At 36.8% G+C, this 71,046-nt stretch overlaps 4 protein-coding genes and 3 long non-coding RNA genes across 8 annotated transcripts; all 7 read right to left on the bottom strand.

Annotated features, from left to right (window-relative positions):
• Positions 1 to 13,981: 13,981 nt before the first annotated feature.
• On the bottom strand, positions 13,982 to 16,675 carry LOC137738925 (uncharacterized). The gene is made up of 4 exons (XR_011069076.2): positions 16,531 to 16,675; positions 15,330 to 15,778; positions 14,403 to 14,555; positions 13,982 to 14,312 (listed from the first exon to the last, which is right to left on the bottom strand). It is a non-coding gene; the product is annotated as an uncharacterized LOC137738925 (long non-coding RNA).
• Positions 16,676 to 16,890: 215 nt separating this feature from the next.
• Positions 16,891 to 22,990, bottom strand: LOC148697975 (uncharacterized). The gene is made up of 9 exons (XM_088690346.1): positions 22,441 to 22,990; positions 21,600 to 21,765; positions 19,731 to 21,224; positions 18,619 to 18,766; positions 17,637 to 17,910; positions 17,431 to 17,530; positions 17,214 to 17,338; positions 17,062 to 17,143; positions 16,891 to 16,978 (listed from the first exon to the last, which is right to left on the bottom strand). Exons 1-9 carry the CDS (start codon positions 22,988 to 22,990, stop codon positions 16,891 to 16,893), a joined length of 3,027 nt encoding a protein of 1,008 aa, XP_088546472.1.
• Positions 22,991 to 34,512: 11,522 nt separating this feature from the next.
• On the bottom strand, positions 34,513 to 36,067 carry LOC148697974 (uncharacterized). Its single transcript, XR_015960314.1, has 2 exons — positions 35,885 to 36,067; positions 34,513 to 35,113 (listed from the first exon to the last, which is right to left on the bottom strand). It is a non-coding gene; the product is annotated as an uncharacterized LOC148697974 (long non-coding RNA).
• Positions 36,068 to 38,197: 2,130 nt separating this feature from the next.
• LOC148697973 (uncharacterized) lies at positions 38,198 to 40,324 on the bottom strand. Its single transcript, XR_015960313.1, has 3 exons — positions 39,789 to 40,324; positions 38,385 to 38,451; positions 38,198 to 38,254 (listed from the first exon to the last, which is right to left on the bottom strand). It is a non-coding gene; the product is annotated as an uncharacterized LOC148697973 (long non-coding RNA).
• Positions 40,325 to 41,369: 1,045 nt separating this feature from the next.
• On the bottom strand, positions 41,370 to 52,845 carry DGS1 (dgd1 suppressor 1). The gene is made up of 14 exons (XM_088691073.1): positions 52,472 to 52,845; positions 50,976 to 51,090; positions 49,600 to 49,803; positions 48,776 to 48,913; positions 48,471 to 48,632; positions 47,986 to 48,180; positions 46,003 to 46,103; positions 45,298 to 45,387; positions 44,493 to 44,565; positions 44,385 to 44,413; positions 44,161 to 44,284; positions 43,500 to 43,610; positions 41,857 to 41,957; positions 41,370 to 41,738 (listed from the first exon to the last, which is right to left on the bottom strand). The coding sequence occupies exons 1-14, from the start codon at positions 52,720 to 52,722 to the stop codon at positions 41,618 to 41,620; spliced, it is 1,815 nt and encodes a 604-aa protein (XP_088547199.1). The 5' UTR covers positions 52,723 to 52,845; the 3' UTR covers positions 41,370 to 41,617.
• Positions 52,846 to 53,175: 330 nt separating this feature from the next.
• Positions 53,176 to 61,138, bottom strand: LOC148697971 (uncharacterized). 2 transcript variants are annotated; one of them, XM_088691075.1, is made up of 14 exons: positions 60,761 to 61,138; positions 60,636 to 60,676; positions 60,407 to 60,499; positions 60,233 to 60,307; positions 58,640 to 58,689; positions 55,976 to 56,065; positions 55,792 to 55,848; positions 55,368 to 55,437; positions 55,056 to 55,157; positions 54,932 to 54,984; positions 54,195 to 54,345; positions 53,989 to 54,073; positions 53,756 to 53,884; positions 53,176 to 53,623 (listed from the first exon to the last, which is right to left on the bottom strand). In XM_088691075.1, the coding sequence occupies exons 1-14, from the start codon at positions 61,056 to 61,058 to the stop codon at positions 53,436 to 53,438; spliced, it is 1,482 nt and encodes a 493-aa protein (XP_088547201.1). In that variant the 5' UTR covers positions 61,059 to 61,138; the 3' UTR covers positions 53,176 to 53,435. The 2 variants fall into 2 exon arrangements, with proteins under 2 accessions (XP_088547201.1, XP_088547200.1); XM_088691074.1 differs by having other exon boundaries at positions 53,178 to 53,623; positions 53,756 to 53,911; positions 60,761 to 61,130.
• A 916-nt stretch (positions 61,139 to 62,054) lies between these two features.
• CDPMEK (4-(cytidine 5'-phospho)-2-C-methyl-D-erithritol kinase) lies at positions 62,055 to 67,456 on the bottom strand. The gene is made up of 11 exons (XM_088691072.1): positions 67,073 to 67,456; positions 66,873 to 66,971; positions 66,713 to 66,781; positions 66,501 to 66,605; positions 66,356 to 66,412; positions 66,070 to 66,270; positions 65,671 to 65,763; positions 65,482 to 65,581; positions 63,456 to 63,555; positions 62,718 to 62,803; positions 62,055 to 62,246 (listed from the first exon to the last, which is right to left on the bottom strand). Exons 1-11 carry the CDS (start codon positions 67,277 to 67,279, stop codon positions 62,146 to 62,148), a joined length of 1,218 nt encoding a protein of 405 aa, XP_088547198.1. The 5' UTR covers positions 67,280 to 67,456; the 3' UTR covers positions 62,055 to 62,145.
• Positions 67,457 to 71,046: the final 3,590 nt, after the last annotated feature.

Below are 71,046 nucleotides of genomic sequence, written 5' to 3'. Positions count from 1 at the left end.
AGCAAAATTGATAAACAACTAGGAAAGGCCTAAGGAGTTCAAGCAAAGCCAAAAGCAACAAGGAAAACAAAGAAAATCTTAAAGGCTACCTAGAAGACTACTCTTCAGCAGCTTGGACATCCCACCATTACTCGGTCGCCACACCTTCAGCAGCCGCAACGCTCTCAGCAGCGGTATCATCTGACGTTTCACCCTCATTTGCCCCAACCTGGGCATCAACTTCTCCAACTACTTCACTAATGGAAGCCTCAAAAGTAAAGGCAAGCAAGTCTTCCGAAGAAATAGATAAGATTTCGAAGTCTTTCCCAGCAAATCAAAGTTAAACGGCTTACCAAAGAAACGATCTACATAACCCAGCTTGTAAAAATCGGCCTGACTCTAAACAAGCGAAGCCTCGAACCCAGCCTTCTCACCCTTCAGCTGCTCGTTATCCTTAAGCAGACCAACACGGACACGTTGCAGCTCATCCACTTCCTTCTTCAGACTTTCGTTGATCTTTAATGCACCTTAGAGTTCCAACAATTAAGGTTCAAGCCTATCAACGATCTTCTTGAAGTAGATCACTTGATTATAAGCAGCAATCAACTCTTTATCCTTTACATAAATAGCAGAACGAAGCTTGAAAACGAAAAACTCAAGATCTTGAATCTAAGGTATGTAACATCCAATCTCCTTTTCTGCACTTTCATACTTAACTTGGATCGCGTCAAGCCTAGTCTTCAAGTCAACGATCTCTTGGCAAGCGGTCTCAAGCTGCAGATAAGTGGTGGCAGATATATTAGACCCCTTCAAAGCAACGAGCGCAGACTTCAACCACTTGATCTTTTCGATAGAGGAATAAGCTTCAGCTGCTATAGTCTTTGCCACCTCATTGGCAGTCTTGGTATCCTTTTGGTCAAGAAGTATAGACTTTGCTGCCAAAACCGTCATTTTTTTACATAATAGCAAGAAGAGTAGTCATTTTATATTTGGTCGTATGCTTCACAAATGAACTTGGGCAAACAACCCTTCTAACGCCATCAACAAGCTTGGCACACGTGTCCATGTCTTCAAGTTAATCTAGTTTTAAGATCACACAAATCTCAATAGCTTTCCCAGAAATAGGTTTGGTGGATTTCTAACAACTGCCCACACGAGCAGTCTCCTTTTTCTCAGCAGGTGAATCAGTCTTAGCACCAAGAGGAGTGGGCCTTGGCGCCACTTTAGTAGCAGAATTCACCTTACCGCTCTTCATAGTAGCAAGTCTCTCCAAAGGCGAACTGGACTTAGCTCCCAACGAACATCTTGGTACAGACTTCAGCATTAAGGGCATGACAGAACCTCTACGCTAAGCAATCATGTTAGCAATTGTACTAGCCATTTTCAACATGGCAAGCGTCACATGCTCAGATTTAGCAATCTCATTTTTCTTCTCATTGGAAGAAGTCAAGTCAATGACAAGCCTCTCGGCAGCGGGCGGACCTTCATGAGCAGCGGAAAAAATGTTCAGGTTTTTCTCAACTGGCATCTCTTAAGCAGGCTGGGAAGATATCTTCTTTCCACCTTCACTCATAGTAAATTCCACAACAGCGATTGGACGAGCCAATGCATTCACCTTGATCCTCTTTATCTCCTTTCTCGGAAGCAGCCCATCTTTCTCCCAGCAAAGAGGATTAAGTAGCCAACACTATTCACGGTACTCAGCGGGAGAGCTCAAGCCATGTTGGCTTTTCCCTTATTTTTTTCTCTCGGACCAGTAAGCAGGAGCCCAACATGCCCAATGTTCCAGTAGCTCATAAGGCCCACGACCTCTTCATTTCTCTCAATCACCGGCTTGGCCCACGTCAGGTCCAAGAGCCCAAAGGACATAAGCCATGCAACTCGCCTAGTACTGCGCCCCAACGCCTCAATCCGTGGCCTCAGCCGCACAACTGCCTTTAGCTCTAGCCAAGCTAAGTAGCCCAAGCAGTGGTCTCTGCCACAACACTTCTTGGCCCATACCGAGCCGACTCCTAGCCCATGCCGAGCCAACTCCTGGCCCCTGCCAGTCGACGTGCCGCACCACTTCGATGGCTGCACCGCAACAGCACTATCCAAGAAGAAGACAAGGAAAATTAAAATTTTCTTACCTCGATGTGGCACGGAGAAGATGAAGAAAGCAGCAAAAGATGGTCCTTTGCATGGGCAAGTGTAGAAGATTTCTAAAGAAGGGGGAACAAATATCCTCTAGCTTTCTCTCTCTTGTAGGGTAGATAAATTGCTCTCTGAAGTTGATTTAATAATCTACTTATGGTAGACTTAAATAGACTTTAAAAGTAATTTATTTCTCTTTCCTAGAATGATCTAATTTCCAATTAAAGAGAGAATCTACGTCAAGAAAGGAAACTATGCTATGTTTCCTAAAAGAGAAGATCTCTACACCTGCTACCACTTCCTGCGAGCAGCCCAACAAGTGTGGGGGCATTTGTGGAGCCAAAAATAATAAAGAAAAATATGGAGACGATACGTGGACTTTTGGGTGAGAAAGACAAAATTACCCTTAAGGCACACCGGCACTCCCACGCGTATGCAACAGACACTAACGGCTCAATCGAGGTCAAGGGTGATCAAAATGGTATTGTTTTAAACCTTCTCATCATTCCTCAACAAACCCACAAGGTAACTCCCAATTATCATTTCAAATTGGGATTAATTACCTATATTAATTAATTAATTATCTAATTAATCAATTAATTGCCTAAAGTAATTGCAAAATATTATTTCCATAATATCTTGCAATCAATCCCACAAAACAACCAAATGTGGCCGGTCCTAATTCTCCTAAGAGGGTCGGCCACACCCCCATATATAACCCCTCATTTTCTCCAAAACCTAAGTCCAATTCTCTTCTAAAGTTCTCTAAATTTCTCTAAACACTTTTCCCTCAAATTCTAACTTTGGCATCGGAGAATCTTTGGCCAAAGCCCCCCCTCCCCCCCCCCCCCCCAAATTCATCGTGGGTGTGCGGGGCTCTTAGCCTTGATCTTAGTTGTTAATTGTTTTGCAGGTGCGTTTTTGTCCATGAAGAAGAAAAATGCGGAAATTTGCATCCACAATAATGATTTATGCTCTAGTACAACAATCACATGAAGACTGATGCTATGCGCATCACATACGAGTCATAATTTCCAAGAGCAATCTAGGACTGGACTAGCGCCTACAATGGATCCAAAGTGAGCATACGGTGTGATGTGAACATACACGTGAAGACTGGCCCTAGCTTAAGCGAGTACTAACACTAGTGTAGCACACAAATGAGCAAATAACGTAAATATGATCATGCAACAGTAAACCGATAATTCTAGTCGACATAATGTTATTTATGGTAGTAAATATGATTAAGGCATCCCATAATAATACGCATATTTGTGCATCCCGTAGGACGTAGCCTAATTTCCTAATTTTCGTCAATGAGCTAATTCTTATAAACGTTAATCTAATCTAGACATAACATAGAAAATTCTTTATCAAAAATATAAATGGAAACTAAATAAATATATAATATTTAAAAGCAAAGACCCACTCACAAATCATGTCGTTGGGTCAAACCCGCCTTATAGGCATCAAAAATCCTCGTGATGCGTTTCACATAGAAATGAAACCATTTACATAAATATATTACGTAATATTGTAACTAAGCAGTTTCATACAAAGTACAGCTCATAAAGAAACTATTTTAAAATGATCGAATTTCGAAAAACAGAGGGTGGATTTAGATTTGGCACATCGAGAAACCTAAGGAGAGTCCTCGAGTTCCTCCACGTGCAGCACATGCCACTCGCAGTGGCTCCCCACGCGCGCCGATGCACCTGCGAGTACGCTGGTACTCGCCTTTCTCGTGAAGGCCTGCAAATTGTGGGTTGCAGGGCCATTTTTCGAGCTCATTTGGAGTTTATTTCTTAACCAAATCCGATGATTTAAAAGCTAAAGTGAACTTAAAAGTGTAAGGAACATCTATATACCAATTTAAGGCCTAGTCATGGTCGGTGTTGGTCGAAAGAATGGCCTGAAAGTGGTTGCATCATTCGCTAGAAAATATGGGGAAAACTCCCCGAGATGTTTTCTGCATTAGATCACCCCCAAATCTCATTTTAAGGTTGAAAAACAATATAAGCAGTGTTCTAAAAATTGGCCTAGGCGGCCGCCTAGGAGCTACAAGGTGGCCTACCGCTCCGATTAGCCCATAATCGGGAGAAAAATCGGTAAGAGGATTAGGCGGGTGCGGAGGCAGCTTAGGCCGTGCTTGGGCGGCTTATGCGGGCGACTCGATGACCTAAGGGGTCTGGGCGTTTTAGATATTTTGTCGTTGCAGAGAGCTGGGTTCTTGTTCTGGTTCTATCTTCTGCGTTTCAAGAAGATGTAAGGAAGAAGAAGAAGACGGAAGGAAGAAGAAGAAGAAGATAGAATAAATGAGTTTCTCTCTCTTCCGACTCCCCCACGTGACAGACATAAGTCACATAACCTCTCCACTTTTTGTTTTATTTTTTTATTTTTAAATTAATTAACTTCTGATCCTAACAGACATTAAATATTGTGTGGTGTGCCCCACATCCTTTTTTGGTGCAGTGTTCCCCACCTCCCTTTTTACATACTACAAATCACAACGTTTACACCTTTACTATTTTTTTAAGTTCATTCACTATATAATAAATAATCTTTAAAAAATATTTATTAAGTAATACATACTTATTATCATATGAACTTTCATCTTATACCATCTAATTCATTAAAAAATAAAAAATAAAAAATAAAATCCTATCTATTGGATAGACATTGTTTGTTACTCTTTTTGCATTTTATCATTCTTTTATTATATTATCCATGGATTTCATACGAGTATAATTTTTTGTAAGAGACAATATGCGCTTATTTATAAGATATACAATAAATATACCTAAATCCGCCTAGACCCCGCCTAGACGCCTAGGCGCTAGGTGCTAGCCCGCCGCCTGACTAGCGCCTAACGTTTTTTAGAACATTGAATATAAGGGCTTCGAAATAAGAAGGATGTGAGGGTCTCAAGGCTCACAATGGTTGGGGAAAGGAATGAACAATTATAGAAGTCATTGTGCAGTGTAGGGTTTTGAGTTCATGGTCTGAACTTGCTGACCGAGATCTTATTTCTGGCTGGAAGATTGTTGAACTTTTTTGAGGTGGTGAGTCAAAGTGGTGATGGTGTTGGCCACTACATCTTTTTGGTGCTTCACCAAGAGAATTGAGAGTTAGAGAAGGATGAAAGAAAGACAGTTAAAGAGATATGGGAGAGAAAGAAAGAGATAAGGGAATCCAGGAGAGTGGGAAATGAGAGGACACGGGGACAAAGGGGACAAGTGACCCATAGGAGTTGGTCCCACAGACATAGATACCCCATAAGAAAATAATAAAATAATAAGGATGAATATCTAGAATAATAAATTTACTAAAATGCCCTTCTGCTTCGTAGTTTCGTAAAATCTTCATCATAACTCCAAATTCAATTCCGCTTGTGCCCACACTTTTGTAGCAATGAGTACTACGAGAATATGATAATAGCTCATATACGTCACGAAATGACGGTCAATGAAAGTCAACATTTTTTCCATGAGGGGCATTCTAGTAAAATCACACATTTAAGATTAACAAAATGGTAAAATTTGGGACAGGTTGTTACACCCACCGCTTGCCCTTGCTTATTTGGATTGCTGGAGGTGGTTTTTTTGGGGCTTGAGGGCAACATTATTGCCTTCGCCCTTGCCTTCTACCAATTGGTGGAGATACTCTTAGAACAAGTCCACTCCATGCAAATTGTTTGGGCAATTAACCAATCCAAGTCCTCAAAATCCTCAAAATACTCCACCCTTGCCTAATCAGTTGGTTATTCGGTAGCCAGACTCATTACTCGGGCATGAATAGTCCAAGCTTGTGACTGAGTGGATTTGACATCAACTATGCATCAGCCACATAAACCCATTTTTTTTTTTTTTTTTTTTTTACCCTAGGTGCGTAGTTTGTACGTGCAGAGAATGTCGAGTGAGCCGACCAAAAAACATAGTTAGGGCCCGCGCTACAGCCACACTCAGCCCTTCAAGATAAGGGCATGTGAAGAGGATTGAAGAGCCTCGCATAGGTGATAACATTGTGAAAATAAGGGTGAGCTTCAAGGGTATGAAAGCTTAATCTTTCTTCTTTCTTTTATGAAAGGAGTCTTGGTTCACCATCCACTAGGCCTTGAATTTCATCGGTGTTAGATTTGTTTTGAGTTCATGCTTTACTTTAAGTTTTAATATATGCATGTGTTGCTTAAATAATCTCTACATGGACAAAGTTTTTCCTTCACAAACAAGCTTATGATATTCTTCGAAGTGGCTAAATATCGAATGAGGCAACAATATTTTCTTTATTTATTTGTTTGCCCCTAAATTGACATTTATTAGTTTTAGTAGTGTTTTTTTTTTTCCCATATTTTTTGTAGGCACTTCAAGTACAAAATTGGTACAATAAGGCCAACAAGAGCAAGTCATTTAACCGCTTTGAATGTTGGAATGTTGTCAAAGATTGCCCCAAATACAAAATTGTGCATTGTCATGAACGACTCATCTGCATTCTACACCATAAGAAGTCTCAATTGTTCAAGAAGGCAACCCACTTGAAGTGCCGGAATTGACCCATCAAACTTAGGCCTCAAGGTCATAAGGTTGCAAAGAAAAAAGACAGTTCTTCCAATAGTGACTATACAAAATATATGGAATAAATTAACCGTCAATGTGCATTGAGTTTGAAGCAAGACATGGCTAGAATTCAGGCTAAAAATGCTAGATATGTGACTAGAGTTGCAGCTCATGAGAGAGAAAGAGGGATAATTAGGTAAGAAAGGGATATCATAAGGTTGCAAAGAAAAAAGACAGTTCTTCCAATAGTGACTATACAAAATATATGGAATAAATTAACCGCCAATGTGCATTGAGTTTGAAGCAAGACATGGCTAGAATTCAAGCTAAAAATGCTAGATATGTGACTAGAGTTGCAGCTCATGAGAGAGAAAGAGGGATAATTAGGTAAGAAAGGGATACACTTAGGGAAAAAATGAGGGCTAACAAACATAGTCAAATTATGTCCAAGTCTCTTGAAGGAATGTCTCTACATTCAAAATTTTTAAGAGGTCAAAAAGAGTAGAAGTTATGCGAATGAGGCATGCAAAAGATGAGGGACCAAGTGGAGATAACCCTAGCACCATAGATTGGTTAGGTGATTTACAGGGAATTTGTAGTAAAATCAAATGTGCCCATAATATCCCATCCACTTTGGGTTGTAATTTTGTATTTGTTCAATATGGAACATTATTTATATTAAGAGAATCGTTATATAAACTAAGAGCATCTTCATTCAAATTGAAATTGTTCATCACACCAAATAAAGTAAGGTCATTTCCTTCCACCACAAGCTTTTTTCAAGTGTCTTAAGCTTGTTTCATTCCATACAAGTGCTCAATTAAGTCACTTTGACGCGTTTTGTGAATGTATGAAGATTTCAATGAAGTATAGGGTTAAGTGATCCTTTCATTGTTACGTCCATTTTGTTCCAATGGTTCATGGTTAGGGATGGGCAACGGTTATGGTAGGCGGGTAACCACGGTTATTTACCCATAACCATTTATGTTCATACCCGCATAACTGTTTACCTGTTGGGTAATTGCATAAACGGTTATACCCATACCCATAACCATTTATAAATGGTTAACCATACCCATAACCGTGTACCCATTTAACCATAACCATTTATCCGTTTTTGAACCCGTTTATCCTTTTTTTAACCCATTTACCCCTTTTTCACCCGTCTACATGTTTTTTTTTAACAACTTGAAAATTACAAAAGAAAATTTTGTTTTTTAATAGTTTACAAACAAGTTGAGGGTATGGAGCCTACCTAGTCCTCACTGCAAATACTGAGAAGAATCTGGATCGAAAGTTTTACAAATGCCCTCTGTGACAGGTTCAAAAACCCATATCCAAATTTTCAATCTCTCTGGGCATGAAAATTTGGGTTTTTAAATTATTTTTTTTTTTTTAATTTTACATATGTTAAATTAAGAGTGCTACTAACCCCACCCCATTGTCCTATTTTCTCACCCATCTTTTAATAAAATAATAATAATAACACGTTTAATTTTCTAGAAAAAGACTTTTCAACCCCTATTATGTTTCTCTCTCCCTCTTGCTTCTCTCTTTGGTTTATATCTTATCACCTTCTACATCGACTGTTATGGTTTCTCCACCAACCGCCACCGCCTCTCTCGTCCCATGTTTATCATTTTAGTACATAAGTTCTCTCTCTTTGTCCCTAATAAACGCCATGCACATGATGACACTTTTTAGGTGTCATAGAATTGTTTTTTATGGCATTTGACCAACGCTGTGAATCTCTCTCTCTCTTTGAATCTAGCGTTCATCCCATCTCACTCTCTTCGAATTTGGAATTCTTCTTTGGAGTTCATTCGCACCTGCCCTAATAGGAGCATATTTCTGCGACTTAGTTAGCTTGTTTTCTTGCATTTACATAGCTAGTTTCTATTTATTATAGTGATGTAAGCTATTTTCGTGTGTTTGTAGGTTCAAATGACAAAGTTGGCAAGAAAGTGCAATTTGGAGCATTTTAGAGCTGTTTTGGGCTTGGAATCGATTGCACATGCATGGAGCAAGGTGGATGGACGAATTTGAAGATCAAGAGAGGCTAGGAATGTGCTTAATATCTGGAGAAACAAATTTGGAAGCATTGAAGATAAGGAATCAGCTACAAAGAAGGAACATTATCCAAATTACCTTATCTTATCCAAACCTTTTCCAACCTTATCTTATCTTATCTTATCTTATCCTAATCCTATCTAACCTTATCTCCAGCTGCAAGGGGGATTCCTTATCACATTAAACCACTTCCCATCTAATTTAAGGAGTCTTAAAATCATGCAAACAAGTAACCCTTTCCCCTTAGGAATCTGCCGCACCTCTCTCTCACTTTCCTCTTTGGTTTCTGCCATATAGCTGACCTTTTCCTTATAGATTTGAAGTGTTAAAATCCTTTTCCTAAGCTACTTTTGTGCCGCACCTAAGCCTATACATATAAGTCTATGCCACATAATTCAATCATCACCCTCTACCACAATTTCACACCACGCCATCCACCACACCTCAAGAGCCTAAATTCAGAAAATCCCCATTTTGCCGCAGCAAGGAAGGAAGGAGGACCCACCTGTAGCCATGCTTGCCATTCAAGACGTTGGATTGTTGAAGCGTTTCTAGGTGTATTCTATCTTTGTTTTCAATGTTTAAATTTAATTATCTTTGTTTTGCGAACATGAGGAACTAAATTCGTTTTAGTTAGAGGTGAATTCAAAACCATGATTATATTTCAATATGAATTGATTACTTCCAGTTGTGATTTCATAAATCGTGAATGCAATTTACCTAACTATTTGATTAAGAACTTATTCTTGTATGTTGATTAAGGAGGCCTACTTAGTTTGCATGCTTGAATTTGATGCTACAATATAAGGGAGTCTCATCTAATCGTTATGAACTTATATTCATAAGTAGTGGAGGTTGCTAGTCACGATCGCATTAAGTAAATTCCTGGCAGGAGTATCATGCTGTTCATAGTTACGAATGCCTCGTCAACATTTATGATTTTCACAAAGCTTAATGATCTTTGATTGTATCTCTATTATGTTGTTCATGTAGGGAACTATTGAAGAATAATTTGGTTGCCGATGCGTATCCCATCCAATTCAATGACTTAAGGAAAATATGAGGGTTAATTAGTGTTGTTCACGGTTAATCTGAGGCATTGAGGTTCATGGTTTAAAGAAAGAATAACTGGAAATCGATTTGTGTTGCATATGTGTCATGTGTGGAGAAAGACCCTCTAGTTAGCCATTCACCCATTTAAACACCCAATTTCATTCAAATTGTTTAGAGTCTTTAAATTTGTTTGTTTTTACTTTAAATTCGTCAAAAACGGAATCCCCTTTACTTTGTTGTGTCAAATTCGTTAGAATCTGTCCAAACTTGTGTTTTTAAGTGTTTTGAGTCAAGTTAAAAGTAATTTTCGTCCAAATTACTCCTTAGGTCCTGTTTTGAGTCAATTTAACTTAGTTTGTGTGTTTTGAGTCTATTTAGCTTAATTTAGTCATATAAGTCTAGTTTTCTGTTTTTAATTTTAAATTTGTGTTATTAAGTCAGTTTAGAGTAGATGAGCATCCCTTCCAATCCCCGGCCTAGAACGATCCCTACTTACACATACTACAATCATAAAGTTTTGATTTGAGTGTTAGAATATTTCACATCAAAATTTCATAAATTCTTGCTACCTTCTGCAAAGGAACTGAAATGTAGAGGAATTGAAATTTTGCACTCTGTGAATTGAAATTCCTTTATTCTTTGAATTTGAAATCCTAACTGTGGTGGCCATTTTTTCCCCAAAATCAAATCAAATAAGCTTGAATTTACCTGATTAGGGTTTGATTACTCTGCATATTATTCTATGCAAATTATATCATCTAATATTGGAGTACGATCATGGTGATTGCAAATTTTGGGTTTGTTTTATTAGATTAGGTCCCATCCAATTTTCAAGGCATCTTATTGTAATGCATTCGGAATTTTTCAGAAATTTTTGGAATTTGGATATGGAAATTTTTTACAAAAAAATTGTTTTGTTAGGTTAAGTTCCATCCAATCATCTATTTTGTCCTCTTGGTTGTGAAAACAGAACAATGGAACTGTGGTGAAGGTTATTTTAGGAATTATGGTGGGTGGAAAAATAGGATTTCAAAATTTTAAACTTTTATAGTGGGTGAGATTATAACGTGGGTGGGGAAATAAGACAATGGGGTGGGTCTATCAACACTCTAAGTTAAATGGGTAAATGGATACCCGTTATAACCGCGTATAATACACATAACCGATGGATACCCATTATAACTGCGAGTAATACACATAACTGATGGATACCCATTATAACTGCGAGTAATACCCATAACCGCCCATTTAAATTTCACAGATAAACGGTTATACCCATAACCATTTGTTTGTTTAAATGGTTACCCATAACTGTAACCGTGAACTTTAAATGGGCGGGTAACCGTGGTTATCCAAATCCATGGGTATTTTGCCCATCCCTACTCATGGTGCACGGGGTCTTCGGTGGTTTCATGAGCCCAACAAACCCGTGTTATGGAATTGTTCATCATGTCTAGTTCAAATTCATCAACAACATTATAATCATTTCGTCTTCCACAATCATATTGTGGATTGATGCACATCATCATGATGGATCAAAGTGTCTCTTTATCAATTAATCTTGCAACCCACCTAACAATTCACCAACGAGCTTGAAGGATCCAAAACAACGCTCCACATCCTTCTTACACCCCTCTTGACATGTTGTGCAGTGTTTGTCCTTTCACTTTGTGAACGTGACACTATTTTGATAAATGATGTCCATATTGGGTAAAAGTTGTCTGTTAGGTAGTATATTCTTGAGTACATGGTTCAATTTATTGCATATGTGACTTAAGGAGATTTTCCTTGTAGCACATCATTGAATACTAAGGATTGGGTAAGGACATTGAGGTTATTTTGAGCTCCTAGAACATTGAAAAAAGCATGTCAAATTCATGTATCAAATTATGCAACCACCTCCAAAATGATACTTTTGGTTCATTTTCTGTTTCCATAATCTCCTTGCCACGGACTTGGGTAGTGTTTTCACTGCCATTAAATACAGTCGATGCTTCATTCATGCTAGGAAACCTCGCATCTCACCGTTTTTTAGAAGCCTTTGCAAGTCCATTGTCGTGGGTCACCGAAAGTACTCATTAGTGTAGATAGCTTCGATTGCAGAGCAAAACCTTATCAGGGACTCTAAAACAGTTGACTTCCCCATCCTCGCTATCTCATTCACTTGGTTTGCCGATGCCCTATATGCAAGCGTTCGCAAGGTAGCAATAATTTTTTGCTTAGAAAAGAAACCCATACATTAAAAGCATCACTCTTTTGCACAGAGTATGAATTCTGGTTGCAAATAGCAATCATGATTTTGTTGAACAAATGTGGTTGCATTCTAAAACAACGTCTAAATACGCACCAAGGTAGACACTATTTGGGACAAAGTAAATTTTTGAGAGATCATTACCTCGTTATTCCTTCCTTATATTGAGGTTCGGGGAACGACTGGGTCTAGAGATTACCACTACAACTTGCACGGCATGACGGGTATGTGCGGCTTTTTCTCTTCTTGCTTCATCATATCTCATTCGATGTTCTTGGTCCTCTCGCTCTTCCATTTCGAACAACTCATTTTCTCGCTCCTAGAGATCGAACTATTCATTCACTTGCTCTTCGATTTCTAACAATCTTCTTGAAGAAAGCATTGTAAGAACTCAAGATTTATACATTGTGAAGAAGGATTCTGAGACATTTTGAATTTGATGTGTGATTCTAGGTTGGATGTAGGTTTATATGGAGAAAAAAATAAAGGATGAAGTTATAGATAATGCCACGTGGCGCCGTGATTGGTTGAACAAATAGTGACACGTGGCGCGATGAGATTGGTCAAAAATCTAATCGAAATCTATCCACAAAAATTGTAATTTTGCATAATGACATGTGGCGTGATGAAATTGGTTAAAAATCCTATCTGAAATCAAACATTAAATTATCTTCTTTTAAAAAATAATATTAATAAATTTTTATTACCAATTGCCTGGGCAATTCATTTACAAGGTGGAGATGTACTCGTGTAGAATTAAGTAATTGCTTTTGCCCAATTGTCTATATGCAGTAATTGCCTTAGTGAGGTGGACTTGCTCTTAGGATTTATCAATAGAATTTTTTTTTTTTTTTTTTTTTACATAGGAGGTATCCAACTACACATTTATAGCAAATTAACTCCCTCTCAATGTAGCTCCGGTACCAAATGAGGTGGTAGCATACTTTTAACTAGGGATGGGCATAAAAACTGTGGAACTACGAAACCGAATTGAACCGTGACAAAATAAACCGTTAAGAACCATGTTGACAAAAAAAAGTCAATGTAGGTTCAAGAACCAAAACGAACCATTCATTCCGGTTCCGATTCTCATGTTGGTAGAACAGCTTAAAACCGAACTGAATCGTGAATATAAATAATTAACTAAATCTAATAGTTGTATAAAGGTGTCGCTAAATGAATAGTGAAAATCAAACTGGTTTCTCCTGGTGCAATTGCATAGGAACATTTCTCAATTAGGTCTTTCACTTGCATGGTTCACCTATTGAGATAAGGCACATATTTAAAAAAAAAGAGGTCATTTTCTCTCCTAAATCTCCATATTTGACATTCGGGTTTCGATATATTTTTCTTGGACATAATGATTTTAATGTGTTAAGTTACATCCAACTTTTTTCTTTTCCTTTTTCCTAGGCCTGTTTTTAATATCTTGATAAGTCCCTTTTGGACTCAAATTATTGTATTCATACTAACATTATTATTGCATAGTGGATATATTTGTATTTGTGGATGTATATTCGTATTATGAATGTATATGTACATTTGAATTGTGATTTTGTTTTTGTTTGCTTGGTGCCAAAGATGTTTACATTTTAGAAGTCGTACTAGAAAATGTGCCCGCGCGATGTCGCGGGACTTCAATACATGATGTTAAGCTGTATGATGAAGATATATTTTATCTGAATAAATTTAACACAATGAAGAATGAAGAGAGGGATAGATGAGTGAATGGGGTTGATAAGATATGTAGTTTTGTTTTTATATACATTCAACTTAACTGATGTGAAAAGACATTGATCAATTAACAGAACGAAACTGAACGTTTTGGTTCCTTAATAAACAGAAGTAACATGTAGTTTACACAAATGTCGGCCCTGTAGTAAAGGTGGCAAAATAGATGTCATGTAGGTTAGGCACATGTTTGAGCAGTTGACAAAACATATAAAAACTGTTTTGTTCTTATTCTAGCATCATAGTTTTGAAGCACAAACGCGCAAAGTAAAAACTATGCAAGACGTTTGTTTCCTTAAGAAATAGGAGTAACATGTTGTCCACACATATTTTTCCATTACATTTAAGATGGCAAAATATGTCTTGTAGGTTGGTTATCTGTTTCAGTAGTTACCAAAAAACAAAAAGAGTGTTTCGTTGTTGTTGAAGCAGCCAAGTCCTTAAACTAAAATGTTGAAAGGCAAAAAGATGTAGAAAGCCCTGCTGCAGTCGATCACGGAGATTATGGTGTTAACTTTTTCTGAGAGTGGACATCTTCCGCACTATAACAAAGAATATAAATCATAGTTTAATAAATGCTACCATGATGTTTGTTATGTAGGTGTCTGCTGGAAAAACAAATTGTAATTTACCTATCTTTGGTTTTTTTGGTTTGAGATTTTGTTCTGAGTGTGGCTATCGGCACTTTGTCTGCTAGTTCAATTTTGGGGACAACCAGATTGTGGAATTCTTTAGCAATTCTAGCAGAATTGGTTGTGTCTGTTTGGTCGCCGCGAGGTTTTTTGCTGTCAATGAAGGTACAAATTTATAAGGTTAGAGAACATCTAGGGAAGGGAGAATGAGACCAGTGCAAGCAGACAACTTTGGAAACCCAACCTCGTGTAAATCCCATTTCTCCCTTGCGGCAAGAAGTAAAGAAACATGGAAATCAGCCTCATTTCTGCTGTGTTAGAATTATTGATACAGTGAATGCAGCATGGCCTTCCAGTGTTAAAATTATTGATACAGGTACAAAAACAACAAAAAATCATGTGCAATCGAATCAAGTGTTGAAAAAGCAAAGAAGAAGTAGATGTTCATTATGAAACCTATAGTAAGAAAAAACAGAGCTCAAATATGTTGGCTTGGTTTGCAATAGTATAGCTAGTAAGAATGCAAGTGGAAGAATTGTTCTGAAGAGAAATATATAATCAAAAGCAACTAAAAGTAAGCTATTGGAAGAAATTTAGAAACTCACAAACACCAGCACTAAGTCAGACGCAAGCTCAACACAATTTAAATAGTATAAATTGAAATATATATATATATATATATATATATATATATATATGCTCTTGAATTGAGAACTTCATCAAAAGAAGACTGAAATATCGTTGAACATTGTTTTGGCTAATCAAAGTTAAAACATAACAAACCAATAAAAAGAAAGAGTTAAATGGAATCCCATGGTCAATGGGGTATTAAATTGTAAACACTATAAGTTAAAATTGTAGTATACCTAAGAGAAGCATGGTTTGGAAGATTTACACATGAGATTTTAAAGCAAGAGAAAACTTTACCTGTCAGATTTGTCCGCTTCATTAGGAAACAACGCTCTTTTTGAAGTCTTTGTGGGTGCAACTAACTGGGGTTGTTGATCTGGTCGGTGAGAAGGCATCAATGGGCTGGGGTCGCTTGAGTCATAATATGTATTCCTACGGTGGGAGTAGGTGTTTTTGGTGTGACTAAGGCAATTGTTGGGCTCGAAAGCGGTTGATCTTGGAGTAGTCCATGAACTATGAAGTCTGTCTTTCCAAAGTCAGTGTTTTGATTTCCGAAAGAGAGCTGAAATTGTTTTGTCACGCCGACCAAATTTTTTAGAGCTGGTGGAAGTATGAAAGGATCCTCATGTCCATCCTCTATCACCAGAGTGTGGCAAGAAACACGAAGTATTTTTTCGGCATGTCTTCCTATCATGAGGAAGTTGTGCTGGTCTGTGCTATCTTCCACAATAAGATCTATTTTGAACCTAGGTAAGATGAGGATATTTGGTTGTTAGGAAAACAATACTGCTAATAGCAATCTTGTGGGTAATGTACCAAATGCAATAGAACCACTGTAATCCAGGGTATGCATGTATAAAATGGATAGAAAGACAAATTATTTAGAATTAATTTACCTCACATCAACATATTGTGCGGAATGAGAAGTTTATGTTTGAAAGTTTTGAGTTAACGAATCATGGAACAACATTATAACCTGATTCTAGCTGCTGGCTCTATAAAGTAGAAGCACAAATGGAAATGATGGTTCCCAAATTCTGTAAGGCATAGTTTAACAATTAATATGATGTTCAAAAGTTGTGCACTGGAAGTTTAATTCCAAACTAATGAACATGTGTAAATATGAATAAGCACGACTAAAACACATAAAATAAGGATGAGAGCAATCGAATGACATAGAAAATAGATTGTTGTAGGCTACAATTCTTAATTGGAACAAATTTAAAAGGATATTTGACAATGGTCCTATTTAGAATCACAGCTGTTAAGCAGAAAGTGATAACCAAAGAAGAATTTTCGAAATGATTGTTGAATGAATTTTTTATAGCAAGGCCTGGGATGCACACCATAGGGGCATCCTTTGTATGGATGAAGGATCATTTATGTATTATGTAATCCTTGGGGAGACGACTTATTTGTCATAATCGCAAGATAATAAAAAAGGATTCAGCAACGTAATATAAGCATCATATGTAAAATAGGTGTAAAAGTATATTACCATGGTTCGGGTAATCTGTTTATGAACCCATGTTCATTACACTCAAACGATTCAGAGTTTTTCTTGACAACGTTATGGCAAGACGGGCATGATTTGTACCACCAGCCCTTAGTCAAATCGAATTCAACAATAGTTGCTTGGCATACAAAACTTGCATTATGTTATGGAAACATGAGGTTTTGAAATTAACTTTGCAAACATGGAGTATAAACAGATAGAGAAGCAAAGCAAGAGATGGTCAAGTTTGATGCATCATGAAAATCTATTAGTAAAAAGAGGTGATTTCGGTGAATAGTTTGGTGATGACAAACTAACCTTGTGCAAGGCAGGATCAAGTAAGAGCAATTCGTCAATTGTTTTTTACTCAGTTGTAGCACTGACTGCACGGCCCGTATACATCTCAGCTGAGGTGGGCAGGATTTGAAGAGGTGATCTGCTATGCTTAAACCTGTTTTGTGCATGTTTAGGGTGAGAAAGATTAATCGAAGAAATATAAACGAAAAAGTTATTAAAGAAGGGTTGTTGATTTACTTGTGTTTGTATTCAGAGAGTTGTGGAATCTCTGGATTGAAAACACAAACGGTTGATCCTGTGCTTCCGAGAACAGGTTTTCCTGTAAATATGAGATAACAATTAACAAACTGAAACTTTAAGTAGTTAGATAAAGTATGGCAGGGTATAACCTTGGTATTGTTTTACTTTCAGGCTTGTGAAAGCACAAAATACGGGTGGCAAAAGTGCTTGTATTCCACTGGTCTCAAAACCTGTTGCAGTCTCTCCCCATAAGATTATTCTCACTGTTTCGTCTCTGTAAGTAATACAAAAGATGATGGTTTGGTATATGTCATAAATAGGGTGGCATATAAATAATATTTAGAGTTTAACGTAAATAGAAATTACCTAATGTTTTGCAGGTTTAGATTTCTCTTCTTTGCAACTCTTGTGTTCTGGATAGTGATTTCTTCAGTTGGCTGCACAGCCATTAGGCAACCAAACACATCTACATATACTATTTAATGGGAGGAATGAGTGGACATTGAAGGCAACAAAAACATATAAATGATCAACTTAGATGTTTGAGCGGAAATTGAAACTAAATGTGTTACCTGTAAGCTCAACATCGTTGTTGATTCTCTGATGAAGTTGATTAAGCTCAATTAAATTGAACCAGTGCATTGGGAGTTCTTGACTTGTTTTGTGAATAGGAACGATTGTGGTTTTCCTATTCAATTCAATGATAGCTGCATGAGGGACAACCTTGCTCGATCTCTTGTTGTGAATGACACGAAATTTGTTGATTTCATATGCATTGCCGACACTTAGATGGTCCAAAAAATATTGGATGTCTCGACCGTTGATGGTTCCGTGAACCGCATCTCTCTTTTAGAAGGAGAATTTTAAGATTAGACATAATACTAAATGAGTGGGATAACATTTAATGCATATAGTTTAAGAATCACGTAAACATGCAATATAGTCTAGTTGTGGCTACTTAGATAGCATTTAAGATCATATGCAAGATAACAGTGGAGATTATTCAAAGAATCAAATCGGTAGTAGTTGAAGCAACCTTGCAAAATCACATTTAGTTTGATTTGTATAGGTTAAAGAACAATGAAGAAAAATTAAGGAAAAGAAGAATTGATAGTTCATACTTAGTTTTGTTTCTAGAGTCATAAAAGCTTCCTCAAACAGAACAAAATATAATATTTGTAGTGAAATCCAAAGATAGGAAAAGTGTGGAAGATAATAGGCAAATATCATAGGTTTTTGAACAAAATTTATTGAAAGCCATTCCATCATATGGAGAAAATAGTTTTTTCATTTGTTGTTTATCTGCATGAACTTGTTAACCCAGTATAAATTTAATGTTAAGCCCAAGATTATATCTAGTAAAACAATTAATCAGACAAATGGTAATTATGTAAGCGATGCATAATTGGGTAGCAAAGTGTATAAATCAGTTTCTTTGTGGAATTTAGTCTATGTTTGATTACAAAGTTTGTTGTACTGAGAACATGGCATGCACATTTGGATACGTAAAAATGCTAGCATTCAACGATAAGTAAAAAGGTGTAAAAATCTTACATCCTTATCAACGAAGACGCAATCAAGACTTATAGGTTGAGGATTATCTCCGATGCTTTTCGTGACCCATATTCTGCATACCCTGATGTGGAGTTTGTTTGCTGGCTGGTATGGTGTCAGAAAACAAATTGCTTGCTCCTCCATTAATCTAGATATATAAACAATTTAGGAACAAATTAAATTCAAAATTGAATAACGTGATTTAACAAATAAGCAGTGAAGTCATGTTTACAAAAATAAACAAACGGACAAAATAATAATACAAAGTTATACCTTCTTGTAAATGTTTTAAAACATCTTTATAAACTATGTTTTTTGTATAACCGTAGGGCATGTCGCTATTGTGAGCAATAACGATTTTGAGACCCTTTTTTTAGGTGACTCTGGATAGCGCAACATATAGTTGTCCATGTGAAAAAACAGTTTGCGATAGATATAGGCCAACAATTTTTAAGGATTGTCCTTGGCTTTTGTTGATTGTCATCGCATAACAAATTTTAAGAGGGAATTGTCGCCTTCGTAGAGTAAAGGGATATTTATGCTGAGATGATTCAGTAATTATCCTGGGGATATAAACTTTTTCACAAATGTTGCTTCCCATTATGATTGTTGCTTGTATAATTCTGTCGTTCAATTGCATCACAACCAATCGTGTTCCATTACACAATCCACTGCTTTGGTTTAAATTTCTAAGCAACATCACTGGGGTGCTAACTTTCAAATCTAACTTGTGGTGCGATAAACTAGGTAAATCAAGTTGGTTTAGAAATTCATTTGGATAAAGCACATCTAAATTTTCTAAATTTTATGTTGAAGAAGACACCGAATCAAAACTGAGATAGGTACGATTTTCGCCGGGCACCATACCCAACATAAAAGCGTTTATTTCAGTTGTTGTATCATTTCGTGCTGTGACAATAGCTCTTTCTTTCAAATATGGCACATCTCGGAAATTAGTTTTGAAATTCGTATACACAGCCGAAACCATAGCTTTGATAGGATCTTCATCAAAACGGATAAGGAATTGTTCTGGAATTTGAACCCAAGAGCTTTCATCATTAGTTGAAGGTAAAGAGTTGGTAGCAGTATTGTTTCCAATGTCTAATATCTACTTTGCAAAATGAGCGAGTTCTTGTTTTTCTCTTTCGTCCAAACTTGGTTTCGAAAGCCTTATGTTTTGCTTCAAACAAAATTTTGTTAAATATGGCCAAAGGTATGAACTCGTCAATGAAGCTTCGACAATGTCAGCAACACTTCCTTTTGGAACAACAGGAAGAATTTGTCTGAAGTCACCTCCAAAAAGAATCGGCTTACCTCCAAACGGCAAATGGTCAAAACCTGATTTTGACCCTTTAAGAACATCACGAAGGGACCTATCTAGGGTTTCAAAACATCGTTTATGATTCATAGGGGCTTCATCCCAAATAATGAGAGCAGCTTCAGTGATTAGTTTTGCAAGATGAGTCCCTTTTTTAATTTCACAAACCAAGCAATCTGTGATGTTGATAGGAATTTTAAATCTAGAGTGAGCCGTTCTTCCACCAGGAAGTAAGAGGGAGGCAATTCCAGATGAAGCCACTGCTAAAACAATTTGATTTTGGGATCTAATTTTAGCCATGATGGTGGTCCACAAAAAAGTTTTGTCTGTTCCACCATGACCATGTACAAAAAACAGGCCAGATCTGTTGTTGTGAATTGTTTGTATGACACTGTCATAAACATATTTTTGCTCTTTATTTAACAACCTGAATAAGTTTGAGTGCTCATGTTTTAGTGAGTCAACATTGTAATCTAACTCTTCCCTCAAACTCCTATTTGAAATTCTATCCATCATCAACTTGTTTGGTTGTGGTAGGTGATGCTTCGACAAAGAACTATTCGAAGCAGCAAACAATTTTTCTAACTCGTATAAAAGTGAATTCCTAAGTTGATCTTGGTACTTAGAGACATCTTGTAGGCCAAAAGCATTGATCATGTTTTTCAAAATGTCATCACACATCGTCTTCCAATGTGTTTCAAATAGAGTTGATGGATTAGCAACATTACAAAAGAGAACAAATGTGACAAACAATTGCCTTAATTGAAAGGATGACGCAGTGACAACCGCTTCTAACATAGCACTATTCCATTCCTTATCATCCCCTAATAATCCAAGCGAGGTGCATGCAGCTTGGAATGTGGGTTCAAGAATGCCTTTGACGGTCCTTAAATCATTAAAGCTAAAGCTGCCTTTTTGGTAATTTAGTAGCAACCTCAAATAGTATAATTCACCCACAGCAGGGTGAATATACGCAACCCTTCCTAGAGATCTACCTTTTTTTCTACGGGTCCACTGTTTTTCATCATTTTTCCAAACATACTTGGTAGGAAACTCAACGTAAGCTAACATACGTGCATCAGGGTCTTGGACATTGGTTTGAAACCACTGTGTTAACATAGTGCTTTCAAGATTAGGGTGGTTAACAACATGGTTTAGATCATCAGTCTCTCTAAAAAGAACATTTTGGTCAGATGGAAGGTGTACAGACAACCTCTCAACCGATGGTTCTCTAAAATGAATGTGAAATTGTAACAATCTCCACACTGCTTCGTATGGGCATAAGTATCTACAATTTCAGTAAGCCACAACCTCATCAAACTCGTCATCCTAAAAAACAGCTCTAGTTCGATCAACACCTTTAGTTATGTACTTAAAAAGATACTTAATGAGTGTTGATTGACAACATGATTCAACGTTTATATGTGCTTGATACTTCAACAATAGCTCACGGTTGTAAGGGACAACAAATGTATTATCCAGCTTGATTCCGTTTTTTAGAACAAACAGATTTTGTATATCTCGACGCTTATATGCAACGAAACCCTCTGTGGAAAAAGTGGTTTCACTTGTGAAAGATTTAGGAAATTTTTTTGAACATTTGTTTTCTTTCATGCAAGGTGAAAATTGATTCGCAACACCACATGGGCCGTGGATCATGTACTGCGAAACTGCATCATACCCAGCTTTGTCACATTCTTCATCAGGAAGCTCATCCGAAATGATAGAATCAACATCGTAAGGAGAATGACATTTATAATGTTGATTGACCCATAGCAAGATATGACAATGAGGAAGACCTCTTTTTTGGAACTCCACCGTGTAAATCACTATTTAAAAAAATAATAAATATGCAGGAGTATCAAAACCATAGACTCTTAGGACTTGCAGTGATAAAATAGAAACAAATAAAAGGAAAAAATTGGTCAACAATAAAGAACTAACCAGATTCGACATCGCCAAAAGGTTTTCCTTATTTGAGGTATTTAATCAAATGGTCAAGTTTTGCTTTAAAAATTCTGGAAATTAAATCTGGCCTGTCTTTAGCTTTACAACCAGGTTTATCACGCAGATCTTCAATAATTTCAGGCCATTTAGCATTGCATGTGAAAGTGATAAATAAATCAGGATTTCCAAGGTGGCGACATATAGCCATGGCATCTTGATAATTATTTATCATATATCTAATACTGCCAGTAAATGAAGTTGGGAGAATGACCCTTTTGCCAACAGAAGAACTGGTTGCATTTCCTGCCTTGAGCGGTTTATGAATTCCTTTAAGACCTTCTGTTCTAAAAGAATCTTGATTTGCCCTAATGAAATCTAACCTATCTTATTCAAGTGTCGCATATGCATCAACTAAGTATTGTTGAAACAATCTGCCGCCTTTCAACAGGGTGTCACTATGTCCTTGTCTATCTTGAATTTGATAACCCAAAAATGCTCTCATTGATACCCCCTAGTCTTTGGTTTTTTGCCCCTAAAATTTGGATTCCAAGGAAGACCTTTCCGGTACCCATCTTGACCGTATGGGAAAAGACGAGGATATTGTAGAGCCATGTATTTAGGATGTAACTTTGCGATTCTTTGGAGGCCATCTGTCCTATGCTCCACAACAATATCTCTTTCGGTGTGAAATTGGCCAATGTCCCCAACTATTAAGCCACCTATCTTGTCACATGCTGGCAAATTGTATTGTACATCATGGTTACTCTGTGCACCGTACAAACGTAGACGTAAATTACTTGTGGACCTTTCATCAATTCTATCCCTGGCTTGCCTAAAAAGTTGAACAACGTCATTACACTCGTCTAGCATTTTAATGAGGCCACTAACAACTTGTTGATCGAGTTTTTCAGATGCTTCTGATCTGTTCAAACAACCGATACGATTACTGACTTCATTTTGAGTGTCATAAATGTAGAGCTGTGCAAATTTAGGATTGTCGCCTTCTGGAGGCAACAAAGAACCCATCAAATGATGCACTTGACCATTAATTTTAAAAACATATGGACCTCGACCTTTGTTGATCGATGGATCAACTTTGGCCCCCATTGAAGTTAATGCCATCATTGAATTATACGATCTAATATTTCTTTTAAACTGTAAAAAGCTTTGAGAATTTGTGGGGTTTAACAATTCATCCAAAAAAATGGGTGTGGGTTTAGCACGTGAGAATTGAACTTTTTGACTCATGCAACACGCAGTAAACTACGAGGTAGAAATAGAAGAAGTACACTCAGGATGGTTCTTTGTCTGCTCTGCAGACCAAAATAGAGCACTGCAATATTGACATTGGCAATTTCTTAATCCAAAATCAACATATTCTGGATCAATCCCTATAAAAACAAAGAATAATAGAAGCATACATCAAACCAATTGATACAAGTTAATTAACGAAGATAAGCCAAATTTTGAAATCAGCAGCAAAATGTAAACAAAGTTATATTGAAAGAGTGCATACTCTTTCTTTTTTTTTGATAGGTGGTCTGCCCAGTGATGAGCGGGTTTTTAACAGAATGAATAGTTGGAGCATCTTTGGCCAACAACCGGCGCATAGTGGCATGGTCAGCAAGAAAAAGGGGTACAGAAATTTGATGAGAACTTGTTCCAGCTGCTGAATGTGAGGTAAGAAGACCTCGAACATGAGTATGTTGTTCAAAACTTGATGTAAATGTTTGGGGAGGGTTGTTTCCTTTGTTTAAAAATGGTAAAGAGGTTGAAGTATTGTTGTATTCGTCGTCATAACTGATGGGAACATCTTGTAATACCATATCATCGAGATTAACATTCGCAATAGATGTAGGCGAATCAGCACACTCAGTTCTAGCGGCATTCCTAGATAGCCCTATTCTTCTAGACATAAATCTACATAAACGGAAAAGACCACACAGCAATGGTTTACTTTCTAACAGAAGGAATGTGACGATGAAACAACTATGTTAACCATATGAAATGAGCAGTGAACCAAAACCCATTCAAGCAAGAGGTCTTCAGAATCACAAACACTTTGTTAACATAATAGTAAAAACATAATCCTAATCTTTTTAGATTAGAATGAAGAATAGAGACAGTTGATTTGTAATTGTTTCCTTAAATAGTGTGGTTTGTCAGTGCAGAGTGGAAAATTAATGATTAAAGTGAACGATGATTGCAAAAAAATGGTGATAAAGGAAAACAACATAAATATCGAATATCAACGTTACTATGATCCAAAAAAGCATGCATTGACGATTGAACATGTAAACCGAGAAAAGAGTAAAAATAAAAAATAAAAAGTTAAAGGTTCTTTAAGGGGACAAAAATCTAACCGTTGTAGAGACGAAAGCGTAGCTGTGAATGAATGCCACCAAAGAACAATGCAGGACTCCAACGATAAAACAAAACCTAGAGAAATAGGAAGACAAAATATAAACACATATACAATCAGAGAGAAGCCAAAGACAGAACAAACATCGAACTATAAAAACTAATGCACGGCTCAACGACATTAATATAAGACATGCATTTATAAATTTGACAGAAACAAACAAATTATTTAGGTCTGACTCACTTTAGACCAATAGATAGTGCAAGATGAAAAGTGTATATTTAAGAGTCTAAGCCCTTAATTTCCAACAATAAATATATTTTAACAGTCGAAGACGGAGTTGCACCTCACGTAGTTAATCAACAACATATATAGAAACATTTGTGAGGGATGCTAAGGGATATGTATCATTTGAGAGTTCGAAGATTAAAGCTTGCATTCAGTATATGTTAGATCCTGTAAACGTTGGAAAACTTTTTCATTAAATATGTTTAGGGAAACATAGAAATCTATGATGCAATTCCATTGTTCCGTTTCACAAAGTTCGTAGGTTGGACTCTTATTAAACGGTGAGCTTGATACAAATGATTAATGATAGAAATACTCCAAGATGTTTGGAGTTTAAGCACCACCACTTAAACATGTCAACAATACTCCAGGATGTTTTGAGTTTAAGCACCACCACTTAAACATGTCAACACGTCGATAAGTTGACTGGAACAATTTTATTTATAAGAAATAAAAATTGAAAAGAATCATGAAAAATCTGTGATGGTGGAAAAATGGATTGAAGTCACTCCAAGGTAAGTAAACATTAGAAACATTTTATCATGGTCATAATTCAACTTGAAATTCCTGTCTAACGTGATGAACAACTTTGTATCCATAGCTGAAGACCATAAAAATGTAAACCCCTAATCCATACTTTTAATTGACACCCTCTAATAAAATCGTATCCAACTTTATGAATCACTCTGAAGTAGTTAAAAACCATTAAGTTGAGAAGTCATTAAAGATCCAAACACTAAAATCATTGTAGAGGAACAGTGAGGTGACCAATGTCGGCTGTTTTCACAGTTATCAACACAACTACGAAACCATGAGCATTAATTTTGCCACCTAGGCAAACCTCACCATCTCTAAACCCACCCTCTGCACACCGCAGGGACCCTTTCTATTTACAATTGTTGCATTGTTTGCATAATACGATGCCTTCCATATTCAAATAGTTACATACCAACCGAGAATAATAATATAAATTCGTCGCCCAACCCCTTTTTCCCCATTTGAAAAATGATGTGATAAAAGATAGCACTCAAATTAAACCTTCTTTTTGACAATTGTAGTATAGATATAAGTAGGGATCGTTCTAGGCCGGGGATTAGGAGGGATTGCTAATCTAATGAAAATTGACTCAAAGATGTAAAAATATGTTTTAAAACACTTTAAATAGACTCACAAGACTCTTACTAACTTATATGACTCAAAACAAACTTTAAAGACTCAAAACAACCAAAAACAACCAAAAAGACTCAATTTAGACTCTAGGACTTAATTTGGACGAAAATACACTTGGTTTTGACTCTAAAGACTCAAAAAGACTCTTTTGGACAGATTTGGAACAAATAAGAAGGGGGTTTTGATTTTGGACGAATTTAAAAGAAAACAAGTGACTTAAAACTTTAAAACAGATTTTGGACGAAAATAAGAAAAACTAATGGATGATGGGATAGCCAAGGGATACTTCTCCACACATGATACGTTCTAACATAAATTGATTTCCAGTTGCTTTTCCGATAAACCATGAACCTCAACACCCCAGATTAACCGTGAATTGCACTAATTAACCCTCAGATTTTCCTCACGTTATTGAATAGGATGATTGCATACGACAACTCAAAGCATTCCCCACAAGTTCCCTACATGAATTGCATAATAGAGATACAAGCAAGAATCATTAAGTTCTTTGAAAACCATAAGCATTGACGAAGCACTCGTTACTATGAATTGCATGAAACTTATGCCAAGAATTTACTTAACATGATTGTGAAAACAACCTTAACTACTTGTGAATATTAGTTTGTGACGATTATGTGAAACACCCTAATATTCTAGCCCCAAATTCAAGCATGCAAATTAAGTAGGCCTCCCTAATAAACATACAAGAATAAGTTATCCGTCAAACGGTTAAGTAAATTGCGTTCACAATTTATGAAATCACAACTGGACTTAATCAACTCATATTATAAATGTAATCATGGTTTCAAAGCATCCCTAGGCTAAAACGAGTTTAGCCTCTCATGTTCATGACAAAACAAAGCAACATAGATTTAAACATTAACAATAAAGGATAGATTACACCTAGAAACGTCCAACACTCCAACTTGAATGCACAAACGCCCAAGGCTTGGTCTTCCTTCTCCTCCTCCTTGCTAAGTCACGGCAAAGGGTCTATGGTGGGTTTGTGGATGATTTTCTGGGTTTTTGGATGGATTTAGGTATGTATGGTGGTGCGGCAAGGGTAGATGGTGGTGTATGGAGGTTGGGATGGAGGTATGGAAGTAGGGGAATGATGGATGGGTGGTTGTAAGGTCATGACAAAGGATGGTTGTGTTTATGAATGAATGATTGTTGTGTGAAGGGTGGTGCCCTAAATGGTGCGGCAAAGGGCTGTTTATATAGGCTAGTTTGGCACACTTAGTGAAGGAAAAGGATTGCCTAATCCTATTGAAAAAGGGTTAATTCAAGGCGGAAATCAAGTGGGATTGGGAATAGGAATTTCGGCTAGGAATTAGGGAGTTCTAAAAGGCTAGGTGCGGCACACATGTAGGGATAGGATTAGGTGTTCTAGAAACTGTGTTTAAGGCAGATTTCCTAATCCTAAAGGCCCTAGGATATGTGATATAAGAGTAGGAAAAGGTTTTCAATTCCTAAACCTACTAGGAGGGGTGTCTTGCGGCATTGGTATGGATAAGTGTTCTAGAACTGAATTAGGTGTTTAAATGTGTAATTGATTCCCCCTAATTAGCTAGGTTTAAGCCTCCACCTGATTTGGATAGGATAGAATAGGATAATGTTAGAGATAGGATAGGATAAGGTTTCTAGGATAGGATAAGATAAGGTTGGATAAGGTTCCTTGTTTCTTGCTTCTTCCTTATCTTCATTGTATTAGGACATCTTCCACCAGATTTGTAGCCTTTCCTAACTCTTCTATTCTTCAATTTCGTCCATCCTCTTTGCTCCATGGTTAAGCTATCCAATCCATGCCCAAAAATGCTCCAAATAGCCTCAAAATGCACTTTATTGCTCCCTTTGCCATTAGAACCTAAAAACACACGAAAATACTTTAAAAGACTAAAACAACTATGAATTAATAACATAAATGCATGAAAACAAGCTAAGTAAGTCGCCTAAATATGCTCCTATCAAATTCCCCCACACTTAGCTTTTGCTAGTCCTCGAGCAAAACGAAATAAATAAAACAAACTAAACACAATCTAAGCCTTCCAACAATTGCCTCAGGGATTTCCAACGAACATGACACATTATTGAACATCATTCCCACAGTTTTTAGCTTTCTTTATACTTCAAGTCGTGCTTCATACGTGGGACGGGACGGAACAGAGTGGGACAAGGCGTTCCGTCCCACGTTTGGTGCGTCTAAAACGGGTGGAACGAGCTGTTCCACGGAACGAGTTTTGGATGAATTTTTGTTCCACCTCACCCCCCTGGAACGACTCGTTCCACATCCGTGGAACACAAAATTATAACCTCTCCGTCTCCTTCTTCTTCCTCCTTGTTTCCATTCGAGGGCATCTTTGCTCCCGCTCCGTTCCGTCCCGTCCCGTCCCGTCCCATTCCGTTCCGTCCCGTCCCGTCTGCATACCAAACGATACCTTAAGAACAAAGGTATGGAAAGTCCTAATCTAGGCTAGGTGAGGATAATGTGGCTAACAACGAAAATAGGCTTTTAAAAAGGCTCAAGAGGGTTAATCCTACAATACATATGAAAAGGGATAGGCTTTTTGGCTCTGGCTTGACTAACAACTTCATCTTATTGTATGTTATGCAATCAATACCATGCTTGGAATGAAATGGGCATGAGTTCTAGTATTTGGAACTATAATGAAATGCATTCTAAATAGCAACCAAGCAAAGAATGATGAGATCATGCAACGACTTTAGAAAACAAGAAATCACAGATTATACTCTCCAAAGAACATTATAGGCTCAAGTCTCTCAGGGTTGTAGCGTTAGTTTGAGTTTCTTCCTTCAAGCATGTTACAAAAACTGATTTTTTTCCTTTTGTGATTACATGTGAATTCATAAGCTGTAACCATAACCAAGCATAAACCAAAGCACAAATCACTTCCAGCCATGTTTACAACATTCTTTAATAGTCATGCAATTAAAAACCAAATCCTCATCATTGTGTTGGAAGGTGACCTAAGACACAAACAAACAAACACACAAAAACAACTTAAAAACAACTCTTTTTGGGTTTTTCAAAACTATTTTGTAATTTTTTTGTAAATTTTTCGGATTTTCTGATCAAAAGACATAAAAACACTCCAAAACACTCTAACAACACTTAAAAACAGTGTGAAACAACATTATAAGTGATAGGTGATAAAATCCCATGAAAATCATGTAAAATCATGCAAAAGAAATTTGTTTACCCCCCCCCCCCCCACACTTAAATCAAACATTGTCCTCAATGTTTCACACAAAGACTCACATCCAAACAAACAATATAAACTAACTAACATGACAAAAGTAAAAATAATAAAGAGATAGAGATTGAGGAACGCAAATCTGATTTTGTAGCTTTGAATTGGTGAATTGCCCACTTCCTCTCTCGTTGAATGCATGGGTTGCCTCCCAAGAAGCGCTTGCTTTAACGTCGTGCAGCCGGACGAACGTTCTTCTTATCCTCACTTGGAGCCCACGGCATGGAGTGGAATGTCCTCCACAACTTGCCCTTCAACACTTTCGTAATATGGCTCTATGAATGGGAGGGGATAGTGATCCTCCCTAATGGTGGTATTTTGGTTCCGGAAGTCCATGTAAATGCTCCCACCACCTTGAAATCGATTTGGAACCTGCACCAAAGAAGGTAACAACCTATTAGTTGAAATGGGAATTGGAATTGGGATTGGAGACTTACTAGGATGTTGTGGCAATGCCCCTAGGGCAGCCACCATCTCGCCAATTGTATCCTTAGGTACGGCCAGATTGGGTGTTTGTAGGGCAATGGCGTGCTTCTTGTGCTTCCCTCCAATTCCTTCCTCGATGGTGGTTCTAGACGCATCCTTCTTGATAGGTGTTGAACGTTCCTGCCCTATATTTTTAATTGTACCAATGGCAAAACAAGAACGAACATCATTAGGATTCTCAATGGATTCAGAAACTTTAAAGTTAATCGTATCACCACCAAACTCCATAGTTAAGGCTCCCTTGGCCACATCAATCTTGGTGTGGGCTGTTTTCATGAAAGGTCGTCCAAGTAAGAGTGGCGATGGTGGAGAGTGGGTTGAATCCTCCATGTCAAGCACATAGAAATCTGCAGGAAAAATCAAGTGGTCTACCTGCACCAAAACATCTTCCAAAACTCCTCTTGGGTATGCATTAGATCGATCTGCTAATTGAATAATAACACCATCATTTTTAAGCTCTCCTAGATTCATAGATGCATAAATAGAGTATGGCATGACATTAATTGATGCACCTAAATCTAGCATAGCATGCTCGAACCTTGTATTACCAATTACACAAGGGATAGTGAAACTACCTGGATCTTTGCATTTAGGTGGCAGCTTTCTTTGCAACATTGCAGAGACATTCTCACTTACATGTACCACCTCCTTCTCCCGAATCCGTTTCCTTGTTGTACAAATCTTTCTTAAAAACTTAGCGTACTTCGGAATTTGCTTTATTGCATCAAGGAGCGGGATATTGACATGCACCTTCCTAAACGTCTCCAGGATGTCTTTTTCATCCTCCTCCTTCTTTGTTTGCAAAAATCTATGAGGAAAAGGAACATTGGGTGGAACAGGGTTAGAATTAATCAAATTTGAACCCAACTTACCTTTGGTGGCCGAATGGGATGCATTGGATGAAGTAGTGTCCTTAGGTGCTTGCGACAAAGGGGATTGTGTCCTTGCCGTGGGCTTGTTTGCAGACTCCTCTTCATGTTGCAACATCTCGTCTTCATTAGGACTTGTTTTGGATGGTGTGGATGTAGTGCCAACTTCTTTTCCACTCCTCAAGGTGATTGCGTTGGCCGTTTCGAACCCTCCCTTTGGATTGACAATGGTTGAACTTGGGAGCTTGCCTTGGTCTCGGAATTGTCCCACCAACTCCGCAATCTGCCCTATTTGCTTCTCTAAGTGGTCCATCCTTTTGTCTTGGTTTTGCATTGCCTTTTCGTGGTTTTGCAATACCTTTTCTTGGTTTTGCAATACTTTGTTTTGATTTTCTTGCCCCTGAGACAAACTAGTAAGTAACTTAATAATCGTAGCATTATCTAAAGACGTACCTTGATGGTTTTGGGCGGATTGGGGTTGGGTTTGGTCTTGGCCGTGGGTGTTGGTGTAAAACCCTGGGGGTTGCAGCCTAAAGCCTCCTTGTTGGTAAGGTTGTTGAGGCTCCCTCCACTTGAAGTTTGGATGGTCTCTCCAACCCGGATTGTATGTATTGGAATATAGATCATTCCTTGGTTGATTTTGGCTTGGAAACCCAATGGCGTTTGCACTCTCCCACCCACCATTCTCAATCAATTGAGGACACTTTTCCGAAGGATGACCTTGAATAGAACATACGCCACATACAATTGGACTTTGGATCTTCATTCCTTCGGCCATCTGAGACACAAGAGAAGTAAGATTAGCTAATTAAGCTTGAAGATCGGATTGAGAACTTACCTCATTCAATTGTTGCCGTGGGGGGTCCCTTTGCCCAATTCCTTCGTATTGTTGTGCATTGAGAGCTCGGTTTGCAATGAGGTTCTTGGCTGCTATAGGGGTTTTATCCACCAACGCTCCTCCCGCCGAAGCATCAAGCATTTGTCTTTCAATGGGAAGAAGACCTTCATAGAAGTATTGAATTAAAAGCTCCTCCTTCATTTGATGTTGAGGACATGATGCAACAAGGGTTTTAAAACGCTCATAGTATGTTGGAAAAGACTTCCCTTGACTTTGTTGAATTCCGCTAATCTTCTTTCTCAAGAGAATGACTCTTGAAGTAGGAAAGAACTTTTCAAGAAACGCCCTCTTCATGCTCTCCCAAGAGGTGACAGTTCCGGGTGCTAACTCGTATAACCAATCCTTGGCCTTCTCCAAAAGTGAGAACGGGAAAGCCTTCATCTTCAAAATGCTACCATCAACGTTAACTGGAGTCATGCTCGAACACACCACCTCGAACTCCTTCAAATGCTTGTTGGGATCCTCCATGGACAGTCCATGGAACTTTGGAATGTGGTGCAACAAGCTTGACTTCAATTCAAATTCGTCTGTCTTGTCTTGAGCCGCCCTTGGGTATTGGATGCACAAGGGTGCGGCATTGGCCATTCCCGAAGCAGAAAGCTCCTTGATTGTACGGTTGTCCACTGCCATGGTTTCTTCCTCTTGTGCCGTGGGTTCTTCTTCCTCCCTTGGCGTTGGCTCTTCCTCCTCCTCAAGGTCGGGAGTCGTACTAGATTCTGGGTTCTTCTTCTTCTTCCTCAAAGTGCGCTCAAAATCGTCGTCAAAATCCAAGATGTTTGCACTAACAGGTTGAGAACTACGAGTCATAAACTAGTACCTACAAACAAGAAAAGAAACTAGGTCAGTAGCTAAAACAAAAAGAAAACAAAAAGAAACAACAGGGGATTAGCAAAATTGCTAATCCCCGGCAACGGCGCCAAAAATTTGATGTGATAAAAGATAGCACTCAAATTAAACCCTCTTTTTGACAATTGTAGTATAGATATAAGTAGGGATCGTTCTAGGCCGGGGATTAGGAGGGATTGCTAATCTAATGAAAATTGACTCAAAGATGTAAAAATATGTTTTAAAACACTTTAAATAGACTCACAAGACTCTTACTAACTTATATGACTCAAAACAAACTTTAAAGACTCAAAACAACCAAAAACAACCAAAAAGACTCAATTTAGACTCTAGGACTTAATTTGGACGAAAATACACTTGGTTTTGACTCTAAAGACTCAAAAAGACTCTTTTGGACAGATTTGGAACAAATAAGAAGGGGGTTTTGATTTTGGACGAATTTAAAAGAAAACAAGTGACTTAAAACTTTAAAACAGATTTTGGACGAAAATAAGAAAAACTAATGGATGATGGGATAGCCAAGGGATACTTCTCCACACATGATACGTTCTAACATAAATTGATTTCCAGTTGCTTTTTCGATAAAGCATGAACCTCAACACCCCAGATTAACCGTGAATTGCACTAATTAACCCTCAGATTTTCCTCACGTTATTGAATTGGATGATTGCATACGACAACTCAAAGCATTCCCCACAAGTTCCCTACATGAATTGCATAATAGAGATACAAGCAAGAATCATTAAGTTCTTTGAAAACCATAAGCATTGACGAAGCACTTGTTACTATGAATTGCATGAAACTTATGCCAAGAATTTACTTAACATGATTGTGAAAACAACCTTAACTACTTGTGAATATTAGTTTGTGACGATTATGTGAAACACCCTAATATTCTAGCCCCAAATTCAAGCATGCAAATTAAGTAGGCCTCCCTAATAAACATACAAGAATAAGTTATCAGTCAAACGGTTAAGTAAATTGCGTTCACAATTTATGAAATCACAACTGGACTTAATCAACTCATATTATAAATGTAATCATGGTTTCAAAGCATCCCTAGGCTAAAACGAGTTTAGCCTCTCATGTTCATGACAAAACAAAGCAACATAGATTTAAACATTAACAATAAAGGATAGATTACACCTAGAAACGTCCAACACTCCAACTTGAATGCACAAACGCCCAAGGCTTGGTCTTCCTTCTCCTCCTCCTTGCTAAGTCACGGCAAAGGGTCTATGGTGGGTTTGTGGATGATTTTCTGGGTTTTTGGATGGATTTAGGTATGTATGGTGGTGCGGCAAGGGTAGATGGTGGTGTATGGAGGTTGGGATGGAGGTATGGAAGTAGGGGAATGATGGATGGGTGGTTGTAAGGTCACGGCAAAGGATGGTTGTGTTTATGAATGAATGATTGTTGTGTGAAGGGTGGTGCCCTAAATGGTGCGGCAAATGGCTGTTTATATAGGCTAGTTTGGCACACTTAGTGAAGGAAAAGGATTGCCTAATCCTATTGAAAAAGGGTTAATTCAAGGCAGAAATCAAGTGAGATTGGGAATAGGAATTTCGGCTAGGAATTAGGGAGTTCTAGAAGGCTAGGTGCGGCACACATGTAGGGATAGGATTAGGTGTTCTAGTAGGAAAAGGTTTTCAATTCCTAAACCTACTAGGAGGGGTGTCTTGCGGCATTGGTATGGATAAGTGTTCTAGAACTAAATTAGGTGTTTAAATGTGTAATTGATTACCCCTAATTAGCTAGGTTTAAGCCCCCACCTGATTTGGATAGGATAGAATAGGATAATGTTAGAGATAGGATAGGATAAGGTTTCTAGGATAGGATAAGATAAGGTTGGATAAGGTTCCTTGTTTCTTGCTTCTTCCTTATCTTCATTGTATTAGGACATCTTCCACCAAATTTGTAGCCTTTCCTAACTCTTCTATTCTTCAATTTCGTCCATCCTCTTTGCTCCATGGTTAAGCTATCCAATCCATGCCCAAAAATGCTCCAAATAGCCTCAAAATGCACTTTATTGCTCCCTTTGCCATTAGAACCTAAAAACACACGAAAATACTTTAAAAGACTAAAACAACTATGAATTAATAACATAAATGCATGAAAACAAGCTAAGTAAGTCGCCTAAATATGCTCCTATCAAAAAACCACCCGAAAAACCACATTAATTACCATAGTTTTTAAGAATTCAGATATGGTTGCAAAGAATGAACTAACACAGCATAAACATCCATAGAAACATATGTTTTGGAGTAACCAATTAAAAATTGTTGAGGGACCAACTAAAATTTTCAAAGTTAAAAATGAGAACAGAATCTTCATAAAAACAACTAAAGTTGCAATTTAAAAACAAACGAATAATATCAAAACATTAATAGAAGAACTGTTTTATTAGTGTATAACCAACAAAGAAGTATGAGTCAAACGATCCTATCAAGAAAAAGAGAAATGGAAAAAATATATAAGCAGAGAAACATATTCCTAGCACGCCAACACTTCATCCTTGAACGGTAAAAGGGTTAATTGTTTACATTATTGTTGTTATGACCAAACAAAAGAGGTTTACATGGCGTTTATCTTATCTAACACCCGTCTAGTCTCTATACATTGAAAACCCAGAAGGATGTTACGGTGGAGGCAAGAAAGAGCAACAAAATTCCAATTTTGTAGCAACAACCAAACTTGTAGATCCCACCGAAAACCCGCCAAAAAAAATGTTAAACTTCTTCATTCAACGGAAGTTGTTCTTTCGGCGAATTACTACGATTTTCAGGTGAATGGATAGTGTGGACAACCAATTTGTTTCGGTTTGCACCCTTACCATAAACACGCAAACCCATCCTTGTTTTTTCTATTTTGACTTCTTCCTTTGTACTGGGTCCTGGAGCAGTTTCTCTATATATCTGTATCGTTCTTCGAATCTTGTTATTGTTTCGAGCCTCAATCAGTTCCTTTAAATTTTTAACAAAAACTCCTCCTAAAATTTGTTGTTCGCTTCGATCAATCTCTTTGACCATTTTATCTACCCTGAATCACAAATTAAATATAGCGTCAATACTTATGTTTTTTAGAAAAATCTGTTTAGCTTGTAGGTCTTAGAATAACACAGTAAAAAAATTTAAAAATTTAAATATAGAGGTTGTGATTTTTTTTTTTTGGAAATATGTCTGATTTGTTGAGAGATTGGAATTGTTAACATCACTTATTAAAGCACTTCGGGGAGGATGAGACAGTAGACTACCAGATAAACCTAACGAAAAGACCAACCAACCAAAGTAACTAACATTCGAAGAACGATTTGGTAAAGTGAGAACGTAACAAAGAAAGGAAGCAACCAAAAGAAAACATATAAAATGCTTAACAACATTTGATAAACAATTAAAAACACTGGGTTAGTTAAGAATCACAGAGACACCAAGAGACTTTCACACAATAACAGAATTGCATAGACAAAATTTAAACCAAAAAAAAGAAAGAACTATCGGACCTTTGGAGAAACAGAGGTTACAAAGAACATTTGATAAACAATTAAAAACACTGGGTTAGATAAGTATCACAGAGACACTAAGAGACTTTCACACAATAACAGAATTGCATAGACAAAATTTAAACGAAAAAAAGAACTATCGGACCTTTGGAGTATCAGAGGTTACAAAGATAACGAAGAATGAGAAACAAAGCTTAGAACAAACGTTTAATATGAGGTGAAAAAACCTAACAGTTATGTTAAAAATTATAAAATCGCACTATCTGAAATGGAAAGCATGGGGAAACAATGTATTGAAGTTCAGAGCATACCAAAGGCTTGATTGAAACGTAATGGTTCGGAACCCCTTGATTAAAGGCAGCAGCAAGAGCAGATTATGATTGAACAATGTGAGCACAATCTAAACTGCGAAAAAGCAGTGAGACTGAGATTAAGAATTTGAAGTGCAAACAAACAGCTACAATAAAAGTAACTTAAATTGTGATTGTATAACTACTAAGAATTTTCTCTATGATCTTTCATATTTCCCCTTAGTTGTTTGTAGTAATGCTTTATTTTGTCATAACTCCACACTGAACGTAAAATGCACTGTGGTTCCATGAGACAAAGTATGTAATAGTATCAGAAACTTACCAGTTAACCATATAATAATCTAATGTGATCCTAAAATGATGTAGTCGTGGACAAAAGTAAAATTTCATCACAGAACACATAAACATAGGTCAATGGAGATGCTTCCTATAAATTTGCTTTGTACATGGCTTTAATTACTTGAAACCGATAAAAATCTTTAACGGAGACAAAGGCATGTATTTATTGTGCTATAAATAGCTTGTAGTTTGTTATTTGGGAGAGTTTTTTTGGAAAGTTTTTTTGTTCACAACTCAAAGTTCATTTGCTACAGTACCCCTGTTTCCCCAGTTCTAAAAATAACCTTACAAACAATATCAAACAGTACTATTTAAGAATCTAAAAACAGCCCAAACTAACTATACAGACAGGACAGACACCAAAACATGGAGACATGCAACACAAAAGCTGTAATTAGATCCCAGTCACAAAATGCCAACACAAAATTCCTAATCCAACTATCCGTATACTAATAGCCCATCCAAGCAAATACAATTCTAATGGGGTTTACAACAAATAAACCAATTATCCAATTCGAACGGCGTTTTGAACAAATACACCAACCATTCAATTGGAACGGGGTTTGTTACAAATACATGGTCAGTTATCTTAAGCTTTACATAAATAGAGATATACAGATACGTGCACAATGTAGAAAGAAGCCCAGTTCCATTCTACGGTAAAACGACCAAATGGATGCTTAGTTATCTCAACCTTGACATAAATGGACAGATACAGATATGCACACTAAATAGAAAGAAACTCAATTCCAATATAAGCTTAAACGACAAAAATTGAATTATATATTTAAAATATAAGCATGAAAGCTTCACAAATATAAATAAAAAAAGGTAGATAGCTGAATAGGCTTTGAACAAACATCATGGCGTATAATTATTACCTCAAAACGGCATGGAACCAACCTCTTCCTCAAACGATCAGAATTTTTGTAATCTGCAAAGAAAGTAGATCCGTTAGCGACTTAGACACTTTCAAATTGAAAGAGGAAATGTAAAGAATTGTAGCTAAATGAGCAAAGACACAAAACAAAACAAAACAAAACAAAACAAAATTTAGAGATATTTTGAATCGAGCACAACTAATTTGGTTCAATGAAGAATACCATATCTTAAGGCCAAGGTTATATGTAATCTTCCACATCAAGTAGATTTAGCAAGCAAACGATTTGGATGACTAATAACTCCTACTCTCAAGCCTTTGGTACCATTAAAGAACCGTATATTTATTCCAAGTAGCTTCAAAGAGTATAGGTGTGTATTGGTAGTGACCATAAGAAAAGCTCTAATTAAAATGGTGTAATCTAGTTTCATTCCTTCCCACAAAGCTCTCAGGTTGGACCCTCATGAAACGTTGAGTTTGATAAAATTTATTAACGATATAAAAAGTCGAGCATGCTTTCAGTTTAAGCACCACCACTTAAACATGTTAACACATCTATAACTCTAATCAAACTGCAAAACCAACACATGAGTGTTTCTTGGTTCAAACATAGAAGCACCAGAGTGAAAGGTTTTTATATGCATTATGAGACAAAAGTAATTGCAGCAGCAAAACCCAGAGCTTTCAGTTTAAGCACCACCCTCCAATGCCAACAGAAAACACACACAAACAGGACATGATTAACATGAAAATGAAGCTGAAATGAAAGTAAAGTTGAGCCTAAGTTGAAATGGATTAAAAGGATGATTTTTGCAGCAGAAGAACAACATTGTTACCATTCAAATACAAACATATAAGAGAATAACATATGTTTGAACTCTTCATCCAGCGTTGAAATAGATTTGGATGACTAAGAACTCCTACTGTCAACCCTTTGGTACCACTAAAGAACTGTATATTTATTTGCAGATGATCAATTGAAACACCCCACAGATCAATTAATTCAAATCATAGTTAAATACTAATAGTGGCTTTAAAGAATGTAGTCTTGGTTTTAAAATAAAATAAATAAATAAATAAAGCCAGGAAATTAGTCTTACTCTTCTCAAATTGATGTTTCTTTGTTTCTCAAAAACTTGCAGGTGGTTGAGCTGCAAGGATACATGACATGGCAAAAAATTAGAGGGAAAAAGAGTTTGTATCCAAACACAGTAAGGAGAATTATATTAGAAATTAGTTTGTATAAAAGTTAACAAAATTTTTAAATGGATTGAGAAATACCTCAGTAATGGTCTCTTTGGTGGCTGTTGTGTGAATGAGGGGTTTGATGTGTATGCTTTTGCTGGATCTACATGCATATGAAAAATAAAATTTATAAGTGCATCCCAAAAATACAGAAGCAACCAAGAAATGGAAAAACAACCTAGGAACATAGAGATATTCGAATGATGTGAAGTGGAAAAGGAACCTGAAGGTGATTTGGTGAGAAGCAAATAGTAGGGAAGTATGAAGAAACACACAAATGAGCAGAGTGTAACCCCATTATTTATAAAGACAGAAAGCTAAACAGCCTAAACTCCCTAATTAAAGAACAATAAAGTTAAAAAGGAGACTGAATTTTGTTTACACATAAGCAAAGGAAAAAAAAATTTCTGAAAAACACAAATATCAACATAGTGCAGTCCCCTAATTTAGAAAGACTAAGAGTAAACTGTAATAGTTAACTAAACAATTTAAAAATATCTATGACAGCTATAATGAAGGGAAAATTAGCCACGACAATTTAACAGTGTAGCCCCCTAATTTACAAAGACAAAGAGCAAGCTGTAAACTTAACTAAACAACTTTAAAATATGTATGACAGCTTTAATGAAGGAAAAATGAGCTATCACAATTTTAATAAAGGGAATGGCAAATCAAACAGTCAACAGCAAATTGAAAACAATAAACTGTGTAAACTTAGATATGTTTTACGAAAAAAAAAATTTTATTTGTTAAGCTTTCATGTTGCTGTAAATTTAGGTGTTTTCTCTCTGTGTTGGTGTATCTGCTTAAACTTGTCAAACGTTGGTTAATCTTATGGAATATTTGATATACTTCACAGCTTACTGCCTATGTGCAATGGAGCAGCACAAATTTATCTACATTATGGTTGTTAGGACAATGGATTAGGTTGTAGGATAAATTTGGACATATAGCTAATCCTAGAGGTGATCTAAACAACCTGCTAAAGACTAAGAGCAAGCCCTAATAGTTAAGTAAACAATATAAAATATCTATGATAGCATTAATGAGAGAAAAAATATCTATGACAATTTTAATAAATGAAATGGCTAATCAAACAGTAAACAACAATTAAAAACAATAAACTGAAAAAGAGTTAAATCCTAAGGTGGGCTAAACAATCTATAAAGATCTATGACAATTTTAATGGAGGAACAAAATATCCCTAACAATTCTAAAACAGAAAAAGGATCAATCACACAAAAAGTAATCAAGAAAAAAAAACAAATTAAATCAGTGGAAGATCCTAATTGACAAAAACAGAGACATGATCTAGCACCCAATTGAACAATTTATAGACATCCGTTAGAATTTGAATGAAAGAACAAAATATAAAAGAAAATTTTAATAAATCAAATGGCAATTAGGCACCAAACAATGAAAACAAAAGCAGTGCAATACCTTTTGAATCAAGGGAGAAAAATGAAAACCCAGACGCTGCCATTCGTCCCTGAGGCATCCCCTCCTCACCGACTCTGTGCGTAACCCCTCAACCCTAAAGAATACACACACCCATGCTTTCCGCTCTGTATCTCTCTCCCTGTCCATCTCTCTCTCTAAAATGGGAGAAAATCCCATAGATCCTGGCAGAGGAGCTAGCAAAATCTTTCTCTCACTCAGTCCAAATCCCTAGCTCCCATCCGTCTCCAATCTGTCAGGCCCTGTGTCTCCCTCCTCTGTAGTCGCTCTGTCCCCTCTCTGCGCTCGCCACAGCGACACCCAGCTGTCTCCGAGTCAAAAATGGGAGCCACTGTCTCTCTCAAATTCGTCAGCCATGATGTCCCCTTCCCCTCTCTCCCCGAGTCAAAGCTGAAATGCAGGCCCTGTGTCTCCTTGCTCTGTAGTCGCTCTGTCCCCCTCTCTCTCCGCTCGACACAGCGACACCCAGCTGTCTCCGAGTCAAAAATGGGAGTCATCGTCTCTCTCCAATCTGTCAGCTGTGATATCACCCTCCCCTCTCTCCTCGAGTCAAAAGTTGCGAACGGTTGAAAATCAATTCTTAAGCCTGAGTGGCAATTGTGTAAATAAAATGAAAGTGTGTTAAAAGCAACCGAGGGGCAATCCTGTAAATAAACTGAAATGTGGTCCAAAACACTGTTCATTTCTACAGTGCAATTTTGCCAGCTTCTTTAGACTAAAGTAATTTGAATACAAGCATGCAAAAAACAAGAAAAAGAAAACAAGTAAACTTTAAATACCATTTTGATTTGGTATTCAAATGATTTAGTATTCAGAACTATAAACTAGCATGAACCAAACCGGAACCTGTATAAACCGAACTGAACAATTTTAGTAATAAATTTAAGCAGAACTGCACCAAACCGAACTATTAGTATTTCCCTGTTCCGATTATGGTTTGAGAATGAAACTGCACCGTACCCACCCCCACTCTTGAGTCGAATAGGATGCAAAGCAGAATCGGACCTGAAGGGAAGTTTTAAATTAGGGATACGTCCAAAGTTGATTTTGGTTTTTGGCCAAGTTATTATGTTTTATTTGTTAATTACATCTAGGTCAAAAAGGAAGGCCACACAGGCTTTTGTTTTTTGTGGAAACAAGGCCACATAGTTTTCAGGCCTTGATTAAGGTGGCAAAATGATGCTTTCCTTATGCCACTTTCTGCTATGGTTTCAATCGTTGTTGGTAGCTTCATGCAACTGAGAATCATCTAATGTTTATGGGTCACTCTGGTGTTTGAAGGTTGATCACATTTTGTATTTTTTTTTTTTCGGGTTGATGTATGTTTTTAGTTATCCGAAGCACGTTTAAATTTTATGAGTTGTGTTTTCCCTGTTTTTATTTTCAATTTACCACTATGAAGCATCGTGGTTTTCAAACTTTCACAAGTTTTGTTCATCTCAATCTCATACCTAAAGTGAGGATTGTGAAACACTTCATGCTTATGTTAGGCTTTCTGTCAAAAGCTCCGCTAACGCATGACGTGGCGCCACATGTCACTGACCCCATGTGTACATTAAAAAATTAAAAATTGTAACATTGCTTTTTAGTGATGAAATAAGTGTCAATGTCTTATTTTTTTTAGGAAAAGGAAAAATAATACATATGTAAACCAAACATTTACAAAGAGTTTTCTCTACTAACAAAATTTCTAAGCTGTGAAAGATAGGCGGGCGGAGGAAAAGTACGGGAAAGAATGAGAAGAGAGATTAGGAGAGAAGAGAATGCTCCTCCGAGGTCAATACGAGGGAGGGGAGGGGAAGAAAAGAGTCCTATTGGCGTTTCAACGAAGGAAGCAGACAGTCGTACACTCGTACCATGCGTGAGGTCAATATGAGTTTATCTCCAATTTGGAGGCTGGGCTTCCCCAAGTCAACAATATCCTCACTCAACCTGTTCATCATATAACAACTCAAATTATTTACTCCAACACAATGCCCCTCTTTCTTTCTCTCTCTGTTTTTTTTTTTTTTTTTAATGTGAACAAAGTTTACATTGTAAAGAAACTAACCATTTCCATTCACCGGTTGCTTTTGCGTGCCTCTTCACAGCACGGTATAGTCGATCCAGACTATACAACAACAATCCATACACGCACTGCGCTTCTTTCTCCTGTAAATTACAGATAAAGTATCAAGACCAACTTCTTTGCTTCTCTGTTTCTCCAACAAATAAAGTTTGTGAATGTGCTTCTTCCGGAAACCAAACAAAAAAGCACACAATAATAAAGTTTGTGAATGTGCTTCTTCCGAAAATCAAACAAATTATGCACAAAGAAAAACAAAGAGTGATTACGAAAGAAAATTAGAGGGAACAAAAAAAGAACATGATTTAGAAACATCACACAGATGACGTTAAAAATCAGAATTAGATCTCATCAAATAACAAAATCAATGAGAGGTTGCAACTATTAGCACTTTCTTATCAAAATTTTACAGATTCAATTCCTTGTTTTCATTGCAGTTTTTCATTACAAATCATCAAATAGATCATTACCCAACTCAACAGAACAAAACAACGTAGATTTTTCTATATATTTTTCAGTGTTTTAAAAAAGGAGCCTTGAGGCGCGCCTAGACGGCCTTTGAGCAGGGCGGTGAGGAAAACACCTTGCCCAGCGGGAGTAGGCTTAAACTCACCTAGGCATGGTCGAGGTGCGCCTAGGCGCCTGAGGCATCAGCTGGGGCCTTTTTTTATTTTTATTTTTTAAGGTAAGGGTTAACCTATACTGAAGAAATTTTTGAATTGATTGTTGATTATTCTTCTATAATGTTTGATTTCGACTATATATGTTTAATTTCGGCTCTATATGTTTGATTTCAACTCTATTGTTGATTATAATTATATATAATTATAATATAATATATATTAATAATCAAACGCCTTGGCTTTGCCTTTTAAAACATTGATTTTTTTTTTTCCAGATGGAAAAACAAAAAGAAAAATAGAACAATCAAAGAGCATATAAATGCTGATAAAGTACAAACATCAGCTCTCGAAGTAAAATAAGGACAGTAAAGTCACAGCCGCTTTCTGCTTTTAAGCAAAAATATTTTGCCAAGTGGCCTAAATTGTTGAAACAAAAAGATAACTCAATGTGCCTACATTTTTTATATTTATGTGGAGCTAAAAAACTGAAACTGAAAAGGAATATAGAAGCAGTGGTTGCTAACTTCTATCGTTGTTATCCTAAGTTTAGCTATATTTTATTGGAATTTGTTATTACCTTATTTGATTTGCTAAAAGTTTATGGCTCTATGAGTTCGTGAATTCTTCTCCTGTGCAATCTTTGCAAGCAATATACTTATCACATCTAATTATTAGTAATCTAATCTAAGGGGTCTAATTTACTTATCACATCTAATTATTTACGTTCTTCAGAATGCAATATTATGCATAAGTGCACATAAAAGAAATAAAGAGGGCAAATAGTCTACCCTCCCAATCCTTCTCAATGCATATAATCCTGAATTAAATGAGTGAGATAACAGTTCTAAAACACTTTTCTTGCAGATGAATACCATTTGAGACGTGTATGCTATGAAATAATTGCCCAATACTAATATTTGTATAGTTCTATATTTGAAGCGCTTCTAAATAAATTCTCTCTATTGACAATCAGTACAATAGACAGTTTTAGAACTGAATTCTTACCATCCCTTGACCGTAAAAAGTACGATACTGCATAATCTGTTTCTCAACCTCCACAACCAGTAACCTCCGCTGGATCCGAGCAATTCTTCCCCTTCCTTCTGCTCTAGTATCCTGATTTGCATAAGTAGAAATGAGATTGAGCAACTAATACAAACAGGAAGAGAGAACAAATTTGCACAAATGGTAACATTAAAACATTACGGAGCTTTACAGAATTAAAATATTTTCAGATGACTTTAGCTTTGATGTCTTTTCATAAGTCCATCTGGCATACATTATGAAGAATGTACCAAAAACTTTTTGTAGCCCACAAAATAAATAAATAGTTAAACATTTCTCAATTACAATTTGACATACGAATTTTGGATGTCAAAGAGAGGAAAAAGAAGTTTATGGAGAAAACTGAATTCTACATGTTTTAGAAAGTTTTGCAGTAGGCTAGTAATGCTGTTGTCTTTAACTGTGAACAATTGTTTTGAACTCTGCGCAATAAGTTGGAATCGATGATGTAATCCATTACATATGGGATATGCATAGAAATGAAACTACATCTTCATGTGAGAATACTCACATGCAGGCACTAACATCCTTAGTATAATTTAACTTGAGAATATTTTTTTTTTTTTTAAAAAAAAAGAAAAGCTTAAGAAACCTCTCCTACCTGCTTGAACCATGCACGCACTACCATTAGCAGAATGAGGGAGAGGAAGAACGCCGGTAAAGCCGCCAGAATAGCAAAATTGATCTCATTTGCCCTCAGAATTTGGTTGAGTTCAAGCATCGCCCTGTTCATAATAAGATCATCTTTAGGAACTGAAACATGAAATAAGATGGTGCATCTGAAAAACTTGCGTATTAACCAAGACACCAGGATCAGAAACGCACGTTTCAATATCCAGCTTTAGCTTCTGAACCTGTGTGGCACCAGGCATTATAACATGAGAAATAATATAAACAGTGGTAACAGTACTGATAATAGGTAATGGATACTACCTGGATCAGCATAGCACGAGCCAGCTCTCCATTAAGAAGGTTCTGAATAGGATGTGTAAGTTCCTCTTCATACCTATATATTCATAAGATTAAAAAAAAAAAAATCTATTTTCAAGTAGACATGGGATTTTTTTTTATGAAACATACACATACGATTTCAGAACTATACACTAAACAACCAGTGAACCATATGCATCTTAACAAAACCATGAACAAGTTTCTAATCAACTGTTTTACACATACCGGCAGAGTACTTGTTTAGGATTATCTGGAATTTCAAGAAGATCGAAATAAAACAACCAAATCATAAATTAGATTACAAAATATATTAAAAATGGGATTTTTTTTTTTTTTTTTTTTTGAAATACATCCATTCCATTCATATGAAATTCAACAACAAAAAAAAAGGTAAATTAGCATCCATCATTTCAATCATAAGAAATCAAATTATTTCAAAATTTTCTAAGAGAGAAACAAAATGAGAGGTTCAGAGGATAAGACCAAGCTCCAAATATGTACACTAAATGAGAAACTCAAATCTGAATAAATTCGTTGATTTAGTAGACTCAAGGATTTAGGTCACATTCAAGAATTTATTAACAGACATGACAATTTTATTACACAATTCCATAGATCATGTTTTACTGCATTCACAAGTCTCAAAGTTGTTTCAACAAAAACTTTTCATGTCAAGACTCTGGACAAGAGTTAACCAAAGCTACGTATTTATACAAGCACATTTTAAGTTTTATAAAAAGAGGCTAGCACAAAGACGCAACAGAAGCAAGCAACTATAAATAGCAACCTGGCCATGACTATTTCAAGCATTTCCTGATCTGTTGCATTCTCTGGGAACTTTTGGCCTTTTGTCTGCTCAGTGAAAGCCAGTAACATTCTACAAACGAGCCGATAAAAATGTTAGGTTAAAATAAAAAGCATCAACCCGTTTAGCAAAATAAACTAACGCTCGATGTGCTATGTGAATGTGACAAAAGGATAAATAAATAGAACAGAAACCCAGTGATCTGCAAAGAATAAGTTTCGTTAGTATAATCAAAGGATATAGTAATATTCCCTTCTGCCTCTTAAAAACACTTTTTTTTTGATAAATTTGAGAAACACTCTGTATAAAACAAAAAGGGAAAATTGTAGCAATACACCCAAACTAAAAGGGTAAAATCTTTATGAACTACACCTAGTAATGCAAGTCACAGGTAGCACAAGTGATCCAAAGCCCACAGAATAAAAAATGAAATGTATAAGGATTTAACAGTTAGAAAGAATAGTTTTCTAAACCACTGCATTAATTGTGAATTGAACATCCCCTCCTTCCACTAAAAAAAAGGGCAACTGCCCACCACTGACATAAGACTTGATAAGTCACAATCTGCATGTTGATCACTTTCATGACTTGAGAAATGTGAATGGCATGATCAGCATTTTACTACCCACAGTTTAAGTAAGTAAAAGTATGAATTAAAGGGGGAGATAAGGAGATAAAAACATTAACCTGTGTAGAGAATTAGAAGTTAGTTGCACTTCTTCATGATCCATCATTCCTTTATGTCTTTTCCTGAATGTCTCAAAGAGTTCATCTCTAATAGACAGAAGCTAGGAAAAATTGAGTCAACATATAGCTAAAGTCATTAGAATATTCAGATGTTTATATAAATATGAAAAAGGTTATTTGCATATACCCCCGGCCGCGGGGGGGTGGTGTGGGTGGTGAGGGGAGAGAGAGACGGACGAAGGTTGAGGTCAGAAGTGAGTGCCATCTTTTTAATAATGAGATAATACTTCAAACCAAAACTTTGAGTAAAAACAGAACACAATTACAATACACTTAATTCTCAAGGATGCACATTAAAGGCTGGATGAATTAAAATTTTAAATGGAAAAGATCATCCTGGTTCTCAACAATTAACAATATGGGCTAAGTGGACTCTTCGCATCTTTTCCTGCAATCTATGATAGGAGAAACTGAGAGGGGTTTGGCTAACAGGCACTCTGGCAAGATGAGACACGAGCATACTTTGACCAATATCTCAAAGCCAACAAGGGGAACCTCTCTCTGAGGTGCTATTGGAGCAAGTCACGTAGTAAAAAAGGACTTCAAAAGGCTAAAGAATGACTTCAGTATGCAATTTTTTATTTTTATAAAGAGACGATATTATAAGAAGAAAGGGGAAAACAAAGAGGGCGGTCAAGAAAATCACCCAAAACAGAAAACAGAATAACCACAGCCAACCAGAAAAGCTAAAACACCCAAACACCAATTATTAGGCTGCCCCTTCCAATCTAAACAAATTATAGAGAGAGATTCCTGGGAAAACTGAGGCCCAAAGGGCAGACAAAAACTGAACTCTATCCCTTAGGTCTCCTAAACTGACTCTAGCATAATCTTCGAATATATATCTACCTGGGGTTCTCATGTAATGGCTGACAGGATGGGTTCCCTTAGTGATACCGAAAAATAAATTCGAGCTCTTAATCGATAATATAATCCATCCAACTTAAGAAACAAAATACCGCAGGTATTTGAACTGCTAATGTCTGCTATAGCTTCCATGAAGAGTAAAAGAATTTATCTGGCTGTCAGATGCACTCTGAATTTTATTTTTTTACCTCTTCAGAGAGGAGACGCGAGAAATTAATAAAAACCGAGGAGAAGATGTCCTCTAAAATGGTGAAGACAAAAAAGCAGAAGCATCGTCCACATTCACCATAGCAACTATATAACATATCCAAGATAAAAAAAAAAATGAAGGTATTGAGAAACAGCATTGCAATTTGAAATAATAACAGAAAATGAACTCTCCCTAATATCTGAAGATACCAAAGCTCGAAACATAACCCCTTCCAACAAATAATCCACCTCTCACCCGCCTACATCCCAAAATCTGTCTACTCCTTTCCACCAAATTCTTTTTTTATCACTGTGCCTCTTTCTTGCTCCAACTTACTTGTGCTTCTTACAAATAATGCCACACATGTAGCTGGAATCTCCCAGCTCAAATTAGCCTTCACGAATACCCTCAGCCAAACAATCAATGCTACTGGACTGTGCAAAAACAGATGACCCATTCTCAGCATCTTTTATCACAATTCACACACCAATGTCGACAGTACAGACACAAAAAGAGGTGTTCTCCTTTGAACCATTTCACAAATATTACACTGAACACTATTGAAGCTAATACCCTTAGGGTGTTTTCAATTGAGATTTTAAAGGATTTTTATGGAATTATAAATCCACAGATTTTGATGGAGTTTTAAATAAATTACATAGACTCCATGGAAATATATCACAAATTTAAGCCTCTGAGAAACTTCTATCAAAGGTTAATTTATCAAATGATCATCTGAAAATATAAACTTCATGTCAAGACAGTTATATGGCACCATAGCTTCCTTCACTTTCAGTCAAATAGCATAACAAATATTTTTTAGAGCAGTAGAAAATTAAAGCACGATATAAGTTGAATAAATATACCGGTTGCTCCACATGATCGCTAAAGAAGCTGACTGTTGAATCCCTCGCTTCACGAACCCAATTGTCAATGTCTGGACTTCCCATCAGACTACTATGTCCTATAAGCCACACAGAACAAACTGAGAGGCCAACCGCACCACATGTATAACGGATCCAATATTGTGTTACCTTCCTTGGTTTACGATGTTTGCAAACCTATCACATACATAAATCAAAGAAAAAGTATAAAGAAGTATACGAAAAAGAAAAACAGGAAATAAAATAAATTAAAATAAAAAAACGAAAGGCAACTATTTCCTGCATATTCTCAAAAGATGGATAAAGTATATAAACAAGAGCCAATCATAAGCCAGTTGATACACATATGATCAATCAGCTGCTTAAAATTACAAGGTACTACCCGTATGCCAGATAATCATGTCATCCAGCTTACCCAACAAAAGCTATACTCAATTCGATAGAGAAAATGTGGCAGAAGCTCTTACAATAGAAGACAAGTAAGAATCGAGCTTGTACAGATTCTGATAAACCAAATTGATAGCATCCTTAATTTCACAATCTGTCCACTGGGATCCTTCTTGATTTATTTCCGGGAGTTTCTCAAATAGTAGTGGAACTGAATAGCTGCCCTCAACAGACGAATCAACCTGCATAGCAGTTAAATATTCATATTACAATGGTTTTTTCATGTTTTGTGCTTTATTCTCTTTTTGAATTTCAGATGGTGAAACAATCTTGAAAATAAGGCTACCACCACAATAAAATCAAGTTCGAATGTTCAAGCAGCTACCTGCCGCATTGCATGCACATGGCCAACAGATGCCTCTAGTTTGAAGAATAAGCCATTAATTCTAATTAGTAAGGAAGGCAATGAATTCTCTGGATCTCTCACTAACCCGTCTCCAAACTTGTCAATTTCCATGTAAACCTATACAAACCAGGATTGACATACATCATATTCAGATATGTGTGTGTGTGTGTGTGTGTGTGTGTGTGTGTGTGTGTGTGTGTGTGTGTGTGTGTGTGTGTGTGTGTGTGTGTGTGTGTTTCTGTTTGTGTGTCTGTGTGTGCGCATGTTGTGGGTATTCTTAAGAGGATCCCTTTGGAAGGATAGTTGAGAGGGTTGTTCCAGACACTCCACAATGAGATTCAATAATCCAAACTGACTACAGTTTAGATCTCCATCCAAGAACCATGCCTACAAAAAATCATTGAAATCCAAAATTGTTTGACAATTTGATAATCATACATTTAGTTCTTTTAGAAGAAAGATTGTGTCCATCTATTTCTTATGTTATTGTTTGATGACTATATGATTTTGGATTTTGGTGATTTTTTGCAAGGACAATCTTTGAATGAAGTCCTAAAAGTTAAACAATTTGGATCAACGGATAGCTTTGATGGTTGAGCTCACTTACAATCCTTTTTCTGGTAGAAAGGGAACCCTCTTATGAAGCTCTCACTGTATGTATGTGTGTATATGTTCGTGTGTGTGCTGAAAAGAAAATATGAGAATTTGACTACAAGCTAATGGCTATAATTGGTCATCTTTCTCTCCTCAAAAAATTAGAGACCATATTCAAATTAACAATATATGAACAAGGTAAAGCAAACCTGGGCCAAAAATGTGGCGAGAGAACATCTCAAGCTAGTTAATATAGTTATCCGTTCAGATATGTGAGCAGATGCAGAGAGGGATATACTCTGTATAGAAGAACCTTCAGCAATGCATCCACGTATCAGCTGAATTGCACCTTCAATAAAAGCATGTGGCCCTCTCTCTAACACCATAAATTTTACTTTTTGAGCATTAGATCCCTGAAATCAGAAATATCAAACATAAGTCTGTGATTGTGTATCATTTTTATATAACATCAATATTTGTGCATGGTTTATTCAAATCATAGCCAGCACAGACAGACACGCATAAATGCAGGAATGTAGCCATGATTTGCATTGTGTGGGGAAAACCCAGAAAGTAAACTGGCTTTATTTGTTTTATTTCTAGTAACAGAATGTGGCTGGTAAGATCAATTGTTATGTTACCATTTTACCCAGTTGTTAACAGATGCATTACCTGCTACAAGCTATAGTCAAAGACAACCGCTTATATGTTGCTTATCTTCAATTTAACAACATAACAAGAAAATTAACTAACTATACGCTATGCAATATGGCTTATACACAATATGATGATAGGAACGATTTATAATTATGTTAAACAATCTCAATGTCACAAAGATTTAAGGTTGGTGTTAATAAAGAAAAGTTAAGGGAAAGTGGTAGAGTGAAGGAAAACAAAAAGTTCTTGCATGAGCAGGAAAGGACTTTTCTTATTTGAATAACAGAGGAAGCTTTGCCTTCCATGTGAACCTGCTTGGTGAAAATTTGGAACTGCCCCACCTAACATAAAAATATGAAAAACAACTAACACAAAGAAAACACCTGCTGATTCTAATCTCCAGGTCCTTGAATGTGACCTGGTTGATACCAAGCAAACCCTTTCCACCAAAAGTTGTTGAACCATCATGACCAAACAATTTATACATCCCGTGGCACAGATCCTTCAACACTTACTTGTCAAAACCGATTTTGAACCTTCCCAAACTAGCTTATTTCCAGTAATTCAGTATATAATCTGTTCATTTTTCTCAAAAACAACTTTTTGCTCATGAAATCGTGTCACCTAAAAGGCTTTAACCTCCCAAATCCTAGCTTCCAGCAGAACTTCAGCAGTAAACTCAGAAAAGGCTGGCAACTCATCTTTCTATGTCATTCATCAAATAGGGAAGCTTCTGTAGTTTAGACATTTTGATAGGTTCTTTCGTGATATGCTTCTTTTTTGTTCATTGGTTGCTTGGGTGCTTGGGTGCTTGGGTGCTTGGGTTGTTCTGTACTTGTTTTTGTTTATATTTTCACATGTTTTTATTTGCATTCCCCTCTTTCTGTAATCTATAATGTAATTAATGATGTTGTGTTTTATTTCTCACCTCAGCCCTAGATTGCCAAAACTGCAAGTTCTTCTGGATATTATGCAAATTGGAGAAGATGTGTTCCAACATATCATGTAGAACATCAAAAACTCTAGATGCCTCTGTCGATACCCTGCACATTTAAAGAAACAAACATTTAAATGTTTTCATTTATCACTAATATGATCCAATAGTACATAAACAATGGCATTCTTCCAACAAAGCATGATATTGTTGATCAAAATAAATTTAACCATCTCATAACAACAAAAGTGATAATTTGTGGGCACTGATTCAAGCATCATGTTTCAGTACAAGGGCGTTACGTAGATTTTATAAATTCATGGAGTCCATGAATTTTATTTGATTTCTATACTACATAGAATTTGACTGAATTGTATGTGGAATTTAATGAAGTTTGTTAAACTTCAAACATAGAGTTTGAAATATATTTATAGGCTTGATTTTCATGGAATTTTAACGGTCAAATAGAATACTGTTGTCATGCTTACTTTGGCAGTTATATTATTTATAAAAAAAAATAAAAAAATAAAAACTATTTAACATTACATATACACATTCTGGATTACACTAAAATCACCCTAAGTCACTATTTTGGAAAGTATTAACTACAATTATTATAATGAAAAGGATCATAAAAATTCGCATAGTGAAAATAAAAATTAATAGGGTAAGCAAAATATCGAACTAAAATTATAGAAAACAGACTTTTTTTTTTTTTCTTTTTTCGGTTAACAACCCCCCACCCCACCAAAAGGCAAACTTGTAAGTTTGTAACGGATACAAACAAGAAAAGAACAGAGAGGAAGTTGAAGTACAAGCCTTGCTAGCAGGGTGTCAAATCATTAGCCCCTGTAATACCACCAGCTCAGAATAATCTTATTTTCTACTGTTCATTTTTTTCCCTTTTATACAAGCAATTTTGTCAAGATTATTTCAGTAGGCAATATGGCACTAGACAATTGTAACTTGTAGGTTCAATAAATATTTATGCAGGTGTGCATACAGGTCTACCCTCGATGGTGTCTTCAAACGTTGTACAAATTCAGTCAAATCCTTCATGTTCACAAGCAGGGTCGGCATCTTAAATCCACCAAAGTGAAGGGGAAAGGGCTAGACCAAAATCCATTACTTTATGTAATATATTTTTTAAAATTCTTTGTTGAAAAGACCCAACCTTTTATAGTCCCATAAAAATTTGACTATAATACGCCTAAACTCTTTTGTGACTCTTTTTAAAAACCTGAACTGAATAAAACTAATCTTTTAAACTCCATTAAAATCCCAATTGAACACACTAGGCGAGCACATTAAGTGATGCAGGGGCTCGTGTGTGCGTGTGTGCGTGTGTGCGTGTAGGTATACATGTATATACGTATACGTGTATATGTAAATCCAGGTTTAGGATACTGGTGTATTGGGATTACACAAAGTGCAGAAAATGCATAAAAGCAACCAAAACAGAGAGTAAAGTAATGTAATAAGAGGCATACCCAGATGATTCCAGTGGATTAAAAGGCAGCGGAAGGGGAAGACATTCTCGTCGTTTCCGTGATCTGGCTTCCCCAGCCCCAGCAAGAATTGGAATTTTCCGGAGAAAATTGGAATCAGAAGCGGGGAGGAAGCGGCGGACGCGGTTCCAGAGACAGTTGGAGTAGAGCGAAATGAGGGGTTTCAGGCCCTTGGTTTCGGTTGCATCACTCGCTGGGGCTGGGGCTGGGGCTGGGGCTGGACTGACCTCCATTGCCTTGAGTTCAATTCAAAGCTCGCTCGCTCTCTCTCTCTCTCTCTCTCTCTCTCTCTCTCTGTGTTATAAATTGTAAATTGTAATTGTAAGTGCAATTGTAATGGTATGCCGACCACGATTGAACTGGTAATTTCATAACAAGTGTTTTATTAATTAGTAAAAATTAAAATTTAAAAACTATTAATTATGTTATACATATTATATTAAAGGCCGAGAACCCAGCCTCGGAGTCATGGGCTCTAGCAGCCTATTCTCTTGTGCAATTGGGCCTGCCGCGTAGCCCAATTTTTGAAATTTTAGATTTTTCATGCAAAATTTGTATTGACCATCTCGTTTGAATAATTAATCGTTTGGTCCTAACTATCTTAAATTATGGATCATTTGATTCTGGATGTTTAAAATTTATTTTGCAGCACAAACACTTAGTATTTTATTTTTTAGAAACATATATATGTGAAAAATTAGATTATTTTCTAATTTTAGTAATTTTTTTCTACATGGCACTCATATTAACACAATTGGAGGTCTCATTGTCCTGCTTCTTAAGCATAGTGACATAAAATTTGACACAACACTTGATATCTAATCAAGGTCACTAGGGACTAAACATTACATATTTTTAATTCATGGACCAAAGTTACTTGGTTCATAATTCCGTGGCCACTTCTCCGATTCTTGAAATAAACTCGCTCAGAAAGTCAAGTCGCGTATTATGGGTGGCCCAACTTGTCAAAAATTTCAGAGAAAATGACACATCCGGCACCTCCAACCACAAGTGAAAGAGTAAGCCTTCCTCCTGGAACCAACTGTGGCAACTTCATACCAACGGATGATGAACTTGACGAGTACCTATCGGACCAAGACATTGCAGCTGGAACAATTCCGAACAGCACCAGCACTATCAAAAACATGAAACAAAAAGAAATTTGTTAGCACTAATCGTTCGTTTTATGCATCTAACTTATCTATCTAATGCAAAAATAATAATCTGTTAACTGCAAAAGCTACATAAGATATGGCACACGCACACCTCCATAAGTTCCAGCAAAGTCCAAGGCTTTGAAGAATATTTCTGGGTCTAGCAATGACAGCACAACCGGTGGAGCCAATGTCATTAGGTATGGCAGAGACCGGCTTTGGCCACCCGGGAGTTTCAGCACTGGGTATTCAAAACCAAAGATGAACACTGATTTTTCGAAAATTCATCAATAGGTACTTTAAAGATGAATATATAGTGGTGGAGAAGAAGAAGAAGGCACTTACAGTCGGCAAGGAAATCAGAGAGGCCCAAAACAAATCCAATGTACGACGTTGCAATAGCAAAAAGGGAGAACACCTCAACAATAGGCTGAAAAAGTAGAAAACATATAAAACAAAAGCAAAACAAAAGAAAGGAAAATAGAACTTCATTCTTTTAAATACCATATGTTACTTGCAAAGAAACTAAAGAATCGTTGTGATAAACGTACTCCAACAACTTCGTTGGTAGCTTGCAGTTGTTGTAATGGATCCATGATCTTATCTGAGCTCATGTCGACATTCGTGATGGTTCCTAGAATCACAGCATTCCAGACTAGAAATAAAACAAGTGGTATACTTGTACCTAGAACAATTGCAGTCCTGCAAAATAACAACTTGATTACATACACAACATACAGTATAAACTATATATGCATAACAAAACTCTATCAGACAGCAAACTTTTATAAGCGTAAAGAAAACGTGTGAGGTTCTTCAATGGAAAAGGCCATACGTTAATTATCCCGCATTGGAACATATTGCAAAGCTGTGACTGAGATTTGACTGTCATTTTCTTGATTGTCCAATGGTTTCAAGTTTCTGGTACTAATTTTTTCAGGTGCTAGGTTAAATTGGATGCTGCCACATTTAAGTACCTCTTTTCTGTTTAGGTGCTTTGATCGATGGTGGAGAGAAGGCTAAGGTCTTAATGAGTTGCAGTGTACTGAAACCTTTTTGGGCGATTTACGAGCAGCTAGGAGAGGCAAAGGACGACCACCCCTTATTTCTTTACATTTAGAGGGTCAATTGAACAGCTACAATTTCTGGATTTATATGGATGGGTGGACTTTGTTCAGTTATTGTATATGTCCGGTGCCTGGATTTTTCAGGCTGAGGGTATTTGTGACTTTGACTATAACTATCCCATATTAATAATATGTTTCCTGTAAAAAGAAAAAGTTATCACCTTACTTTTGACAGGTCTCCTTCAAGATCCGTGCAAAGAACAGGCACTACATTCTGGAAGAAGTAGATACAGAATGTTAAAGGGTTTAATTCAGAATCGAATAACCGTAAGTTAGTGATGTCACCTGGTAAACAAACGACAGAACGATTATGGGTATACTCATGGGAACAGCTTGAAAGTTGGCCTTCAAAAGCTCATCCCATTGTAGGTATCCACCTGCAACTGCCTAAGATAGAAAGCTCGATGTTACGCACAGAAATAACACATATCCAGAACAATAGAATTGTACACAGCAATGCCTATGAGAATCGACTGATCACTTTCAGGGGAAATATTCTAATGACTAATGTGCGGAAATTTGGTGTAAAATGGGCAAGAGCAACAATCCGTAGTCTAGAGAAATTCACTTAAGTGAGGAAGAGAGAAAGAGACTTACTACAAGAGCAGCAAAAGATATGATGATTCCAGATACCAGAACCCCATTAACCGCACCAATGAAGCGCTGACTACATGTGAAGAGAAGTTTACAGTCAAATCTTAACATGTACACACAGAGAGCGAGAGAGAGAGAGAGAGAGAGAGAGAGAGAGAGAGAAGTTTACAGTCAAATGTTAGCTTGACATACACAAGTATTGGTTCATTCCCTAACAATTTGAGCTTTTGGAAACATAATGATCATCATTCTCGACTACTAGAGTCTAAAAACTAACGAACGATTCGTTCAAAATATATATATCTACAAGCATTGCATAAATTCAATTTTCTTACTAGAGTCTAGGAAAAGAACGGTTTATATTGATGAGCTTAGTTTACAATATAAACCAACAGGTTACAAGCATCCCATTAGTGTAAAGACAAACCTTCCGAAGTAGCATATGCCTCCCAACAGAACTGAAAACATGGTTGCACTTTCCCATCTGCAACCACAATGCTGCCATCAATACCTAACAAAGGTAGAATGTGCTCCAAAAATAAAATGCGATAAAACAAGATGTTTGCCCAACAGATGGGCGCATAAGCAATGCTACAGATTTTGGTCCTTACAAGGGAATTCCGAGAAAATTTGTCAAAATTTCTGAAGAACGAGCTACATAGGCAACAAGAAGTGCGTAATGTATAAAAATGTATGACCAACTGCAGGTTAATGGAAGTTGTTATCAGAAACCGATAAAGAAAACTGCTAACAAAATTGTAGAATCGTAGGTTATTGTCATGATAGACCATGTTTATTTGAGAAGAAACAAAAGTTATTAAAAAGCAATGAAAAGTACTTACAGAGAGTGCTAAAGAATCCACCAGTAACAAAGAATGACTGATTACCAGAGAATTACAACCAAAAACAACGAAAACCAAGTTATCCTATAGCAGCCTTCCAACAGAACAAAATAGAAGAGAAGGTTAAATTCCTCAACTATGAGGAAACTGAAGCCTACAGAGACGACAAAATCATCATCCTTTCCAAAAGCTCTTCTACCACCACCCCTTAGAGTTGTCGAGAATTCTCCTGTTCCTCTCCATCCAAAACACCCACAAAACAACAATCCCGAAGCAGCCTCAAAACACACTGGCCTTCTTAACTCTACCAAAAGCAACAAGACTTCCACTAAACAATGAATGGCACCCTTCTGGGAATACCAACTCACTCCAGTCTCTTTGAATAATTTTTTTCCTTTAAATAATAAAAACCAACAAATTTAGAGCTATTGGACGGTGGAGAAACAAAAAAAATAAATGCAAACTAGTAGACCATGCTTAAATAACTATCGATACAGGAAATACATAAGAGCAAACTGAACCTATAGGCATTTACAAGAAGAAACGCCTTGTTTCGAAATAAACAAAAGAAGCACGATGCAGATTTTATCAGTAACCATTTTCACATTATAAACTATAGGAGTGGTAAGAGTGTCACTCGGAAAGGTTCTTCAACAATAGGAGACATATCTAACCCTAATGTAGAAGCCATGGTCAAAAAGGGATGCGGCTGTGTTGAACAGAATTATTTCATCGGGCACTCCTTACCTTAAAACATTATCAAATTAGCTTACTTCTCTGTTGGTTCCCTTACCTATCTCTATTGCAATTCAAGCCATATCCTTCTGTACGAAGCATAGGACACATATCCTTCTCTCTGCAGCCCAAGCCATAACTTCAATTTTGAGGGGAACTTTCATTTTCCAAATCAGCAATTGGTTGAAATTTCGGATTAGTAACATCCTCACAAGACATCTGAAATATGATTTACCTGAAAAGCTCTGCAGATTATATAGCCTCCACACCATTCAATCCAGTAGAGTTTGTTATCAATTTGCACCACTTTCAGTGTCCCAAACAGAGAAAGTTAGTTCCTACATCTCAAAAACCCTTCAAAACCACTAAACTGTTGTAATTTGACAAATTATAGAACCTGGTAAACTGATCTTTCAACAATTCCTCCCCAACCCATAAGTCCTACAAAACCAAACCATATCTCCATTGCCACAAACTATTTTCAACTTTCTAGAAAGGCAACACGCTCTTGTGAAACGATATCCTTCCATGGACTTCGACTTGAGCCTTCACATCGTAAACTGGAATGTTGAGCCTTCACATCGTAAACTGGAATGTTGAGCCTTCACATTTTAAACTGGAATGATTTCCAGTACTATAAAATAAAGGCAAACAGTAAACTGAAATGCTTTCCAGTGCAACTTTCAAATTTTTTTTAACCTTTTCAGCCACCGGATTCATAAAATTTACAGCTCTAAACTTGCCGCCCAAGTAGAAAGACCTTCCTTTTATCTCAATGGGTGCAATTAGTTTGGCATGGGCATGGGCTTATCCATCGGTCCAAGTCTTAGAGGTCGTCCCAGAGAATCATAAAAAACATAAGGAACAAAAAATGGAATGAAAACAAGAAAATGAAAGTCATTTCTATGTTGAAATAATCGAGTATGTCTATGTCCAATGACCTATCAGTCCAAGTTGATCTTCTCCCTCCCTCCAGCTCGGACTACAGTTACCTTGGTTTTCATTTGACGGTGAATCCTTTGAAGCCGGCCTTCATTCTTCTTCACATGGCTTCTTCTATGACACCAGTATGCACAAAGCCGATTCCAGCGGTTGGTTCCAGTGGCAGGATCTCAATTATTTTCTTTCAAGGGCTTGCCGAAAGAGGACAGAACCTTCAACAGATGTCCACCAAAACCTTAGACCTCTCTCCATAATATTTTTTGGTAAACGTTTTGGCTCAGTTTCCTTCTACCAACATCGAATTTACGACAGCAACGTAGAAAAAAACTACCATCAATCCCACCTCAGCTTAGTCACTTTAGAAATCCAAAATCATTTGGTTGGTTTGATGATAGAGCTAAAAAATAAAAAGGAAAGAAGAGAAGAGAAACATCTTATTAAACAGATGCACCTTGCCAAGAATGACTACCTATTACAACTCTTTAGATACAAAAACCGAAAAATTTAAAGACAATAACTCGTCTCACAGTTAGTCCTCAAAGGAAAATTTGGATAGATTACACTTGAAAGCAAGGAAGGTAACACTGACTTGAAATAAAAAGCTTAAACGAAAATTTCTAATATGCTACTTTAATTGTTCAAACAGAATCCAGAGTATTCAGAACAAAACAAAACAAAACAAAAACCCAAAGTATGCACGTTGAGATCAGCAATTAGCTATAAAATGCTTGAAAAGTCTGTCAGATATCACCCTACCAAACAATTTGAACTCCCACACTCCCCATAGTCCTCATAGCCATTGACACCTGAAATCGATCGCAGGACAAACTGTTGTGAATTTAATCTCCTTCTCACAAGTAAACCGACGAAAGAAACAAAATTAAAGTGCCAAGAGGACAAAGAGCGACTAAAGAAAGCACACCAAGAATTATTTCAGAAAAATTCAGCATACGTCCTATTGTGTTGTATCAAATACATCTGTAGAGAGAGGGAATATCGTACGTAATAATGCTCATGGGAAATAGTGTTTATGGTTCAGAGGTCCATTGTATAAGCTTGTATTAAACCGAGTTAGTATGGTGAGCCTAATTAGGTCAAAAATCACTTTAGCACTTATGTATAACTGTGGTCTATCGACTCTATCCATAAATAGCGAAAGGAAAGATAGTACACATGCAACTCCCAACAAGAACAACAACGTACACAGATTCCGACTCTCAAACTAACATAAGGGCACAGTTTGTAAATTATCTCTGGTAGCACATAAATACAGGGGTTTGACATCACTTTTACATAGCCTCCCTCTTGGGGAGAACCGCAACTCTCCATTCTCTCTTTATATTGCTTTTGAATCAGAAACAAAACCCTATTTCCCTTCACCATCCGCTGCCACAAAAGAAACCATGCAGCCACGTTGTGCTTGAAGGAGTTCCACCTCAAAATTGCTTCAACGTTTTCTTCTATGAGTTTAATTCATTCATGTTGTGTATTACATTTATATTTTAAGCAATCATGGTGTAGCTAAATTCATAGCTGGGATTTCTATGTAGCCTTGCAAAACTATTCTATGTTAATAAGTTAAAGTGCTCAAACTTCCAATCTGTTTTCTTGTTTCATTCACTGATTCTATTGTTTGATTTGTTTATTAATCTTAATGTTTGATCCCCATTAGTCTTGCTTATGAATTCTTTATCAAGGTTATAGTACGTCATGCTTAATCTTGGTGGACACGTGAATGAATGAAGAAACTACTATGCACACATCCTTCCATGTGATTTCTTTGGTTCTTTGAAGTTTTCTTGTTCTTAATGGATTCTTAATTAGAAATCTAAGTTTAAGATCACAAATAGATTGCAGATAAGGAGTACTTGATCATAACCACACATCATATGGATGACCATAAATAAGTAAAACAAACCCTAGACGCAAATTGGTTAGTTGGCTACGTCTGGACTTAATATTCATCGAGTTGGTCTGTAATGGTGAAATCGAGATCCCTAGTCTCATTTTCATCGTTTCTAAATCAATCTATCATTCATATTTACATTCTCTTGTATTTTAAGTCACTTTAGTTTTCAAAACAAAACCCAAATTCAATATGCTATTTCAATTGTGTAGTTAGGGTTCACATAAAGCTAGCGATTTGTAGAGGTCTAATCAGTCCATATAGATCGACACCTTTACTTGTGCCACTATAATAACCATATATTTGCACTTGAAATGAACACAACATGAGTGCGTGACAAGTGTCTGTTTAACTATTGATGGGAAAAAGAAGAAAGAAAATCCTAGTTTAGAATTGCAGAGTGAGGAAAAGACAAGTGTAAAGAAAAGAAAGAAACCAGGTACCAGTGATACACTGCCGGAACCCAATTCGCACATAGTGTTTACATTGACTTGGGCTATTAGCAGTCCTGTTGCAACCTGCAGTTGAAATGGAACAAATTGCGGTTAGCGACAGGCAAGGCAGGCATTTGGAGAGTAAAAACCAGGGCTAAATAGAGGTCGTTTTCAAAACAATACCATGTATAACCAACAAAGGATGCATGTAAGTGCAGAAGCCAGAAATCCAGATTCTAGAGTGACTGCAGGAATTGCAAGGATGCCGGCACCCACCTAAAATTCAAATGGAATTTTCTATATTATAAATACCAACGGTGAAGTCACAATTGCAATATCTGACATACATGATAGGTGATAGGTGATAGGTGATAGTACAAGTAGAAGTAGAAGTAGAAGAGCGAGAGAGTACCGTTGTCCCTGCGACTAGCAAAATAGCGCTGGCTAGACTTCCTGTGGATTAGGTTACCCATATGATAATAATTAGAAATGATGATATTTGATACTAATAATAATTGACTAGTGACGGTGACTGACCAGGTTCTCTCTTCAATGTGGTTTGGTTGAGGTTGGAAAAGAGACGCGGCTGCAACTCAAACTCGGCCTCCGTCTCACTCTCGTTTGAGAGGCATTTGATAATTACCTTTCTTCTTTCACCTGGACTTGAGTAATCGCTCTTGCTCCTCCTCGTCTTTGTATATGATGTCGAATAACTACGTGCAAGGGGTAGTGGACGACGAGCGGAATAATGCAACGACAACCTTGACGATGACGACGACCACCACCACGGAGGACTAACAACCCAAGAAACACAACGACAGAATGCTGCTGCCATTGCCCTTGTGCTCTCTTTTCTTTTTGTTGGTTTTCCTTTTTTTGCTCTCTAGTTTTAGCCTTTAGGTAGAGGTTGAGCAACCAACGCCCGCCAACCAAAATGATCAAGTTGTTTTTGTAATTTCACTTTGGCCCTCTAACTTTCTGAAAATTACAAAAGATCCCCTAGTCTGGTGGATTCGAAATTAGTTGTTTCTGGTGGCTCAACTCTGTTATTAAAGATATGAAGACTCTTCGACCATCTTTCGCTTCAATCTCTTGGCACCGTGTCGTTAGAGAAGCCAATTTTGTAACAGATGGTATTTCTAATTTATTGCAATGACTTGATTGTGAAAATGTTTCTCTCCGTTAATATTATTTTATGTTTCATTAGTGATATTCTATTCACTTGTAAACGAGAGGTTTTTTGTTCAAATCTCATAGATGATGAGTACAATACAAATTCATCCCTCCACTAAGTGTAAATATAACATTTTTGAACTGTTTATTTTTCAAGATGCACATTATAGATCATCCTTACAAAATATTAGCTAAATCGGAAATATCTAAGACATCTAATTAAGTTCAAAGAAATTGACGAACGCATAGTTCTATAGAAACCAATGAAATTTTGTCATGATAATTAATATAGACAAATGGTTTCACATTAAATTGAATTTTTGCAAGGATAATCTATCAATCGAAACATACAAAATAGACGATTCGAATCGTTAGAAAGTTTATATTCGAAAATCACAACGTCCGACTTCTCTCCTAATGTGACCTAAGCTTGTATTTCAATAACGCAAAATGACATTACTATTACTGTTGTAACAAGGTTGTTGCTTACGTTCAAAATGCCAATTATCATAGGCTCTCACATGCTGACTTTCTAGAGAATCATCATTACAATTCAAACTCATTCCAAGGTTAGAGAATCCTCAATGCATGCCAAAACCTATTTCTAATGCCCAAAATCTTTGTATTATGCAAGACTCAGAATCCTCAACCTATAATATTTGCAATCAACGTTTCTTTATTTCGTATTGAAGAATGAAAACCATTCAACACTATGAACCATTACAGACTTCTCTTGGTAAAGGAGTAAATCACTCAATCGACCCGGAAAATTCGGAGGATGAGCCAGAAGCACTTCTCGAAGCAGGTTCCCTATACCAGTCATTTTCTTCACGAGTCAGAAAGTTCGCCTCTGCATAAGGTAACAAATCCAAGCAAAATTACAATCATTTCAACAATCCTTGATATACTTCAAAAGGATATTTAAAGCCCTTTACGGTTCACTCCTTTAAGCATAGTCTAAAATTATTTCGACTAGGTGATCATAAACGTTAGGCAACCATCCATGAATTGCTTGAATTTTTTTTTTTTTTTTTTTTTTTTTTCCTTTTCATTTCATGCTTCCCCATGGATATCAAGCTTGGGAAGTTTTATAGCTATTACATACACAAATAGTTCAAATGACCGCATGGGCGGCAGCATGATGAATTCATCACAATTACTACTTTTTTATCTTCTTTTTTCCTGCTCTGCATTTCGTCACAATTAATAAACAATCTTTTGATGAATTTCTTTAACACTACGATTGCTAGTATCATGGCACTGAAAATAATGTTGATACGGTAATGCCGTAAAAATATCAGATATAGTACATCGGACTGACCTGACAAAAATACATCCTTATATTCATCATCGTCATATACAAATTGGGGAGGGTCTGGAGAACCAATCCCAACAATAGTGCTTCCACTGCATTAAGAATATTGAGGAAATGGACATAACGGAAATGTAAAATGAGTTTGCACTAGAGAATATATGTTCTTCGTACAAAAGTTGACAATGTGGCATTTTTTCGCAACGGCTTTCATTTTGGGCCATTTCACGTTAAAACCCCTTTTGTGTAACACAGATGATGGGAGGAGAGATACTTATTCATACTCCGTATAGTTAAGTCTTCTCCAACACCACCATCAATAATTTTTCAACAAAAAAAGAAATAATGTATTCCGAGCCTCCGACCTATAATGATCACTAGGAAGTAGGAAGAGAGGAAGATCTCTTTCCAAACAACAAGAATGAGCAAAGATAGACACAATGAAGGATAACAAACAGAAAGAAAAGTCATCTGATATGTGTGGCGTGTGGTCCAGTAGGTGAGCAGAACTGACCAAAAAAATTTAGTCATATTGTTGGTCTAAATTCTTGGAGGCTAATATTGAGTTCATTTGAAAAATTACCAGTAGGAAACTATTGATTTGTGTGTGAAATTAGGCAACAAATTCACAGCCTACATGCAGATATTCAAGTAACAATATTTATTATGATCATGCAGATAATTATTTCATGAGAAACTAGTCAGCCATTTAATTGAATATGCCAATAAGAACTATAATCAATGTACCTTCCAGACATAAAAACAGCATCATATTGTCCACGGCTAGCGGCCAGTACTCGCTGCTTTAATCTTTTAAGAGATGGAAGAACATCAAATGCTGGAGGTTCTGCATATGTTTACAAATAAAAAGTTTGCAAATGGAGTCATTTTTAGATAAAAGATGGTCCCGCAGCAGTCTGATACTTAATTGACCCAGCTGAGACTTGAGATCTACTTTCAGAAAGCTAGTTTCTCTAGTTCTGTTAAAAATTCAATCCAGGTCAAAGTTCTGTGCAATACATTTGAACAACCATCACATGCGGAAGATTGTTTAGACAATAATGATAACGATTCCAACGTGTACTAAAATAATTCCAGACGCAAAAACAGTTAAAATCCAATCAAGCAAGATGCCCTAGATGAACCTCTGGAGTCATATACGTACGAAACCCCCCAACAGGATCAATATAATCAAGATTCACCTTTATTAATCTTTTATAAGTCAGCTTTCACAATAGAAAGAACATAAGAAAAACAATACCCAGAATTTAAATTCCGAAGAGATCAGACAAGCAGTTTGTTCTACTCATTTATAAATCTAAGGCAGTTCCAAAACTCTCAAAACCAATCAAATGTTAAACCCCAAATAGACAAGACGATCACTGTCTCCTATTACAATTGAAGTGAAATTCTGTTTATAATTCCCATAAACAACAATCAAATTAAGCCCTAAAGTGTTCAGAGAGAAGTGTTTCCTATACAACTGAAGTCTAAGGCTGTTCCAGATTCCCAAATACAGTCAAATCAAAGGCACATAGTGATCCACAGAGACAGAATTCTCAAATTGGAACGTTTAAGAATCCCAATTGTAATTCCGCATTCTGAGAGCCTAATGAAGTAACTACTGCAAAATATGCTATTAGAAATGAAAAGCAAGTAAATGAAGTAGCAAAACAAGTGTTTGGGCCATAAAATAAAAATAGGGCCTGCTATGGGGCAGTCTATTTTTATTTAAACGAAGGCGTGCTACACTGCCCACTAACTACGAAGCCCAACTTGGACCGGCCATCTAGGGCTCGAGATGACCACTTCCAAGCACGCCGCTATCCCTTGAGAGCTCAGTTGACAAACATCCCAACCAACCTGATTACCTCCTTGAGGCTATATTTTCTCCAATGCAGCCCTATACTAGTGAGACCGATGGACTTCTCTAGCATTATCCTGACTCTTATGGCTCGAATCTTGCTAGAGTTTTACAGTTTTCTTTACATTTCGAAGTCTATTTACTTTCTAGTTATGTAAGATGGCTCATCAGTCCACAAGTTTCTTTAATGAACATTTGTAATCTTGTCTCAATGATGAAACAATTACAGCTTTCTTTACATTTTGAAGTCTATTTAATTTCCAGTTATTGTAAAGTGGCTCATCAGTCCAAAAGTTTGTTTTATAAACGTTTGTAATCTTGGATTCAATCATGAAATGATTACCTTTAGTTTTCTGCTTTCATTGTCATCTTATTTTCATTTACTAGTAAACATATTTTCACATTGGATTCCAAGTGCTCGTTCACTAGAGGCATGAAAAAAACACCTAACCAAACTAGCGTCCCACTCAGTGCACAATCGTTTTGGTTAAGAGGTCAGATCGAAGCGCAAATCTTACAAAACACTGCCTGTTGGCAGCCTCCAACAATGACACGCCTATTCTCTTTTTCACTCAAGCCATCCTATGGCATTAAGACCGAAAGCAACACTAGGGGCACTAAGACCGAAGGTCCCTTAACTTAGCAATGTATGACAGCACTCCACATCCTCACAACAATGGTTTTATTCTAACACTCCTAAAATGTAAATCTCCCTCGCACTAAAGGGTACAGATCAGAAACTGGGTGATTTAACTTGCATGAATTTGAATACAAGATCTCTCTCCCACTCTAATCAAATGTTAAACTCTCTTAGTTCCTATTCGAAAAGCTTAATCTATTAGGACATGGGCTAATAATAGCTTTATAACAAACAAACAATGTATCTTACTATTCTTCATTAATACATACCTAAATCATTTATGCAAACATCTTGTGATATTCCATGCCTTGAGATTCTCTCCAGCAGTGTTAAAGGATCAACCTTATTAGTTTTATCCAATTGGAGGCACTGAAAATAAAATAAAAAAGTTCTCTTAGAGAAGATGAGGAAATATATTGTAGATAATAATCCTGTCAAAAGTTTTAAATGTGCAATACCTTGTAAACTTCAGCTGTCGAACATGCCTGTTGGGGCTTTATAAGAACCATTGGAATGTCCAATGGTAAGGCTGGACTAATATTTTGAACAACCTGAACATCAAAAAGCAGAACTAAAATGTGAACTCTTACAGATTATGAACCAAAATATGAAGCACAAACACTTCTCCAAGTATTTTATGGCAGTATCATATAATTTGAGGACATAATCTCATATATGGTACAAAATGCACCTCACGAAAGTCAAAATTGTTCTGTGCATGTTAGAGATAACTATTTCGTACACATTATAGGGGTCGAAAATCATTTGTAAACGTATTTGCAGATCCGTCATGTGAAATTGTGTAGAATTAGATAATAAAAAACTGACCAAAAATTTATGCTGTAACACAGACATACCTCACCCCGACCAGTACAATAGGCTGCTCCTTGAGAGAAAAAGAAGGGAACATCTGAACCAATCTCACTCGACCATTCTTGGAGTTCCTTCTCAGTGGCAAGAAGACCACTAAACTGATTTGCTGCCCATAGCGCAGTTGCAGCATTGCTGCTTCCACCACCAAGCCCTGCTCCTGTTGGCACTTTCTTGTCAAGATGAATCTGCCCCAAAATGTGTGGAATGTAAAGTTGATCAAATTCAAAGAAAACTCAAAATGTCCTAAATCAGCCAAGTACAAATCCTTACCCAAAAGAAATTGTTGCTACCCGTCTTCTTCCTGTAGAGATTAAGGGCCTTAATAATCTGCAGAAACAAAGTTCCCAATCACAATGTGCCAGCCAAGATTAATAACAAGTTGCAGGCAAAACGAAGATAAGAGTTTGAGGCTTACCAAATTTCTATCATCAAGGGGCACCCCAGACACATTGGTCGAAAGACGATCTTTAGTTTTTGAGGGTGACAAAGAGAACTTAATTACATCTCCAAGACTTATTACCTAGTTGCAGAAAAATCATCAAAATTCCAGGACACATTTGGGGAGTAAGAGATATTTTGTATATGTTTGAGGCCTAAATATAAACACGATGAGTGAAGTGAACAGACATGAAAGAGAGATGCCAAATCGTGAAACCCATCTTCCCTCTTGCCAGTTATTCTCAAGAAAACATTTATCTGCAACAAATTCAAGTTATATTCCAACAAAAAATAAATAATCAAACAAAATGGAAAACCCAATTGGCATAAGAGATAATGCAGTTACTACCTTGCAAGGGGAGAAAAGGGTGAGCCTTGAAACCGGAGCGGCCTTCTCTTCAACCTCATCTGCCAACTTGTTTATCCTTTCATCAGGATCATACACTATCTAGTACCAACCAAACCAAACCAAACAATTAACAAACAAGTTCAAAACATATAAAATTTAAACCATAATTATTGAGGACTTTAGATTGCAGGACAACCAACCTCCACTTGTTTTCTGGCAAATTTGGGGGTCCTTTGATTTCCAGACTTTGAGTGAGAAAAAGAGCACCTATGCGACTGTGACCTGAGCCAAGAGAGCCTGAGGCTGCTGCTACTGCTGCTATTTCCTACAAAATTGGGGGAATGGTGGAGGAAGGTAGGAGGAGGGTTCTGGCAGAGCAAACGAGAGGAAGCAATGGCCATGGTCATATTTCAAGAGCAAAGGGCCTCAAGCTTGAAGCTTTCAGTGTCCGGGCTTTCCTGTACCCGCTACTTATTAAGGAACGAAAAGGCATCAATTTCAGCACAGACTTTGCTGCTGCTCCTTGTCCTGTCTGAAATGTCCAAGAATTGTAACTCGTAACTACTACGCATACGGGGCTTAGCAATTTTAGGAAAATAAATCAATAGTATTTTTAAGGTGCAGAGCACTTGGACTTAGCGCAACGTAACATGCTAGCTACAATAATTAAGGAAAACTAATAAAAATGGTTTGAAAATTTTGAGTTTTATTGACAATGATAAAATAAAGGATAAAATGAATAGTATCATGACTTTTTAGTGTAAAAATGTGATTTTTCATTAAAGTGAACAATACCGTGGGTTTTTCGTTAAAACTTCCTAATAATTGAGTATTAAATTTGTTAAATTCTTCATTAAGGGAAAAAAAAATCAAACTGTACTGTTGTTCGTTGTTGTTGATATGCATCTAGATTAGTTGATGAACGTATCACATAGACGCAGTTTGATAAATTTGAAAATATGAAACTTACTTCAAACCCAATCACTTTTACATAAAATACAAAAATAACAAATAAAAAGCCCTTTTGTTCATCAGCCAACCTCTATTAGTGTTTGTTTCTTCTTTCTAAAACTTTTAAGTTGTCATTGTCATTTAATATTATGTTTTAATGATATTTTTTCTTCAGTTGTACATAAAAAATAAAAATAAAGTGAGAATCTCGTAAATGGCAAGTTTTATACAAATTTATTTACCCACCTTAACCTTAGTATTGTTGTATAACATATAAAATAAAAAGGGTAAATTACATTTTCATACCTCAAGTTTGGGATCTATTTCAATTCCTTACAACATCTTTAAAACATTTCACTTTCATACCTTAAGTACTATTTTATTTCAAAATAATACCTCCGTTACATTTTCCATCCATTGATCTGTTAAATGTTGACGTGGCTGCCACATATATGCCACGTGGCTACCAAATGTCTGTCACGTGGCAAATAAAATATATTTTTAATTTTTTTTTAAAACCTGAATTTTCTCAAAAAAAAAGAAAAAAAATTTGAAAAAAAAAGGGTAAATTACATTTTACCCCCTCAGGTTTGGGCTCGATTTCAATTCTTTATAACATCTCTAAAGCATTTCAATTTCATACATTTACTATCATTTTATTTCAATTTCTTACATTTGTTAAGTGATGACGTGGCAAATATGAGATCCACATTTGTGCTGACGTGGCTGCCAAATTTGTGCCATGTGGCAAAATAAAAAATTTATGCATTTAAAAATATTTAATTAAAAAAAAAAAAAAAAAACAAAAACCCCTAGAAAACCATCTCAACCCCCATCTCCTCCCCTAACAGATCCGTTCCCCTTCCTCGCAACCCAAACCCCCCCCCATCCTACCCCACCCCTTATCATGCGCACCCCTCACCTAGTGCTTCAGAACCGACGATTTCGCCTCTGTCGCAAACACCTGCACCCCATAGATAGATTCGGCCGGCTCAGATTCAGCAGTCACCATTGCCATGGCATTCTTGTTCTCATCCAGAGCCTGCACCACGTGCACCACCCCGGGGTGCCTCAGCCTCGCCGCATCAACTCAAATGATCTTTAAAAACCCATCTTCCGTCACCTTGGTCAATCTAGCGCACATGCGCGCCTCCGACAGAGCAACGCATATGGTGGGGTCAAGCGTGAGTTCTTCTGTGGGATCTGGGTGTGAGTTCTTCTGGCCGTCGGGCGTGGAGAGAGAAGGGAGATCTCAAAAACCCCAAAAGGGTTCTTAGATAGTCGCTGCAGAATCGGCAGATCGAATGTCGCCGTCTTGCCACTGCCGGTCTAGCCGATGCCCAGCATGTTCAGGCTTGCTAGGATTTCAGGGTGAATATGGCGGCAGAGTCGGGGTTAGGATTTGTGGATTTCGATTTGGAGGTCAGGGGCAGAGGGTGCGGCGGAAATAGGTTTTTTTGAGGGTTTTGAGGATTTGGGGGCGTAGGGTTTGAAGAGAGGGAAGTCAACGACATGGATCGGTTGGGGGAGGTGAACAGAGTGGAGAAGAGGAGTAGGGGGTTGCAGGGAAAGGGATGGGTTTCTGCGTTTTTGTTTTTGTTTTTATAAACTTTTCTTTAATTAATTATTGTTTAATGTATATAAAAAAAATTAAAAAATTTGCCACGTGGCACAAATGTGGCTACCACGTCAGCTCTTAACAGACCAATGGATGGAAAATTTAACGGATGTATTATATTGAAATAAAATAGTACTTGAGGTATGAAAGTGAAATGTTTTAAAGATGTTCTAAGGAATTGAAATTGACCAAAACCTAAGGTGGTAAAGTGTAATTTACCTTTCTCTTTTCTTTTTTCTTTTTTTTTGAGAAAATTCAGGTTTTTTTAAAAAAATTAAAAAAAAAATTTGCCACGTGGCACACATTTGGCAGCCACATGGCATATATGTGACAGCCACGTCAGCACTTAACGGATCTATGAATGGAAAATGTAACAGATGTATTATTTTGAAATAAAATAGTACTTAAGGTATGAAAGTAAAATGTTTTGAAGATGTTGTAAGGAATTGAAATAGGGCTCAAACCTGATGTATGTAAATGTAATTTACCCAATAAAAAACTTGAGACATTCCAATCAACAAAACTATGAGTTTAACCTCTATACAAAATTCCATCATCTGCAGAAAGAGAATATCAACTTGCTACCAATGTCGGAGCTAATAATTTTTCACCGGATGGGCTAGCTAAAAAATTTAAATCTTTATAAACAAAGAAACTTTATGTTGTATTTTTCACAGTATCAACTAGCTTACAAGGTGAGCCAAGAATTTTCGTTATTAAACAAATACGTGCTAAAATTCAACAAATTCAAACTTTTACATGTACAAAAAAAAACGATGAGAAAAATGATGTAAGAAAAGGAGACGGTTTGTAAACTGTATTATATAATTTTATATAATTAAACCAAGAGAATTCAGATTAGTGACTAAATATATGGTGGACTACATTCGAAAATCTAAATGTGGCTCCGCCAATACTTGCTACTTGTTTGTCACCTCCAGTATTGGCAGAAGTCTCCATATTTAATTAATGTTGTTATCATACAATTGGTCGAAATTTTTTTGTTCAATTTTCCAACCAATTATGTTATTACACTTGGTGTGACAGCCCGTCTTGAATTATTTGTACCGTATGTGTGAAAAGACTAAAATGCCCTTGGACGTTAATTGGTGTTGTGGGGTGTTGTTTTTGGTGGTTGACTCTACAGGACACACACACACACCCACCCATACCACACTCTCGTGACCTTTCTCTCTCGGACTTCTTCCATTTTCTTTACAAGGTGTACGGACCATTTCGAAGACAACTATCTACGCACGGATTGAAGGTTTGAAGGTGGGTTTTGGACTTTTAGCAAGCTCAGGAACTCATCCATACCAATTGTTGGACGTGAAACCCTCGAAAACCCGAGAACCAGGGAATCCCGATTTTGTGCACTGTTCATGCACACGGGATCGTGAAGTTTTTAGAAGTTTCTAAGGTCTTAGGAAGTTTTAGATCACTCTCACGAATCTCGGGGAAGAAAGTTGAAATGTTTTGGACGTCGGGAAGCCCAGTTTTAGTGAGTTGCAGGTTTGGCCAGAATATCGTGGGTTTTTCCAGCGAGATTCCGTTGGTTTTAGGGCTTCAAAGTGGTTAGGTTTTGTTCTACTTGTTGTAAGCTTC

The sequence above is a fragment of the Pyrus communis genome, chromosome 3 (genome assembly GCF_041283825.1).
Source record: "Pyrus communis isolate YQ-2024b chromosome 3, ASM4128382v1, whole genome shotgun sequence".
NCBI classification, from domain to species: Eukaryota; Viridiplantae; Streptophyta; class Magnoliopsida; order Rosales; family Rosaceae; genus Pyrus; species Pyrus communis.
Note: the sequence above shows the minus strand (reverse complement) of the source record. Positions and strands in the feature narration are given on the sequence as shown.

Excerpts from the sequence above, each read along its gene's own strand:
- LOC148697975 (XM_088690346.1), bottom strand. The coding sequence starts at position 22,990 with ATGGGGGCCAAAGTTGATCCATCGATCAACAAAGGTCGAGGTCCATAT. Across the intron at positions 21,766-22,440 it reads TCAAGATGGGTACCGGAAAG|TGATTTACACGGTGGAGTTC; the intron begins GTCTTCCTTGGA and ends TTTTTTAAATAG. Across the intron at positions 17,144-17,213 it reads GAAAGTAAAACAATACCAAG|GAAAACCTGTTCTCGGAAGC; the intron begins GTTATACCCTGC and ends TCATATTTACAG.
- DGS1 (XM_088691073.1), bottom strand. The coding sequence starts at position 52,722 with ATGGAGGTCAGTCCAGCCCCAGCCCCAGCCCCAGCCCCAGCGAGTGAT. Across the intron at positions 48,633-48,775 it reads ATGTGCATGCAATGCGGCAG|GTTGATTCGTCTGTTGAGGG; the intron begins GTAGCTGCTTGA and ends ACTGCTATGCAG. Across the intron at positions 44,566-45,297 it reads CTTGAAATAGTCATGGCCAG|GTATGAAGAGGAACTTACAC; the intron begins GTTGCTATTTAT and ends ATGAATATATAG.
- LOC148697971 (XM_088691074.1), bottom strand. The coding sequence starts at position 61,058 with ATGGCAGCAGCATTCTGTCGTTGTGTTTCTTGGGTTGTTAGTCCTCCG. Across the intron at positions 58,690-60,232 it reads GTTCCGGCAGTGTATCACTG|GTGTCAATGGCTATGAGGAC; the intron begins GTACCTGGTTTC and ends GATCGATTTCAG. Across the intron at positions 53,624-53,755 it reads CTTTGCTGGAACTTATGGAG|TGCTGGTGCTGTTCGGAATT; the intron begins GTGTGCGTGTGC and ends TGTTTTTGATAG.
- CDPMEK (XM_088691072.1), bottom strand. The coding sequence starts at position 67,279 with ATGACCATGGCCATTGCTTCCTCTCGTTTGCTCTGCCAGAACCCTCCT. Across the intron at positions 66,972-67,072 it reads TTGCCAGAAAACAAGTGGAG|ATAGTGTATGATCCTGATGA; the intron begins GTTGGTTGTCCT and ends GGTTGGTACTAG. Across the intron at positions 65,764-66,069 it reads ATTGTACTGGTCGGGGTGAG|GTTGTTCAAAATATTAGTCC; the intron begins GTATGTCTGTGT and ends TTTGATGTTCAG.